Consider the following 65545-nt stretch of genomic DNA (forward strand, 5'->3'; position numbering starts at 1 on the left):
CCCCGGTTTCCTCCGCTCCCCCCTCCCCAATTTCCCCCCCCCACCCCGATCCGCAACGCTCCGGGACCCCCACCCAGCGGGGAGGGTCCCGGTGCCCCGACCCCCCCCGCCCCGCCCCGGTGCCCCCCGGTCCCGCCGGTACCGGGGGGGGGACACACGACTACATGTCCCGGCATGCCACACCCCGCCCCCCCGCGCGCTCATTGGCCAGCGGCGCTGTCAATCACAGGAGCGGGCGGGGCCCTGGCTGCACCCCCGTTGCCACGGCGCGGGGGGGGAGCAGAACCGGGACCCCCCGGGGGACACGCGGGAGAGGGGGCGAGACCGGGACCCCCCCCAGTTGTGCCATCGCGACCCGGGCACCGGGCACCCCGAGCCCCCCCGGGATCCCCGACCCCCCGGTGAAGCCCGGTGCCGATCGCTGCCCCGTGCCCCCCCCGCCGTGTGTCTCCCCCGGTGCCGGTGCCCCCCGGTGCCCCCCGCACTCACGCTCTCCCGTGAAGCACCGTGGCCATTCCCGCCCCCCCCGCGCCGCGCCCGGCGCCTCCTGCACCCACCGGGACCGGGGGGCGAGGGGGGGCGGCCCCATCCGGCCCCCCCCCGGAAACGGAGACCCGGGGCTGCGAACCCCCGACCAGCCCCGAGACCCCAGAGACCCCCCCGACCCCTATAGACCCCCCAGACCCCTATAGACCCCCCCGACCCCTATAGACCCCCCAGACCCCATAGTCCCCTCCAGACCCCCCAATCTCTATGGATGCCCCAAGACCCCCAGACCCCTATAGACCCCCCCCGGACCCCTATAGGCGCCCCAGACCCCAGAGACCCCCCCGGACCCCTATAGACCCCCCGGACCCCTATAGACCCCCCCGGACCCCTATAGACCCCCCAGACCCCAGAGACCCCCCCGGACCCCTATAGACCCCCCGGACCCCTATAGACCCCCCAGACCCCTATAGACCCCCCCGGACCCCTATAGGCGCCCCAGACCCACCCAAGACCCCCCGGACCCCTATAGACCCCCCCGGACCCCTATAGACCCCCCCGGACCCCTATAGACCCCCCACCCACGGGAGCAGTTGGGGAAACTGAGGCAAGGCGGGGGGTGGGGAGTCCGGGGGGGTCCATAGGGGTCTGGGGGGTCCATAGGGGCCGGGGGGGCGGGTCCGGCCCCTCCCGCGGCCGCGGCCCTTTAAGAGGCTCCGCGGTTGCCATGGCAACGGCCGCGGCTCCCGGCAACGGCGCGAGACGGGGGCGGGGCCACAGGGGCAAAAATCCGGGGGAATTCACCCCAAAACCAACCCCCGCAGGGGTTCCGCAGGGCCTGGCAGCAGCACCAAACTGGGGGCGGTCCGACCTTTATTGGGGGGGGGGGTCCCCATGATTGGGGGGCCCCTGTAATTTGGGGGCGGTCCCTCCAGTTGCGGGGGTCCCCAAGATTTAGGGGAGGCCCCTGTAACTTGGGGGGCCCCTGGAATTTGAGGGAGGGTCCTCTGATTTGGGGGGGTCTCTATATAGTTTTCGGGGGAGCCTCTATAACCTCGGGGGGGCTCCCCCCGGTTTTGGGGGTCTCTATAACCTCGGGGGGGCTCCCCCTGGTTTGGGGGTCTCTGTAACCTCGGGGGGCTCCCCCCGGTTTTGGGGGTCTCTGTAACCTCGGGGGGCTCCCCCGGGTTTTGGGGGTCTCTATAACCTCGGGGGGGCTCCCCCCGGTTTTGGGGTCTCTGTAACCTCGGGGGGGCTCCCCCCGGTTTTGGGGGTCTCTGTAACCTCGGGGGGGGCTCCCCCCGGTTTTGGGGGTCTCTATAACCTCGGGGGGGCTCCCCCCGGTTTTGGGGGGCCCAGTACCGCGCGTAGACGCCCTCGAGCAGGTCCCGGCAGCGGACGCGCCCCCCCAGGCGCGCGCAGGCCAGGAAGGTCCCGGCCATTTTCCCGGTGCAGCGAATACGTTTCCTCGGGGGGGGGGGTCAGGCGGTGCTGCAGCATCTGGGGGAGCAGCGCCCCCACCCGCCGGGACACCCCCTGCCCCCCGAAATCGAACGGCTGCCCCCCGAAAACGCCTCCCCCAGGATCAGCACGGCCTGGACGTGAGCGGCTTCCCAACGCCTGCGACGGGGGGGACCCCGAAAAGAGACCCCCCCCCTGAGCACCCCACACCCCAAAACCTCTCCCTGCACCCCAAAAACCTCCCCCAACCCCCCCCCGCACCCCAAACCCCCCGCATTCACCCCAAAACCTCCCCCTGCACCCCAAAAACCTCCCCCAACCCCCCCCGCACCCCAAACCCCCCGCATTCACCCCAAAAGCTCCCCCTGCACCCCAACCCCCCCACATTCACCCCAAAACCTCTCCCTGCACCCCAAAAACCTCCCCCAACCCCCCCGCACCCCAAACCCCCCGCATTCACCCCAAAACCTCCCCCTGCACCCCAAAAACCTCCCCCAACCCCCCGCACCCCAAACCCCCCGCATTCACCCCAAAAGCTCCCCTGCACCCCAAAAACCTCCCCCCAACCCCCCCGCACCCCAAACCCCCCGCATTCACCCCAAAAGCTCCCCCTGCACCCCAAAACCTCCCCCAACCCCACCCCCAGCACCCAAACCCCCCCACCTTCACCCCAAAAGCTCCCCCTGCACCCCAACCCCCCCACATTCACCCCAACCCCCCCAATCCACTCCAAAACCCGCCGTGTGCCCCCCAATCCCCTGCACCCCAAAACCTCCCAAATTCACCCTAAAACCCCCCAAATTCAGCCCATAACTCCCCAGACAAGCCCCCCCACATCCACCCCAAACCCCCCTGCACCCCCAAACCCCAAACCCCTCAAATTCACCCAAACCTTTGTCTCGAAGCCCGGTGAGGAACTTGAGGTCTCGGGATTTCTGCAGCACTTTGCTCCGGTCCCTGTCGGCCGCCGCGCGGATCACCTGAAGGTAACAATTAATGACCAATAATCATTAATAGTAATTAATGTATTACCCGAGTGGAGGGCTCCGCCGCGGCCGTACCTCAATGTAATGATCCGTAAACTCCTTATCGAACGAGCGACTCGCTCCAAAATCCAACAGTGTCACCTGCGGGGGGGACAGCAGCCCCCGGGGGTCAGAATTTGGGGTGCAGGGTTGGTTGTTGGGGAGGGGGGGTGGGTTTTGGGGTGCCCCCCCCCCCCCCCCCCCGCCCCGGGCGCTCACCCGGTGCCGCTCGGCGTCGTACAGAAAATTTGCCCAGTTTGGGTCCGTTTGCATGAAGCGAATTCGAAAAGTTCGCGCAGGCACAGGCGCAGGAGGTGGGCGCAGATCTGGGGGGGGGGGGGGGTAAGTGACAAAGCGGGGGACAAACTGCCCCCCCGCTCCCCCCGAGTTTGGGGTGCTTCACCTCGTCCCGCAGCTCCTGGGGGAGGTCCCGGCACTGGTCCAGGGGACCCCGCGCCCCAACTCCATGGCCAGGACGCGGGACGTCGTCAGCTCCTCAACCACCCCCGGCACCGCGAAAAACGGGTCGTCCCGCAGCAGTTCCCTAAAACGGGGGGGTCACGGGGGTCCCCGAACCCCCCCGCACCCCAAAAAACCCCCCGACCTACCCAAAATCCGGGTGCACTGGGCTTCCCGCTGGTAATCGCATTCCCACTGCAGCTCCCGCTGCAAAACCTCCAGTGATTTATAGGCAAAAAGACCTTGTGGAGGGGGCGAAAAAGAATTGAGGGGACCCCCCCAAGAGGATTTGGGGGTCCCCCTGTTTACCCTGGGGGGGCTTTGGGGGGTCAAACTCACCCCGGGGCAGCTTGACGCTCATTTTGAGGAGGGAAAGGAGATTTTCGATGTCACTGCGGATGCTCTGGGCGACCCCAGGGTACTGCAAAACGGGGGGGGGGTTGTAAATGGGGGTGTGGGGACCCCCCTCGCCCCCCAAACCCCCGCTTTTGGGGTTCACCTGGATCTTGAGGGCCACGCGAGTGCCGTCGCGCAGCGCCCCGAGGTGCACCTGCCCAATGGAGGCGGCGGCAAAGGGTTTTTCCTCAAAAAACGACATTTTCTCTCTCCAGGCGGGTCCCAGCTCCTCCTGCAGCACTTGCTGGGGGGATCGGGAAGGGGGGGTCAGTGGGGACCCCCAGGAAATGTGGGGGTGCCCCCCGAGCCCCCACAGCGGCTCACGCTGCTCTGCCAGCCCGGCATGAAGTCGGCGCTCTGCCGCACGCGCTCCAGGATCCGCTGCAGCTGCGGGTTCAGCAGGGGGGTGTCTGCGGGGGGGGCGAAAATTAGGGTGTCGGGACCACCCTGACCCCCACCCCGGCACCCCCAGATCCCACCCCAGAGCTCTGGGACCCCCCATGATGCCCCCGAATCCCACCCTGACCCACAGCCCAGGGCCCTCAAACCCCCGCCAGGCACTGGGTGCTCTTGGGGGGGCTGGGGGGTCCCGGGGGTGTCCCCGGTGTCCCCCCCACCTTGGATGCTGATCATCTGCCCCAGTTTCAGCGCCGCCCCCCGCACCCGGCACAGCGTGGCCACCAGCCGCTCCGCGTTGGCTTCCGACAGCAGGGGGGGGTCGTCTCCTGGGGGGGGGGCGCACATGTCAGGTGACCCCCCCGATCCAAAATAGGGTCTTCCCTCCCCCCCCCCCCCCCCCAAAATCCCGGACTTACCCCCCAGCTTGGCCCGCGCCACCTGTGCCAGCGTCCCCATGGCCAGGCCTGGGGGGGCAAACCAGACAGGACCCCCCAATGACACCCCCAAACTGAGCCCCACGGCCAGGCCTGGGGGGGCAAACCAGACAGGACCCCCCCAATGACACCCCCAAACTGAGCCCCACGGCCAGGCCTGGGGGGCAAACCAGACAGGACCCCCCCAATGACACCCCCAAACTGAGCCCCACGGCCAGGCCTGGGGGGCAAACCAGACAAGACCCCCCCAATGACACCCCCAAACTGAGCCCCACGGCCAGGCCTGGGGGGCAAACCAGACAGGACCCCCCCAATGACACCCCCAAACTGAGCCCCACGGCCAGGCCTGGGGGGGCAAACCAGACAGGACCCCCCCAATGACACCCCCGCACCCCTGGGAGACTCCAAAGCTCAACCTCCCCCCCCGGTTTGACACGTGTGTGTCCCCCCCAGGACTGACCCGGGGGGGGACACGGGGCCTCCTGCCCCCCCAGTGTCCCCCCCATATTGCCAAGGACACCCCCCGGGACACCCCGCTGGGTCCCCACGGCTCAACCTCCCACCCCCCCAGGGTTGACACTTGTGCCCCCCCCGCCCCAGGACGGACCGGGGGGGCCGGTCCCGGTGCCCCCGCGCCCGGTACCTCCGAAGCTGAGCAGCCGCCCCAGCCGGGACACGGGCACCGGCCGCTCCCGGGCCCTGTCGCTGAGCTGGGGGGGGATGCAGAGGTTGGGGGCTGCGGTAACGGGCTGGGGGGGGTCCCGGTGCCCCCCCCCGCACACACGCACCTTCTGCCGGGGGGGCTCCGGGCGGCCCCGCGCGTCCCGCGCCCGCTGGGCCTCCTCGGCCGTGAGGCCCCGCGGGGCCCCGGGGCGGAGCAGCCGCCGCAGGACCCCGGGGGGCGCCTTGGGGGGGGCGGCCATGGCGGGGGGGGGCACCGGGGTCAGAGCTCAGAGCCACGCGGGGCAGCCGGTGCGGGCCGCTCCCGCCACCCCGCCGCTTCCGGGGCTGTGGCTCCGCCCCCGGGGCCGCGGCTCCGCCCCCCAACGCCACCAGCCAATGGGAGAGGCGCAGCCGCGGAGACTCCACCCACGGAGCGGCGCATGCGCAGAAGCGATTCCCATGTCCCTAGTCCTGGGGATGCCCCCGGCCCCCCCAAACACCCCCATGACCCCCCAAACACCCCCTGACAGCCCCAAGCCCCCCACACCCCCAGGAGCCCCCCACCCTCCCTGAGAGGGGGGGACAGCCCCCGAACCCTCGCAATTTGCCCCCAAAACAGCCACAAGCAAATGGGGGGGGAACCACAATTTTATTGGGGAGGGTCCTGGGCGGGGGTCGCTCTTGGGGTGCAGCAGCATAATCCCCCCCCCCCCAAAACCGTCCGTTTCCTCCCAGGCCAGGGGGAACATGCAGCCCCCCAAACCCCCAATTTCTCCCCAAAACACCGCACCCGAACGGGAGTGCTGCCGGTTTTATTTGGGGGGGGTCCCGGGGGGGGGCTGTTCTCGGGGTGCAGCAGCACGAGCTCCCCAACCCGCCCCATTTTCCCTCCCAACTCCCCTCCTGGGGGGGACACACAAACCCCGCTTCCCCCCAAAACCCCCGAATTCCCCCCTAAAACCCCCCAATTTCTCCCAGAAACACCACACCCGAGCAGGAGTGCCACCGGTTTTATTCGGGGGGGGTCCCGGGGGGGCTGTCCTGGGGGTGCAGCAGCAGCGCGCGCCCCCCCAGCCCCTGCGCCAGCCCCCCCGCGGGCAGCACGTAGCGGTGGCCGTCGCGGGTGCGCCGGGGGCTGAGCTCGCTCAGCTGCGCGTTGCTGCCGTGCAGCCCCCCCAGCGCCCACAGCTGCACCCGGGGCTCTTCCCCTGCTGCGCCAGCACCAGCACCCGCTCCACGGCCCCCCCCGGGACCCCCCCACCGCAAACCCGACCCCCCCAAAACCAGCTCACCCCCCCCGGACGCCGGCGGGTGGAACAGGTGGGGATCTCGGGGTCCGGACGGTACGTGGGGCTGAGCGCCGCGGTGCGGACCCCCAGTAAAACACCTGGCGGGGGGGGAAATCACCCCCCAAAATTAGGGGGGGACCCCCAAAATTAGGAGAGCCCACCCCATAATTCTGACCCATCCCCCCAATATTATTTGAGCCCCTAAATGCCAGCCGAACAGGCTGGGGATCTCGGGGTCCAGACACCACGGGGTTCAGTGTTGTGGATCCAAAAAAACCACCTGGGGGGGAAGAAGCCACCCCCAAGTTTTAGAGGGGCCCCCAAAATAGTTTCTGACTCCCCGATATTATTTGACCCCCCCCCAAACGCCAGCAGCTGGAAAAAGTTGGAGATTTCAGGGTCTGGACAATATTTCAGGTTCAGTGCTGCGGATCCTGAATAAAACATCTGGGGGGGTAAAAAATCACCCCAAATTTTTTGGGGGCCCTCCCCGGGATAAATTCCCCCCGTTTTACCTGTCAGCACAGCCCAGTGCGCCTTGTGCCCGCGGCGCTGACACGGCTCGTGGTTGCTGTCCTCGTCGTAGCTGCCGCCACGTTAAGGGGGGAACACAGAAAATAGGGACCCCCCCAAAATAAACTTCCCCCCCCCCCCCCCGAAAAAAAAGATACGGCACAAGGAGGGGGAGCCCCGAGATGAGGTGCTGCAGGATGCGGGGGAGGTTGGGCCCCTCCAGCCCCCCGAGAGCAGCTCGGGGTGACACGGGAACACGTCCCGGGCCAGCGCTGCCATGTCGGCCGCTGCGGGGACAACGGGGGGACGTGGGACACCCCCCAAAAAAACTAGAACAGATCAAGGGGGGGGGGTGCGTGACCTCCCCTTACCGGAGAACATCTCGCCACGGTGGGTGAAGCCGCGTCCTGCGCCGCGCGGACCAGCTGTCCCCAGCTGGACGCCGTGGGTGGGGAACAGGAGGGACGCGGCCATGGAGAGTGCGACCAGACCACACCTGGGGGGCACAGGAATGGGGGGCCCGGCTTTGGGGGGACACACAGGGCTTGGGGGGGACACCGCATTGGGGGGGCAGGGTTTGAGGGGGCACAGGGTTTGGGGGGACACAGGGTTTGGGGGGGACACAGGGTTGGGGGGGGACATGGGTTGAGGACGATGACATATTGGGGGGACAAGTTTTGGGGGGGGACAGAGATTGGGGGGACATATGGGTTGGGGACACATTGGGGGGGACAGAGAGGTCTTGGGGGGACATTGTGGGGGAGACACAGATTGGGGGGAACACAGGCTGGGGGGAACTGGTTTTGGGGGAACACAGGGGGAACATGGGGGACGGAGGTTTTGGGGGGACACAAGGTTGGGGGTGCACGGGGGGGACGGAGGTTTTGGGGGGACACAAGGTTGGGGGTGCACGGGGGGGACGGAGGTTTTGGGGGGACACAAGGTTGGGGGTGCAGGGGGGACGGAGGTTTTGGGGGGACACAAGGTTGGGGGTGCAGGGGGGGACGGAGGTTTTGGGGGGACACAAGGTTGGGGGTGCACACCCCCCCCGCCGCCCCCCCGCTCACTGGGGTCCGTCCTGGATCAGCGGGGGCGCCGGGCGGTGGAACAGGAGCCACTTCAGGGGGGGCGTGAGGCTGGGGGGGCACGGGGGTGACTGGGGGGGCACGGGGGTGACTGGGGGGGCACGGGGACCCCCCAGGACCCCCAGGCCCGGGACCCCCTGCTTCACCCCCGTCCCGGTCCCGGCCGCCCCACCTGTCCCGCCGCCGCCGCAGCAGCTCCCGGACGCCGCCGTCCCCCCCCAGCGCCGCCCCCGCCCGTTCCAGCGCGTCCCGGAGGACCCGGCCCGGCGGCGGCGGCGGCGGAAGCGGCGGCGGCGGCGGGGGCGGCACGGCCGCCATGCCGGGGTCAAGGGGCACCCGCGGCGGAAGTCGAGACCCAGCGCTCTCTGCCGCTCCCGCCGCCGATTTCGGCTATCCCCGCGCTGATTGGTTGCTTGCCGGCACACTCTTCGCTTTGATTGGAGGAGGCGGCGGTAGGCGGGCGGGAGGGCGGTTGCTGCGCGGTGATTGGCTGGCTGGGGGTGTGCACGCGGCTGAGGCGGTGGCGGGAGGTGGGCGCGCGCGCTGGGCCCGGGGGGCTTTGTGGGGCCCGGGGGGGTCCCGGTGAGTCCGGGGGGGGGGTCCCGGGGGCTTTTTGGGGGTCCGGGGGCGTCCCGGGGGGGTCTGGGGAGTCCTGGGGGTCTTAGGGGCGGGAGGGGGTTCTGAGGGGGCCCAGGGAGTTCTGAGGATGGGTCCGGGGGGTCCTGGGGGGGTCTTAGGGGTTCGGGGGGCCCAGGGGGGGTCTGGGAAGGCCCGGGGGGATCTGGGGGGTTCCGAGGGGGAATTTGGGGAGTCTGGGGGCCCAGAAGGGTCTGGGGGGGGAATTGGGGGATCTTGGGGGTTGTTAGGGGGGTTCAGGGGGGCTGGGGGGGCTCTGGGACCCCTGTGCGGTGACCCCCCCTCTGTGTCCCCTTCCTCAGCGGGGGGGCCCAGGATGGCGGTTCCGGACGCGCGGCCCAACCACACGATCTACATCAACAACCTCAACGAGAAGATCAAAAAGGACGGTGGGTGGGGGGAAAACGGGGGCTTTGGGGGGAAATGTGGGGGATTTGGGGGAGGAATGGGGAGTTTTGAGGGGAATATGTGGAATTTTGGGGGGTGGATGTGGAGTTTTGAGGGGATATGTGTGATTTTTTGGGTGGGGACATGTAGGATTTGGGGGGAGAAATGTGGAAATTTGGGGGGGATAAGTTGGAATTTGATATATGAGGAATTTGGGGGGGATAATACGGAATTTTAGGGCCATGTGTGGGATTTTGGGGGATATATGTTCCATTTTGGGGCATATATGTTCCATTTTTGGGGGATATGTGTTCAATTTTGGGGGACATACGTGGAGTTTGGGGGGCCTGTGGAATTTTGGGGGAGATATGTGGGATTTTGGGGGGATATATGTTCAATTTCAGGGGACATACGTGGAGTTGGGGGGGGGCCTGTGGGATTTTGGGGGAGATATGTGGGATTTTGGGGGGGTATACGTCCAACTTCGGGGCAGGCGTGTGGGATTCGCGTGGGGATCAGCGGAGTTGTGGGCGGACAAGCGCGACTTGGTGCGGATGCTCCCGATTTTCAGCGCTGGGGTGTCTCCCCGCTCACCCCCCGCCTCGTTTCTCCCCCTCCCCAGAGTTAAAAAAGTCCCTTTACGCCATTTTCTCGCAATTCGGGCAAATCCTGGACATCCTGGTGTCGCGGAGCCTGCGCATGCGGGGCCAGGCGTTCGTCATCTTCAAGGAGCTGAGCAGCGCGACCAGCGCCCTGCGCTCCATGCAGGGCTTCCCCTTCTACGACAAGCCCATGGTGAGGAACCCCCCCACCCGGGGACCCAAACCCTGGATTTCTCACCCCAAAACTGCCCCCAGCGCATCCAGTACGCCAAGACGGACTCGGACATCATCGCCAAGATGAAGGGGACGTTCGTGGAGAGGGACAGGAAGAGGGAGAAGAAGAAACCGAAGGGGCAGGAGGCGGCGAAGAAGGGGAGCGGGGGGGCGGCCGCGGTGAGTTTGGGGAGAAAACGGGGGGTTTTGGGGCTGGGGGAGCCTGGGGGGTGATATGCGGGGGTTTGGGGGGGATGTGTGGGGGTTTGGGGGAGATACGGGGAGTTGTGGGGGGAGATACAGGCAGTTTGGGGGGAATAATGGGGGGTTTGGGGGGAAAATGGGGTTTTGGAGGAGGGATATGTGAGGTTTTGGGGGAGAGATACGGGGAGGCTTGGGGGGGGATATGTGGGATTTTGGCGGGAATATGGGGAGTTTTGAAAGGAAAATTGAGGGTTTGGGGGGAAATGGGGGTTTTGGGGGGATATGTGGAGATTTGGAGGGAAAATGTGGGATTTTTGGGGGGAGATACAGAGAGTTTTAGGGGGATTTGGGGGGAGGTATGGGGAGGTTTGGGAGGAATATCTGGGATTTTGGGGCGAGTATCTGGGATTTTGGGTGGAATATCTGTGATTTTGGGTGAATATCTGGGATTTTTGGTGAATATCTGGGATTTTGGTGTCCCAGGGCATGGCTGCCCTGCCCCAGGCGCCACGGCTGCTGCAGCACGTTGCGGGGCAGCCCCCGTACATGCCCCCGCCGGGGATGATGCCCCCCCCGGGGATGCCCCCCGGGATGCCCCCCCAGCAGGTGCTGCCGCCGGCGCAGACGGTGAGTGACCAAAAACCCCAAAAAACGGGGAAAATCGGGGGGAAGATCACAAATAGTCCTGGATTGAGCTTGCGGGGGGGGGGACGAGTTTTAGTGGGAATGGGGGGGTTGGGGAGGGCGGTGGGAGTGACCCCCCGTTTTGTGTGTGTCCCCAAATTAATTTAAAAAACCAAAATATTTGAGGCTAAAATTAAAAATATCCCAGTTTTGAGCTTGCAATGGGAGAGGTTTAGTGGGAATGGGGGCGTGAGGTGGGGAGGTTTGTGGGGGGGTATTTCAGGACTGACGCCCCCATTTTGCCCCCCCCCCCAGCTCTCAGAAAACCCCCCCAACCACATCCTGTTCCTGACCAACCTGCCCGAGGAGACCAACGAGCTGATGCTCTCGATGCTCTTCAACCAGTGAGTGTTTGTTGGGGGGTCCGGGGGGGGTTCAGGTATCCGGGGGGGCCCCTCTGACGTGCCCCCCCCGCGCAGGTTCCCGGGGTTCAAGGAGGTTCGGCTGGTGCCCGGACGCCACGACATTGCGTTCGTGGAGTTTGACAGCGAGGTGCAGGCGGGGGCGGCACGGGATGCGCTGCAGGGCTTCAAAATCACCCAGAGCAACGCCATGAAGATCTCCTTCGCCAAGAAGTGACCCCCCCCGGCCCCCCCCCGGGAAAAAAACCCAAATCGGGGTCATTCAGAGCCCCCACAACCCAAAAATCCGCCTTGTTTTGCCACTAGATGTGCCCCCAAAAGATCCTTGTTGCTGCCCTAAACCCCCCCCAACCCTAAAAATCCTCCTTGTTGACCCCCCCAAAAATTTATTGTTGACCCCCCAGGCCCCCCCGCCCCGGGAAAAAGCCCAAATTGGGGTCATTCAGGGCCAAACAACCCAAAAATCCACCTTGTTTTGCCACTAGATGCACCCCCAAAATATCCTTGTTGCTTCCCCAGACCCCCCCAACCCTAAAAATCCCCCTTTCTGCCCCCCCAAAAAAAATTCTCATTGCCCCCCAGAGGCCCCTCCCCTGCAAAAAAAAGTTGTGGGCCACCCAGAGCCCCCCCCAACCCCCAAAACATCCCTTTGTTTCCACCCCAGACCCCCCCCAAAATCAAAAATGCCCTCACTCCCGTCCAGGCCCCCCAAAAAACCCCTCCCAGGCCCTCCCCACCCCCAAAGTCACTGTCCCCCCCTCCCCAAGAAACCCCAACTGCAACCCCCTCCCCCAAGGTAAGTTTCCCCGGGGGGCCAACCCTTTCTCCCCCCCTTTTCCTGCCCCCCCCCCCCTTTTCCTGCCCCCCCCGCATTGTACCCAGGGTCTCTCTGCAGACATTGCACCTGGAGCCTCTTCCCCCCCCCAAAAAAATAAACATCCTGTGTCCCACTGATGGGGTGTTCAATGGAGCGGGGTGGGCACAAATTTGGGTAATTTTGAGGGTGGGGGTGCCCTTTGTGGGGTGGGAGGGTTTGGGAAGGGCTGGGTTTGGTGTCTGAGGGTTCGGGGGGGCCAACGAGGCGGCGGGGGGGGCGCTGCGCCCCTTGTCACCCCCGCCCTGTGTCCCCACGCCGAGCGGGGCCGCTGGCCCCTTAAGAGCGCAGCTGCGGCACGGGAAACCCCGCCCCGCTCTGTGACTGACGTCGCGCTCCGCCAATGGGCGAGCCGAGCGCAGCAAGGCGGCGGGGCCCAGCCGTGCGGCCCAATGGCGAGCCGCGGCGGGCCCCCCGAACCCGGCTCCACGAAACATCGTTTTGGGGCGGGGGGAGCGGGTGTTCCTGTGCCTCAATTTCGGCCCCCCCTCCTGCCCTCCCGCACCGCGATTGTGGCCCCCCCCACTAAACCCACATTTTTTCAGCCTCGGGTGGGTTTTTTCGGGCGGGTTGTAGTGTTTGCGGGAGGTTCCCTGTAGACCCTATAGGTGACACCCCCGGCAGCTATAGACCCCCTATAGCTGCCCCCCAAGCGGGGTCAAAAGGGGCGTGGCCGGGGGCGGAGCCTCGGCGGGCGGGAGCACAATAAGGGGAGGGGCTTTGTCAGGGGGCGGAGCCAGGGGTACAGTGAGAAGGGGCGTGGTCTGGGCAGGGGGTGTGGCCTTGGCGGGCGGGGCGGAGGGTGGGCGGGGCCTCGGCGGGCGGTGGCGGGAAGCGCCGCTGGGGACGTGGCGCCGCTGATTGGCTGCGGGGCAGCGGGTGGGCGGGGCCGCCCCCTCCCCACCCCCCCCCAGGGGGGACTCAGGCGTCCGGGTGACGTCATCGGCGCCTGGGGCGGGGGGCGGGGGGGCTGCGGCCCCGTTGGGGACATTTGTGTGTGTGTCACCCCGCCCCGAGGTGTCCCTGCGTCCCCCCAGTGTCCCCCTCGATGTCCCCCCAATGGTCTCCTGGCCCCGGTGTACCCCCCGGTGTACCCCCCGCTGTACCCCCCGCTGTACCCCCCGCTGTACCCCCCGCTGTACCCCCCAGCGCCCACGTGTCCCCCCCACTCTGTCCCAAGTTCAACCCCGGTGCCCTGTGCCCCCCGCAGTGTTCCACGTCCCCCCACACTGTCCCTGTGTCCCCCCCATTGCCCCCCACGTGGCTTGACCGTGACTTTGGGGCGGGGTCCCCCCATGTGCCCACCCCGGGGCGTGTCCCCTCAGTGTCCCCCCCCCCGCCCCGCTCGGTCGCACCCGGGACTCGAACCCGCGATGGGCCCCGCGCTGCTCTTGGCCGCCGCCGCCGCCGCGTCCCTGGCGCTGCCGGTGACCGTGGCCGTGACCCCGGGGGGGGGCCCGGGGGGGTCCCCGCGGCTCCGGCTCCGCTTCACCCCCCCCCGCTGCCGCTTCCGCTGCTCCGGGGGGGGGCGATGTCCCCAAGTGTGTCCCCGGGGAAATGTCACCGCCCTGGAGAGCGGCCCCGACCCCCCCGGGGACAGCGGCTTCAGGCTCGGTCAGTGCGAGGGGACCGGTAAATTGGGGGGGCGGTAAACTGGGGGGGGGGTCGGTAAATGGGGGTGTGATAAAGTGGGGGGGGCCGGTAAAGTGGGGGAGTTTCGATAAAGTGGGGGGGCGGTAAAAGGGGGGGCTTTAAAGTGGAGGAGAAGCTGGTAAGTTGGGGGCATGGTAAAATGGGGGGGTCTGGTAAACGGGGAGGTGGTAGAATGGGGGGGGGGCCCTAAAGTGGGGGAGGGGCTGGTAAAGGGGGGGGGGTCGATAAGGTGGGGGGTTCAGGGATGCCCTTCCCCCCCACCCCAAGGGTGCCCCGGGGTGAGGGTGGGGGTTGGGCTGCACCTGCTCTCCCTCCCCCCCCCAAATCCCCACGGGGGTCTTGGGGGGTCCCACAACCTCCCCCCGCCCCCGCTGCGCCCACCCATGGCGGGGTCGCAGGGTGAGGGGGCGACCCTAAAACACCCCCCTCCCCCCTTTCCCTGCTCGGGGGGGAGGGGGATGGGTGCTGGGGGGGGGAGGGGCCCCACCCACGCAGCACCATGAGCTCATCGGGCCCGGCTGGGGGAAAACGCCGGGAATTCGGCAAAATAAACAGTTGGGGCCCCAAGAAAAAATTGGGAGCTGGATGCCTGGGTCCTCTCCCGGATGCCTGGGTCCCTCCCCGCACTCCTGGGTCCCTCCCCGCACTCCTGGGTCCCTCCCCGCACTCCTGGGTCCCTCCCCGCACTCCTGGGTCCTCCCTGCACTCTCGGGTCCCTTTTCCTCAAATCGTTGCCTTCTGGATTTTGGGGACAACTCTCCCCCATTATCCCCCCAGCATCATCGCCCTGGCTGTTTTTATTATTTTTTGGGGGGTGTCCCCAATTTTGGGGTGTCCCCCCCCGTTTATTTTGCAGTTGTCTGCCCCCTGCTCTGCCAAAACGGCGGCGTCTGCGCCCACCCCAGCACCTGCCTGTGCCCCCCCCAGTTCACCGGCAAATTCTGTCACCTCCCCGCCAACCACACCCGGGGGAGGGGCCCCCAAAACCCGGGGGGTCCCCAACCCCCCCCCCAGGAACTCACCCAATCCATCTACACCCTCCCCTTGGCCAATCACCGCGAGGATGAGGATGGTGAGGACGCCCCCTCCCCCACCCTGGTGCTGGGGTTTTTTTTGGGGGGGGGGGTGGGTGCTGCAGCACCCACGGGACCCCCCACCCATGGACCCCCCCCCCCCCACGGGATCCCCCACCCATGGACCCCCCCCCCACCCACGGGACCCCCCACCCACGGACCCCCCACCCATGGACCCCCCCCCCACTCATGGACCCCCCCCCCCCACGGGACCCCCCACCCATGGACCCCCCCCCACCCACGGACCCCCCACCCATGGACTCCCCCCCACCCACGGACCCCCCCACTCACGGACCCCCCCCGGACCTCCCACCCATGGACTCCCCACCCACGGACCCCCCACCCACGGACCCCCCCCCCACTCAAGGACCCCCCACCCATGGACCCCCCACCCACGGACCCCCCACCCACGGACCCCCCCCCCACTCAAGGACCCCCCACCCATGGACCCCCCACCCATGGACTCCCCCCCACCCACGGACCCCCCCCCGGACCCCCCACCCATGGACTCCCCCCCACCCACGGACCCCCCACCCACGGACCCCCCCCGGACCCCCCAGGTGCCCAGTCCTTGGTGACCGTCCTCGTGCGCCACCCCCCGGCCGCCCCCGTCGCCATTCACGGCGTGGAGCGGGTGCGGGGGGGGGAGGGGCGGGGGGAGGGGCGCGGGGCGACCCCCCCTCCCCCACCCCACGGGCCCCCCCGCGTACTCGCGCTCAGCGGCGCCTCCCCCCGCGGGCCGGAAGAGGAAGATGAGGAGGGGTTCGGGTATTGCTTCCGGGTCGTGAGGGGGGGACAGGTGAGTGGGGAGGGGGCGGCGGGGGTGGGGGGACGTGGGTGCTGGGGGGGCCGGGAGGGGACGGGGGAGGGTGCGGGTCGGGGTGTCTGTGGGGGGGTCTGTGGGGGGTGTCTGTGGGGGGGTCTGTGGGTGTCTGTGGGGGGTGTCTGTGGGGGGGTCTGTGGGGGGGGTGTCTGTGGGGGGGGGTCTGTGGGGGGTGTCTGTGGGTGTCTGTGGGGGGGTGTCTGTGGGGGGGTCTGTGGGGGGGTGTCTGTGGGGGGGTGTCTGTGGGGGGGGGTCTGTGGGGGGGTCTGTGGGGGTGTCTGTGGGGGGGTCTGTGGGGGGGTCTGTGGGTGTCTGTGGGGGTGTCTGTGGGGGGTGTCTGTGGGGGGTGTCTGTGGGGGGGATGTCTGTGGGGGGGTGTCTGTGGGGGGGGGTCTGTGGGGGGGGTCTGTGGGTGTCTGGGGGGGTGTCTGTGGGGGGTGTCTGTGGGGGGGGTCTGTGGGTGTCTGGGGGGGTGTCTGTGGGGGGTGTCTGTGGGGGGTGTCTGTGGGGGGGATGTCTGTGGGGGGGTGTCTGTGGGGGGGGGTCTGTGGGGGGGGTCTGTGGGTGTCTGTGGGGGTGTCTGTGGGGGGGGGTGTCTATGGGGGGTGTCTATGGGGGTGTCTGTGGGTGTCTGTGGGGGTGTCTGTGGGGGGGTGTCTGTGGGGGTGCCTGTGGGGGGTGTCTGTGGGGGGGTCTGTGGGTGTCTGTGGGGGGGGGTGTCTGTGGGGGGTGTCTGTGGGTGTCTGTGGGGGGGGGTGTCTGTGGGGGGTGTCTGTGGGTGTCTGTGGGGGGGGGTGTCTGTGGGGGGTGTCTGGGGGTGTCTGGGGGGGTGTCTGTGGGTGTCTGGGGGCATCTATGGGGGTGTCTGTGGGTGTCTATGGGGGTGTCTGTGGGTGTCTGTGGGGGGGGTGTCTGGGGGGGGTGTCTGTGGGGGTGTCTGTGGGTGTCTATGGGGGTGTCTGTGGGGGGGTGTCTGGGGGGGGGTGTCTGTGGGTGTCTGTGGGTGTCTATGGGGGTGTCTGTGGGGGGGTGTCTGGGGGGGGGTGTCTATGGGGGTGTCTGTGGGTGTCTATGGGGGTGTCTATGGGGGTGTCTGTGGGTGTCTGGGGGGGTGTCTGTGGGGGGGTGTCTGTGGGTGTCTATGGGGGTGTCTGTGGGGGGGTGTCTGGGGGGGGGTGTCTGTGGGTGTCTGTGGGTGTCTATGGGGGTGTCTGTGGGGGGGTGTCTGGGGGGGGGTGTCTATGGGGGTGTCTGTGGGTGTCTATGGGGGTGTCTATGGGGGTGTCTGTGGGTGTCTGTGGGGGTGTCTATGGGGGGTGTCTGTGGGTGTCTATGGGGGTGTCTGTGGGGGCAGGGGGGCCGTGTCCCCCCGCCCCCGACCCGTCCCCCCCCAGTGCTCCGCCCCCCTCCCCGGACTCCGCCTGCGCCGAGTCTGCTGCCAGGGGGGGGGAGGGGCGGCCTGGGGGGTCAGCGAGTGTCAGCGCTGCCCTGGGGACAACGGGGACACCGGGGACAACGGTGAGGACAGGGGGACAGGGGGACACGGGGATGGGGGGACAATGGGGACAACGGTGAGGACACGGGGACATGGGGGGCATACTGGGGGGATGGGGGAACAACAGGGACACGGGGGGACATGGGGACATGGGGGGGACATGGGAACACGGGGGGACATGGGGACCCGGGGGACATGGGGACACGGGGGGGACATGGGGACACGGGGGACATGGGGGGACACGGGGACACGGGGGGGATGGGGACACGGGGGGGACATGGGGACACGGGGGACATGGGGGGACATGGGGACACGGGGGGACATGGGGACACGGGGGGGATGGGGACACGTGGGGGACATGGGGGGACATGGGGACACGGGGATGGGGGGGGGATACTGGGGGGATGGGGGAACAACAGGGACACGGGGGGGGACATGGGGACACGGGGGGACATGGGGGGACATGGGGACACGGGGGGGACATGGGGACACGGGGGACATGGGGACACGGGGGGGACATGGGGACCCGGGGGGGACACGGGGGGATGGGGACATGTGGGACACGGGGACGGGGGGGACACGGGATGAGGGGACATTGGGAGGATGGGGACACTGGGGGGGTTGGGGACACCAGGGGGGTCTCACGTGTGTCCCCCCCCAGCCGTGTCCCCCGGTGTCCCCCCGTGTCCCCCCGGATTCCAGCGGCTGAACGGGACGTGTCAGGGTGGGTGGGGCAGGGGCAGGGGGACGGAGGGCGGGGGGAGTTGGAATTTGGTTTTTTGGGGTTATTTTGGGGGGTTTTGGGTGTTGACCCCCCCAATTTGTTGTGTCCCCCCCAGATATCGCTGAGTGCCAGCAGGGGGTGCTGTACGGGGGCACATGGGGGGGTTTGGGGAGTTTGGTTTTATTTTTTGGTGGGGGGGTGGAGGGATTTGGTTTTTTGCGGGGGGGGATTTGGGTTTTTTGGGGGGGTTTTGGGGGTCCTGACCTCCCCAATTTGTTGTGTCCCCCCCCCGAGATATCGACGAGTGTCAGCGGGGGGCGCTTTGCCGCCGGGGTCTCTGCACCAACACCCGGGGGGGGTTCACGTGTCGCTGCCCCCCCGGGTTCCTGCTCGACTCGGCCCGGGCAGCCTGTATCTGTGAGTCAAACTGGGGGGACTGGGATCGACTGGGATCGACTGGGAGGAGATGGGATGGACCGGGATGGACCGGGATGGACCGGGATGTGGATTGGGGGGGACTGGGATCGACTGGGATCGACTGGGAGGAGATGGGATGGACCGGGATGGACCGGGATGGACCGAGATGTGGATTGGGGGGGACTGGGATTGACTGGGATCGACTGGGAGGAGATGGGATGGACCGGGATGGACCGGGATGTGGATTGGGGGGGACTGGGATTGACTGGGATCGACTGGGAGGAGATGGGATGGACCGGGATGGACCGGGATGTGGACTGGGGGGGACTGGGATTGACTGGGATCGACTGGGAGGAGATGGGATGGACCGGGATGGACCGGGATGGACTGGGATGTGGACTGGGGGGGACTGGGATTGACTGGGATCGACTGGGAGGAGATGGGATGGACCGGGATGGACCGGGATGTGGATTGGGGGGGACTGGGATTGACTGGGATCGACTGGGAGGAGATGGGATGGACCGGGATGGACCGGGATGGACCGGGATGTGGATTGGGGGGGACTGGGATCGACTGGGATCGACTGGGAGGAGATGGGATGGACCAGGATGGACCGGGATGGACCGGGATGTGGATTGGGGGGGACTGGGATCGACTGGGATCGACTGGGAGGAGATGGGATGGACCGGGATGGACCGGGATGTGGACTGGGGGGGACTGGGAGGGACTGGGGGGGACTGGGGGGGACCGGGAGGGACTGGGACAAACTGGGGGGGACCGGGAGGGACTGGGATGGGGCTCGGGGGGAACTGGGAGGGACGGGGGGTACTGGGACAAACTGGGAGGATATGGGACTGGGAGAGACTGGGGTTTACTGGGACGGACTGGGACGGACTGGGAGGCGCGGGGGCGGGGGAGGGGTGCTGACCCCGCCCCTCCCCCAGCCCAGCAGGTGCTGTCCGAGGCGCGGGGGCCGTGTTTCCGGGTGCTGGGGGAGGGGCGGCGCTGCGCCCTCCCCACGCTGCGCAACATCACGCGCCAGATCTGCTGCTGCAGCCGCGTGGGCAAAGCCTGGGGGGGGGACTGCGAGCGCTGCCCCCCCTTCGGCTCCGGTGGGGCCCGAACGCCTGGGTCCCCCCGAACTCCTGGGTCCCCCCAAACTCCTGGGTCCCTCCCCAAATTCCTGGGTCCCCCCTGAACTCCTGAGTCCCTTCCCACCCCTTTTGCTGCCCCATGGGGACTGTTGGGGGGGCCCGGATTTTTGGGATGCTGCCCCTCGATTTGACACCCCCTCTCCAACTTACCCCCTCCAGCTCCTCACCCAGACACTTCCCTGACCCCCCGGAATTCCTGGGTTCCTCCCAGACGCCGGGGTCCCCTCCCAACCCCTTTGCCACCCCATAGGGACTATCGGGTGGCCCCAAATCTTTGGGGTGCCCCCCACAATTAGCTACTTCGCCCCCCCAGCCGGGTTCCGTGAGATCTGCCCGGCCGGCCCCGGGTATCACTATTCGGCCTCCGACCTTCGCATCGACACCCGTTACCTGGGCCCCGACGTCACCGATGTCACCGGCGTCACCCGCGTCCCCTCGGGGCGTCCCCGCGACGTCACCCGTGAGCAGCCAAACCCCCTCCCCCCCGCACCCCAAATCAGCCTCGGTCACCCCAGGGTCACTGTCGCTCCCCCCGCAGCGCCGCCAAGGGGGGTCGCCCCCGTGTCCCCCCCCATCCCCACGAGGCCACCGCCGGTGCCGCCGGTGCCGCCGCCGCCCGAGGTCGTGGTGGTGCCGCGGGGGGGGCTGCGGCGCCCCTCCCCCACCCGGGCAGGTGAGTGGGGGGAGGGGCGGGCGTGTGGCTGCACACGCGCGTGCACGAGTGGGGCTGGTGGCTCGCGGTTGTTTCACGCGTGCACAAGCGGTTGCACGCGTGTGCGTTTGCACAGGTTTGCTCAGTTGCATGCAGCTGTTTCACACGTGCTCAAGCGGTTGTGTGTGCATACACGCGTGTGTTTGCGCGGTTGCGCAAGGTTGTTTCACGCGTGCACACACGGTTGCACGCACAGTTGCATGTATGTGTTGTTGCACATGTGCACAGTTTCATGCACGCGCAAGCAGTTGCGTGCACAATTGCACACACGCATTGTTGCACAACTGTGTTGCATATACGTGTGCGCACAGATGTGCACATTTGTACAGGGTTGTTTCACATGTGCATAAATGGTTGCATGCACAGTCGCATGTGTACGTGGTTGCACACACATGTGTTTGCACAGGGGTGCACGGTTGCACACGGTTGTTTCATGCGTGCACAAGTAGTTGCATGCATGCACACTTGCACATGTGTACACTGTTGCATGCACAGTTGCACGCGCGTGCACCGTTGCACATCCATTTACACATGTGCACCATTGCATGCATGTTTGCACATGGATGCAGCGTTGCACACACCGTTGTGCATACGTTTGCACACCTGCACGCTGTTGCACGTGTTCACCATCGCATGTGCATTTGCACACGTGTGCACCCTTGCACCCTGTTGCACGCTCACCCTTGCACATGTGCACAATCAGATGTGTTCCCCGTGTCACACGCACGTTCCCGTGTTGCACACGCGTTCCCGCGTCGCACACGCGTGTGCTCACCCTCAGTCCCCCAGCCCCCCCGCCCGGGTGCCGCCCCGGTGTCTGCGGCCCCGGACGCTGCGTCCCGCGGGGGGGGGACGGCGGCTACAGCTGTGTCTGTGACCCGGGGTACTGGCTGAGCACCCACGGCACCCACTGCACCGGTGAGGGGGGGCACCCGTGGGGGTTGGGGGGCTGTGGGGGTGCCCATTGCCCTGGTACATGGGGAGGCAGCCATGGGTGGGGGGGCCTGGGGGGGCGCCCATTGCACCGGTGGGTGGGGGGCACCATGGGTGGGGAGCACCCACTGCATGGGGGGGCTCCTATTGGGGCGGGGGGGGTTGGGCGGGGGGGGCATCCATTGGTGGGGGGGTGGTACCCATGGCGGGGCTTGGGGGATTTGGGGGGCACCCACTGCACCAGTGAGGTGGGGGGGACCATGGGGGGGACCCACTGTACTGGTCTGGGGGGCACCCGTGACTGGCGCTGAGGGAGCGGGGCACCCACTTGTTTTGGGGGGGGTGTCTCCCATGGGTGGGGGGGCACCCACTGTGGGAGGGGGGCCCCCCTGACCCCCTTGCCCCCCCCAGATGTGGACGAATGTGCCCAGAGTCCCCCCCCCTGCGCCCCCGGGCGCTGCCACAACCTGCCGGGGACCTTCCGCTGTCACTGTCCCCAGGGCTACGAACCCGGGGACGCCGGCACCCGCTGCCAAGGTCAGTGTCACCCCCCGTGTCACCCCATGTCACCTGTGACCCCCCCCGGTGTCCCCACGTCCCCAACCCCCCCCCAATGTCACCCCGGTGTCCCCCAGACGTGGACGAATGTGTCACCGGGTCCCCCTGTGGTCCCCACGGCCGCTGCGTCAACACCGAGGGCTCGTTCATCTGCCGCTGTCACCGCGGGTACCGGGCAGGGGACAGCGGGGGACCCTGCGAGGGTGAGGGACGGCGGGGGCATTGGGGACACTGGGGACTTTGGTGTCACCGCGCGATTGTCACCCCGACCCGGGCAGTTGACATCAGGGCTGACTTGGGGACGTTGTGGACATAGTTGTTGTCCCCACGCGGTTGCCACCACACGCCCCCATTCCCTGGGGTGACATCGCGACGTCCCCGTGTCCCCACAGATGTCAACGAGTGTCTGGAGGGCGAGTTCTGCTTCCCGCACGGCGAATGCGTCAACACGCCGGGATCCTACGGCTGCGTCTGCGCCCCGGGGTTCAGCAGCCCCGCCCCGGGGGGGGCCTGCGAGGGTGGGGCACGCCCGGACATGCCCCGCCCAGCCCCGCCCGACACAGCCCCGCCCCTCACAGCCCCGCCCGACACAGCCCCGCCCGACACAGCCCCGCCCTGCCCCGCCCCTCACAGCCCCACCCCTCACAGCCCCGCCCCGCCCCTCACAGCCCCGCCCCTCACAGCCCCGCCCCGCCCCTCACAGCCCCACCCCCCACAGCCCCGCCCCTCACAGCCCCGCCCCGCCCCTCACAGCCCCGCCCCTCACAGCCCCGCCCCTCACAGCCCCGCCCCTCACAGCCCCGCCCCTCACAGCCCCGCCCTCACAGCCCCGCCCAGCCCCGCCCCTCACAGCCCCGCCCCTCACAGCCCCGCCCTCACAGCCCCGCCCCTCACAGCCCCGCCCTCACAGCCCCGCCCCTCACAGCCCCGCCCCTCACAGCCCCGCCCCTCACAGCCCCGCCCTCACAGCCCCGCCCAGCCCCGCCCCTCACAGCCCCGCCCCTCACAGCCCCGCCCTCACAGCCCCGCCCCTCACAGCCCCGCCCCTCACAGCCCCGCCCTCACAGCCCCGCCCCTCACAGCCCCGCCCAGCCCCGCCCAGCCCCGCCCCTCACAGCCCCGCCCCTCACAGCCCCACCCCTCACAGCCCCGCCCTCACAGCCCCGCCCAGCCCCGCCCCTCACAGCCCCGCCCAGCCCCGCCCCTCACAGCCCCGCCCCTCACAGCCCCGCCCCTCACAGCCCCGCCCAGCCCCGCCCCTCACAGCCCCGCCCCTCACAGCCCCGCCCCTCACAGCCCCGCCCCTCACAGCCCCGCCCCTCACAGCCCCGCCCTGCCCCGCCCTGCCTGACACAGCCCCGCCCCTCACGGCCCCACCCAGCCCCGTCATGGCCCCATGTCCAGCCCAGTGCCTTGTCCCCACATCCCCATGTCCCCTTTTGTCCCCACATCCCCATCCATGTCCCCATCCCAGTCCCCACATCTCCCCATATGTCCCCCTGTCCCCACGTCCCCCCACGTGTCCCCGTATGCCCCAGACATCGACGAGTGCCAGCGCGGGGACGTCTGCGCCGGTGGCACCTGCGTCAACACCGACGGCTCCTTTGAGTGTCGCTGTCCCCCTGGGTTCCGCACCGATGTCACCCAGGCCCAGTGTCACGGTCAGGGCTGTCACCCGCCCTGGGGAGGGGACACGGGTGTCACCAAGGCCAGGGGTGACACCGGGGTGGTTTGTCCCCTCTCTGTCCCCGCAGATGTGGACGAGTGCCAGGAGTACGGTGACAGCCTGTGCGGTGACCAGCGCTGTGACAACGTCCCCGGCTCCTATCGCTGTGTCACCCGCTGTCAACCCGGCTACCGGGAGGGGGACAGCGGCGACTGTGTCGGTGAGGGACCTGGGGACATGGGGGTGTGGGGATGTGGGGACATGGGACATGGGGACACGGGGACTGTGGTGGGGATATGGGGACATGATGGCGACACGGGGACACGGGGCTGCCGCTGGCCCGTGTCCAGGTTGTCCCCAGTGTCCCCAAGCCGCCGTGTCCCCCTGTCCCCTCTCTGTCCCCACAGATGTGGACGAGTGCCACGAGTACGGTGACACCCTGTGTGGTGACCAGCGCTGTGACAACATCCCTGGCTCCTATCGCTGTGTCACCCGCTGTCAACCCGGCTACCGGGAGGGGGACAGCGGCGACTGCGTGGGTGAGGGACCTGGGGACATGGGGACACACGGGGACATGGGGACGCAGGGGGACAAGGCAGGGGACATGGGGACGTGGGAGGACACGGGGACATCAAGGACCTTGGGGACACCAAGGACTTTGTAATGGGGTGATAAGGGACCTTGGGGACATCCAGGGCCTTAGAGACACGGAGACCAGTGTCCCCCTGTCCCCCGTGTCCCCAGACGAGGACGAGTGCTCCAACGCCACGCTCTGCGGTCCCCACGCCACTTGTCACAACGTCCCCGGCTCCTTCCGCTGTCACTGTCACCCCGGGTACCAGCCCGGGCCCCAAGGCCAGCCCTGCCAAGGTATGGGGACGTGGGGACATGGGGACATCTGGGAATATGGGAGGACATAGGGGACACTTGTGGACATGGAGGAATGGGGGGAACACCTGGGGACATTGGGATACATGGGGACATGGGGGCATCTGGGGACACCTCGAGGGACGTGGGGGCGCCCAGGATCATGGTGGGGACATGGGGACACCTGGGGGGACATGGGGGGACTTCAGGACAGCTGGGGGTCCACGGGGACCCCTGGGGCCGCGGTGACCGATGTCCGATGTCCCCAGATGAGGACGAGTGTCTGTCCGTCCCGCCGCCCTGCGGCCCCGAGCGCTGCCAGAACCTGCCGGGCTCCTTCCGCTGCCTCTGCCGCGACGGCCGCCAGCGCTACGACCCGGACACGGCCCGCTGCGTCCCCCCCGTCCCCCCCGCGCCCCAAACCCCGCCCCGGGAGCCCCAACCGCCCCGCCGACAACCCCAAAATCCGCCCCCGGGACCCCAAAATCCGCCCCCCAGACCCCAGAGTCCACCCCTGGGACCCCAAAGTCCACCCCTGGGACCCCAGAGTCCACCCCTGGGACCCCAAAGTCCACCCGTGGGACCCCAAAGTCCACCCCTGGGACCCCAAAATCCACCCGTGGGACCCCAAAGTCCACCCCTGGGACCCCAAAGTCCACCCCTGGGACCCCAAAATCCACCCGTGGGACCCCAAAGTCCGGGACCAGCAGCGGGCGCGTGCTACGGCGCCTCCTGCCGGCTGCTGGCGGCCAACGTGACCCGCGCGCAGTGCTGCTGCACCCTGGGGGCGTCCTGGGGCCCCCGCTGCCCCCCCACGAACAACTGCCCCCCCCCGGGAACGGGTAAGAACCCCCCAAAAAATAACACCCCCCGAGTCCACCCCAGGACCCCCCCACTCAACCCCGGGACCTCCCCCAAAAAACACCCCCCCAAATCCCCCCTGGGACCCCCCCCCCCAATCTGGGACCCCCCTCCCTCAATCTGGGACCCCCTCCCAAAAACACCCCCCCAAATCCACCTTGGGACCCCCCCCCTCAATCTGAGACCCCCTCCCTCAATCTGGGACCCCCTCCCAAAAAACACCCCCCCAAATCCACCTTGGGACCCCCCCCCTCAATCTGGGACCCCCTCCCTCAATCTGGGACCCCCTCCCAAAAAACACCCCCCCAAATCCCCCCTGGGACCCCCCCCCTCAATCTGGGACCCCCCCCCCCCAATCTGGGACCCCCCCCCCTCAATCTGGGACCCCCTCCCAAAAAACACCCCCCCAAATCCACCTTGGGACCCCCCCCCTCAATCTGGGACCCCCTCCCTCAATCTGGGACCCCCTCCCAAAAAACACCCCCCCAAATCCCCCCTGGGACCCCCCCCCCCCAATCTGGGACCCCCTCCCAAAAAACACCCCCCCAAATCCCCCCTGGGACCCCCCCCCTCAATCTGGGATCCCCTCCCAAAAAACACCCCCCCAAATCCACCCTGGGCCCCCCCCCCCTCAATCTGGGACCCCCTCCCAAAAAACACCCCCCCAAATCCACCCTGGGACCCCCCCCCTCAATCTGGGACCCCCTCCCTCAATCTGGGACCCCCTCCCAAAAAACACCCCCCCAAATCCACCCTGGGACCCCCCCCCTCAATCTGGGACCCCCTCCCTCAATCTGGGACCCCCTCCCAAAAAACACCCCCCCAAATCCCTCCTGGGCCCCCCCCCCTTCAATCTGGGACCCCCTCCCAAAAAACACCCCCCCAAATCCACCTTGGGACCCCCCCCCTCAATCTGGGACCCCCTCCCAAAAAACACCCCCCCAAATCCACCCCCGCCCAGGACCCCCTCCCCCCTCGACCCCGGGACTCCCCCCGGTAGACCCCCCCCCACCAAATCCAACCCACCTGGGACCTCCCCCCAAAATCCCCCCCCCAGCCCAGATCCCCCCGGGACCCCCCTCGGCCCCAGGACACCCCCCGAAAAGAGCCCCCCCCAGATCTGCCCCCCCAGCCCCCCCAGTTTTGGGGGTGCGTTCCCGGGGGGGCAGGTCTGACCCCCCCGTGTCCCCCCCCCCAGGTGATCACGTGACCCTGTGTCCCCACGGCCCCGGGCGGGTCCCCCAGGGCCCCCGGGGGCCCCCCCAAGGTCAGCGACCCCCCCGGGTTAATTTGGGGGAATTCTGGATTTGGGGGGGGCTTTTTCTGGGATTTTTTTATTTTTTTGCTTGGGGGGATTTTTTTTAATTTTGGGAGGGGATTTTTTGGGGTATTTTGGGAGATTTTGGGGGGGATTTTCTTTGTATTTTGGGAGAATTTTTAGGGAGGTTTTTCTGTTTCTTTTTTGTTTTGGTGGGATTGGTGTTTTGTTTTGGGCGGGGGTCTGGGGAGGTTTTTTTTTTTGTATTTTGGGGGCGATTTCGGGGGGTTTTCAGGAGATTTCGGGGGGGTTTCATGGGAGTTTTCAGGGGATATTTGGGGGAATTTCGGGGGGGATTTCGGGGGATATTTGGGGGGATTTTGGGGGGGATTTTGGGGGGGTTTTCAGGGGATATTTGGGGGGATTTCGGGGGATTTTGGGGATTTCGGGGGATATTTGGGGGGATTTCAGGGGAGTTTTCTGGGGATTTTGGGGGGGATTTCGGGGGATTTTAGGGGGGATTTCGGGGGATATTTGGGGGGATTTTGGGGGGGATTTCGGGGGGATTTCAGGGATATTTGGGGGAATTTCGGGGGATATTTGGGGGGATTTTGGGGGATATTTGGGGGGATTTCGGGGGGCTTTTCAGGGGATATTTGGGGGAATTTTGGGGGGATTTCGGGGGGGTTTTCAGGGGATTGTGGGGGGGATTTCGGGGATCGGTGCCGGTTTGACTGCGGTTGCAGACGTGGACGAGTGCGCGCTGTTCTCGCCGCCCCTGTGCCGGGGGGGTCTGTGTCTCGACTCCTCCCCCGGGTTTCGCTGCTTCTGCCCCAACGGGTTTTACTACGAACCCGACGAGCTGGCGTGCGTGGGTGAGCGCGGCCCCCCGCCCCCCGCCCTCCGCGCCCCGCCCCCCGCCCCCCGCGCCCCGCCCCCCGCGCCCCGCCCCCCGCCCTCCCCGCCCCGCCCCCCGCGCCCCGCCCCCCGCCCCCCGCCCCCCGCGCCCCGCCCCCCGCGCCCCGCCCTCCGCGCCCCGCCCCCCGCGCCCCGCCCCCCGCCCCCCGCCCCCCGCCCCCCGCGCCCCGCCCTCCGCCCCCCGCCCCCCGCCCCCCGCGCCCCGCCCTCCGCCCCCCGCCCCCCGCGCCCCGCCCTCCGCCCCCCGCCCTCCGCGCCCCGCCCTCCGCCCCCCGCGCCCCGCCCCCCGCGCCCCGCCCCCCGCCCCCCGCCCCCCGCCCCCCGCGCCCCGCCCTCCGCCCCCCGCCCCCCGCGCCCCGCCCTCCGCCCCCCGCCCTCCGCGCCCCGCCCTCCGCCCCCCGCGCCCCGCGCCCCGCCCTCCGCGCCCCGCCCCCCGCCCCCCGCGCCCCGCGCCCCGCGCCCCGCCCCCCGCCCCCCGCGCCCCGCCCTCTGCGCCCCGCCCCCCGCCCCCCGCGCCCCGCCCCCCGCGCCCCGCCCCCCGCCCTCTGCGCCCCGCCCCCCGCCCCCCGCGCCCCGCGCCCCGCGCCCCGCCCCCCGCCCTCCGCGCCCCGCCCCCCGCCCCGCCCCACGCGCCCCGCCCCACGCGCCCCGCCCCCCGCCCCCCCCGCCCTTCGACCCGCTGACCGCCGCCCTTCGCCCCCAGACACCGACGAGTGCTCCGGGGAGGCCCCCCCGTGCCCGGGGGGGGGCGAATGCGTCAACACTTTGGGCTCGTTCCGCTGCGCCTGCGCCCCCCCGCTCGTGCTGGACCCCGCCCAGCGCCGCTGCGTCCCCAACGACACCCAGCTGGGTCAGGACCCCCCCAAGAAAACCAGGCCCCCCCCAAAAACCTGCACCCAAAACCGGGGGAAAGGGGGATTTCCCTCCCCACAGCGCCCCCTGCAGGGGACTCGCAGCCCCTTCCCCACGCTCAGGTGACCCCCCCAAATTCACTCCCCCCCCCCCAAAAAAAACCCAGGGACCCCCTGATCTCCCCAGGGACCCCCCGTCTTAGAGACCCCCCACGGGTGCCCCCCCATAACCCCCCACTCCCCCCAGGGATCCCCCCCAGGGTCGTCCCCCCCCCACGGGTGCCCCCCCAGGTGGCACGGGGGGTGTGGGAGGGGTCACCAGGGCCACCCTGTTTGACGTGGGGGTTGGGCGGGGGGGGGCGGGGGTGTCCGGGGGGGTCCTGACACTGTCCCCCCCCAGGTGACACCCGGGCCGTTTGCTGGGGGTGTCCGGGGGGGTCCTGACACTGTCCCCCCCCAGGTGACACCCGGGCCGTTTGCTGGGGGTGTCTGGGGGGGTCCTGACACTGTCCCCCCCCAGGTGACACCCGGGCCGTGTGCTGGCAGGAGGTGGGGGCCGACCTGGTGTGCGGGAGCCCCCGCCTGGCGGGGCCGGTGACGTACGGCGAGTGCTGCTGCCTGTTCGGCCAGGCCTGGGGGATGGAGTGTGCGCTCTGCCCCTCCCCCCACACAGGTGACCCCCCCCCCAACCCCAAAATCCCCCGACTCCCCCCAAACCCCCAAAATCCGCACCCAAAAAAGCCAGGGAATTGCTGCAGCGCCCCCTGCAGGGGAATTGGAAAATGCACCCCAAAAATGACCCCCCCGGACCCCAAATGTGACCCCCCCACCTCCAAACTGAACCCCCCCCCGCTGACCCGCTCTGCATCCAAAATCTGCCCCCCCAAATGTGACCCCCCCCCCACCCCCCAAATCTCATCCACCTACAGTGACCCCCCCACCCCCAAATGTGACCCCGCCCCCAAATGACCTCTCCCCATTTTTGGGGTGGGGGGGTCACCCCCAAAACCTCCTTTTTTTCTTCCCCCCCCCAGATGACTTCGAGCTTCTGTGCAACACTCTGCGCCCTCCCCACCCCCCCCGCATCCCCCCCCAGTTCCCTCCCCCCGACATTTATTTCGGGGGGGGCCAAGATTTTTTGGGGGGGGGTCACGATTTTTTGGGGGGGCCCCGGGATTTTTTAGGGGGAACCCGTGATTTTTTGGGGCCCCCCCCGCCCTTGGATTATGAGCCATATTTTTGGGGGGGGGCGGGTTACGCGCCTGCCCCTCCCCGCTATGAGGGGAGGTCAGATTTTGGAGACCCCCCCCTCGCCCATCGGCCACGGGGACCCCGGTTCGAGCCGCCCCCCCAGCACCAACCCCATGGCGGGGGCCCCGATGAGGACGAGGAGGATGAAGGTGAGTGTGTGTGTCCCCCCCAAAACATCCCCCCCCCATGGGACACACCCGCAGCACCCAAACCACGTGGGGTGCTCAGGGGGTGGGCTTGGGGTGCTGGGGGGGTGATGCAGTTTGAGGGGGTTTTGGGGGGTCCGTTGGAGTCGGGGGGGATCTGGGGGGTCCCAGGGTGTGCCCCCCCACCCTGACCCCCCTCCCCATGCTTTGCTGGGGGGTCAGAGCCCTGCGGGGTGCTCAGCGGGTGTCACCATGGCCGCTGCGTCCGCGTCCCCGACGGCTTCACCTGCGTCTGCGACCCGGGGTACAGGCTGGACCCCGCGGACCTGGAGTGTCGCGGTGAGACCCCCCCCCGGACACCCCCCACGCCCCCCCAGCACCCATCACCCCCCGTGCCACCCTGATCCCCCCAACGTCCCCCTGACCCCCCAGCACCCATAACCCCCCCTCATGTCTCCCTGGCCCCCACAATGACACCCACAACCCCCATTTCTCCCCCAGACGCTGACGAGTGCACCCACGTGCCCCCCCCGTGCCTGCCCGGCCGCTGCCTCAACACCCCCGGCTCCTTCCGCTGCCTCTGCCCCCCCGGACACGCCCCCCCCCCGCCCCCCGCCCCCCCCCGCTGCCTCCCCAGGGCCTGATGAACCCCCCCCCAAAACCTGGGGGAACCCCCCAAAAAATGGGGGGTGGCACCATATTTATTGTGTGTGTATATATATAAATATATAGGATTTGGGGGGGGGAGGGCACCCTGACCCCTCCCTTAACATGGGGGGGGCCCTGACCCTTCCTTCAACATGGGGGCGGCACCTATGGGTGTCCCTGCTGTGTTCCTCTGGGGAGTGGGGGGGCATTTTTGGGGACCCCCCCCCCATTTTTACAGAATAAAGGTTTTATAGAAAACGAGGGTGTCTGACGGGGGTGGTATTTGGGGAAGCCCGCCGGGATTGGGGACCCCCCATCGAATTGGGTCCCCCCAGGATTGGGACCCCCCCACACCCCTCACAACCCCGACAAATCCACTCCCCCCCAAAATAATGGGATCAACACAGTGAAGCCAATTGTCCCCCCCCTTTATTCTTTCCCCCATTTTATTGTCCCCCCCACGATGTCCCCCAGTGTCCCCCATTGCTGACCCCCTGTCCCCCCGAGCTGGTTTCTCCCCGTCCCTTGTCCCCTCCAACAAGCCGGCGCCTTCTTCAGCGTCACCGGCAGGTGACGAGGTGACACCGTGGAGCTCGACCAGGCGCTGGAAGGTCTGGGCCAAGAGCAGGACGCCCGTCAGGCCCAGGAGCAGGTAGGCTGGGGGGAGAGGATGGTGAGAGGTCAGCCCAACTCAACCCCACGCAACCCCACACGACCCAACTCAACCCAACTCAACCCAACTCAACCCCACTCAACCCCACTCAACCCCACTCAACCCCACTCAACCCCACGCAACCCAACTCAACCCAACTCAACCCAACTCAACCCAACTCAACCCAACTCAACCCCACTCAACCCCACACAACCCAACTCAACCCCACGCAACCCAACTCAACCCAACTCAACCCAACTCAACCCAACTCAACCCAACTCAATCCAACTCAACCCAGTTCAACCCAACTCAATGCAACTCAACTCGACCCATTAAACTCAGCTCAAAACCAATTTGGGGGGTTCCAACCCCCCCAAACCCCACTCACCAGCAACGCCCACTTGGTAGAGCTGCCGGAAGGGTTGTGCCGGTGTCTCGGCCGGCACGAGGTCCCCCAGGCCGATGGTGCAAAGGGAGATAACGCAGAAGTAAACGGCGTCCAAGTAGCTCCAGGTGCCTTCAAGAACGTGGAACACGGCGGCGGGGAGTAGCACCAGGACCCCCATGGTGACACCCACCAAGAGGACGAAGTGGGTGTGGGTGGCGCCGTGCCGGGTGAACCCCCAGCGGACCTGGAGGTACCGCCGGGGGCGGTCCACCAAGGGACCCATCAGGCGGCGGGCGGTGGCCGTCAAGGTCAACATGGTGACAGGGACGCCCACCACGACGTAGGCGGTGCAGAAGGCTCTGCCGGCAGCTGAGAGGGGCGTCACTGAGCCATAGCCTGGGTTTTGGGGAGGGGAGGGGTTAGTGAGGTGACCCCCACCCCAGGTGTCCTGGATCTCAAGAGGGTCTCAGATCTGAGATGGGTCCTGGGGGTCCTGGTGCTTATGGGGCTCCCAGGGGTCCCCGATCTTATGGGGATCCCTGATCTCCTGGGTGTCCCACGGGTCCCCGATCTTCTGGGGGTCCCAAGGAGTCCCAGTGCTCATGGGGGTCCCTGATCTCCCAGGAGTCCCCGATCTCTCGGGAGTCCCCGTGTCCATCCTTACCCACAGTGGTGAGGAGGGTGGTGACGAAGAGGAGAGCGCTGGCTGGGTCCCAGTGGGTGCCATTGGGGGCTCGGGGGGTCCCCTCCAGCGCCCACAGCCCCAGCGCCCCCAGGACCAGCAGCCCCGCGTAGGCCACAGCCACCAGCACGGCGCCGCGGAGCATCTCCAGCGCTGTCACCGTCACCTGGGGTCCCTTGTCCCGCTCCCGGTCCTTCCCCGCAGCTCCTGGTCCCCAGCCCGACCCCTCGCCGGTCCCGGTCCCGGTGTCTGTCCCGGTCCCCTGTCCCGGTCCCTGCCCCTCACCGCAGCCTCTGGGCTCGGTCCCTGTTCCTGTCCCTGTCCCGATCCCTGTCCCGGTCCCGGTCCCAATCCCGGCCTCGGTCCAGGTCCCGATCCCCGTCCCCGATCGATCCCGGTCCCGCACCCATCCCGCAGCGCCCGGTCGCGCCGGGACCCGCCCTGGGAGGCGGCACCGGGGGGACAGGGCGGGAACTGGGGGGCCGGTAACGGGAGAGGCCAGTGATGGGGGGACCAGCAACAGGAGGGGGGACCAGTGATGGGGGAACGGGGGGACCAGTACTGGGGTCCAACTGGGGTGACTGCAACGGGGGTGTCACTGGGGTTCCCAGGTGACGGCAAGTGGGGTGACTGGTGGGAGGGCCCAGGCGGGGGACAGGAGCCCGCCCAGGGCGCCCCCCCCGTGACAGACGGATGGACGGATGGTTGGGGGGTGTGTGACCCCCCCGGTCACGGGGCCGTCATGTGCCGCCACGCGCCCCGTGGTTTCCTCCCGGTGACGTCAGGGGACGGGGCGGGGGGTGACACCCGTGGGGATGGGACACCCGGGGGGACGGGGATGGGGGGACATGGAGGGGGGGCATGGAGGGGGTCAATGGGGCTGTTTTGGGATGAAACACCCCAGAAGAGGCCAAACCCTCTGCAGGTGAGTGACCCACACACTGACCCACACACCGAGCCACAGCGCCCACAGTGCCCCACAGCACCAATACTGCCTCAGAGCCCTCCAAATGCTGCCCCATAGCCACCACAAACTGCCCCGTAGGCCTCGCAGTACTGCCCCACAGCAGCCCATGGGTCCTGCACTCTGCCCCATAGATCCACGGCACTGCCCCACAGCACCCCATGGGCCCTGCACTCTGCCCCACAGATCCACGGCACTGCCCCACAGCACCCCATGGGCCCTGCACTCTGCCCCACAGATCCACGGCACTGCCCCACAGCACCCCATGGGCCCTGCACTCTGCCCCACAGATCCACGGCACTGCCCCACAGCACCCCATGGGCCCTGCACTCTGCCCCACAGATCCAGGGCACTGCCCCACAGCACCCCATGGGCCCTGCACTCTGCCCCATAGATCCACGGCACTGCCCCACAGCAGCCCATGGGCCCTGCACTCTGCCCCACAGATCCACGGCACTGCCCCACAGCAGCCCATGGGCCCTGCACTCTGCCCCATAGATCCACGGCACTGCCCCACAGCACCCCATGAGTCCTGCACTCTGCCCCATAGATCCACGGCACTGCCCCACAGCACCCCATGTGTCCTGCACTCTGCCCCATAGATCCACGGCACTGCCCCACAGCAGCCCATGGGCCCTGCACTCTGCCCCACAGATCCACGGCACTGCCCCACAGCACCCCATGGGCCCTGCACTCTGCCCCATAGATCCACGGCACTGCCCCACAGCACCCCATGTGTCCTGCACTCTGCCCCACAGATCCACGGCACTGCCCCACAGCACCCCATGGGCCCTGCACTCTGCCCCATAGATCCACGGCACTGCCCCACAGCAGCCCATGGGCCCTGCACTCTGCCCCACAGATCCACGGCACTGCCCCACAGCAGCCCATGGGCCCTGCACTCTGCCCCATAGATCCACGGCACTGCCCCACAGCACCCCATGGGCCCTGCACTCTGCCCCACAGATCCCGCGCGCTGCTGCGGAGCACCCCGCACCTCTTTCCAGCTGACCATGCCCCTGTGGCCCTGGACGCGCCCCCCCCCCGACCACGGCCCCTTCGGCCCCGATCGCGCCCCCCACCTGCATCAATTGTAACTCGTTTCATCCATTATTTCTCAGTAGAGATGTATTGATTGTATGTTAAACATTTCCAAAAACTGCAACGAACGTGTAACGAGGGTGACCAGTGCGGACGGGTCCGCTCCCTGCGTGTCAATAAAGGGCCACTCACAGCCACGGATCCACTCTGGTCCCTTTGGGGTGATTTCGGTGTCTCTTGGGGCAATTAGGATTTTGGAGTTGGTTTGGGGGGACTCTTTCAGGGACTTTAGTGGCTGCGCAGATGGGGGAGACCTGGGGAGGAATGGGGAGAAATGGGGAGGAATGGGGATGCTCTAGGAAAACTAAGTTGAAATCTGTACTCAGTCCCATCGCAGATGCAACAGAGAGAGAAAAGTGCAGCTGCTGTCATTGCCAGAGAGGGGCCAGGTGGGTCGGGCTGGTGGGCGGGGCCTGGGCGATTGACCCCGCCCCTTCCCCAGGGGATTGGTCAGGGTGGTGGGCGGGGCCTGGGCGATTGACCCCGCCCCTTCCCCAGGTGGATTGGTCGGGGTGGTGGGCGGGGCCTGGGCGATTGACCCCGCCCCTTCCCCAGGGGATTAGTCAGGGTGGTGGGCGGGGCCTGGGGTGGTTGACCCCGCCCCCTTCCCCAGGGGATTAGTCAGGGTGGTGGGCGGGGTCCAGGATGATTGACCCCTCCCCTTCCCCAGGGGATTGGTCAGGGTGGTGGGCGGGGCCTGAGGCGATTGACCCCGCCCCTTCCCCAGGGGATTGTGGGAGGGGGTGGGCGGGGCCCGGGGTATTTGAGCCCCAGCCCCTGGGCAGGAGCTCATTCTGCTCCAGGGCTGCTTTGGTGCTGGTTCTCTGCTGCTCCTTCAGCAGTGGGCAGCTTTTGAGCTGTTTAGTCAGCATGGACAGACCTGTTTGGAGAAGTGGAGGTGTCTGCTGGAGGTAAGAGCTCCAGGAGCAGCGAGGGTTCAACAGCAGCTGTACTAGAAAGTATGTTTGTAACTACGCTTAATTTATTGATTCAATTCTAGGTGCTTTGCATTTCCCTGGAGCTCCTGACTGCAATGAAAATGGAGCGTTGTGTTTTGGTTTGTACAACTGTATACCAAGCTGCTGGTGTAATCTCTTCTCCTAGGACTGACGCTCAGGTGATCTAGCAGGGGTCAGAGTGAGCGTCTTGTATCTGTAGATGGAGTTCTAGCACTCCTGCAGGAAGCAGCGGGGCCATCAGGCAGAGTGTCTTTCTGGCTCTGGGGTGGCTCATCGCCTCCCTGATCACCCACAGAACACGGGGTTGTCCCCAGAACCCTTGCAGTGGGCGGTGGCCCCTGGTGGATGGATGATTCAAATGTCCTTCCCAGAGCTCAGCCAAGGTGCGCAGTGGCTATTAGACTAGTACTGGTAAATATTACCCTGGTGCTCAATAGTGTGTGTCTGTTTTCTTTTCTTATTGCAGGGGATGAAGGGGAAACTGGCAACTGCAGGAAGATCCCCGTGAGCCCATGTGGTGTTTTCCTCCCCGGATGGATTCAGTCCCTTGGCCCTCTGAAAGCTAAGTGGAGGCACGGGGGCTGGGGAGGGGCTGGGAACTGCAGGGGCGGGGGGCTAAAGGTCTCAGAGGGGAAAGGGCCGTCCAGGACCAGTTCCCTTTGGGTGGGTAAAGGGCGCAGGGAACCTTACAGTGCGATGCCAGCTTGGGCAGGGCAGCTCCAGCCTGTGTCTGCGTTGTTGTGCACTTCGGGAAGCCTGCCTTGCGCCGTTCAGACGATCCTGGGGTCTCGTCGTGCCCGAGGGGCACGACCGGCATCTCAGGTGCCATCCCGGGGTCTGGAATGCCGGTGCCAATTGGCCTATCACCAATTGGGTGCCAGTTTTCTTGTATCAGCAGCTGAAAGCGTGGATGGTTCTTGCGCCTTGGACATTTCTGGTCAGTTGTTTTATGGTGGTGTTCAGGGCTGCGTGGGCAGCTCTCCTCTCTACCCATCCAGTCTAAGGGACTGGCACTTCAGGATGCTGGGAAGAAGTTCTTAGGTCTTGCGGGAGCGTTTTGCCAGTGCCGCCGTCTCGGTCGGTTGGTTGGTTTGTGCCAGTGCCGCCGTCTCGGTCGGTTGGTTGGTTTGTGCCAGTGCCACCGTCTCGGTCGGTTGGTTGGTTTGTGCCAGTGCCGCCGTCTCGGTCGGTTGGTTGGTTTGTGCCAGTGCCGCCGTCTCGTAAGGGGCCGTGACGTTCGGCTCCTTTTTGTTTTGGGGTTGCAGTAGAGGCTTCTCGCCTCTCTTCTGCCTCCCCACAGGTTCTTTTGATTGATGCAGTCTCTGGTCTTGGAGTCATTCTCATTGTCGAGCGTTTTTGGTGCTGTTGCAGTCGTGCTGTTTGTAGCGTTCTGTGGAGCGTCAGTCTTCGCATGTGCGCGTTTGGCTCGGAGCTGCTCTGCCTGGAGACGTAGAGTCATGGGTGGGTGGACTGAGCCCTAGGAGTCCATGGTTAATCTCTTGATATATGTAATAGTGTGGGCAAAGGTTGTTCAGTCATCTAGGACGGAGCAGCTGTGGGCAGGGGCAGTGGGCAGTCCCTTCACCAGTAATTTAGGGGCTCGATTAGAGCTTCTGGTGTTATTTGTGAATAGAAAGCAGACCTGTGGAATGGTCAAGCTGTTGATCAGCATCTGGGTGACCTGTTGAATACCTTGATTTCAGATGCAGAGGGAAAACTTGGCCCAAAAGAGCGACGGAAGAGGCAAGCCGAGCGCCATAAGCAGGTGGGCCGGTGCGAGGTCTCAGAGGGAAGGTGTGCCATGTGCCTCTATGTAAGTTTGGTTGTTTCTCTATTTTATAGGTGCGAAGCGAGGAGGAAAGCCGGGTATTGGCACCGCAGCTCCTCGGTCGAGGTGAGCAAGGAGCGCTGGGCCGAAGCAGCGTCTCATTTCAGGTGTTGTGTTTCTGGTGCAGGTCTCAGCATCCTTTGCTTGTGTTTTACAGGTGGCAGCTGGGCCTCAACGCGGTCAACAGCGTGGCAGGTGAAGGTGACGGAGGCCGGGTGGGTGAGCAGCCAAGGTAAAGGGGCGGGACATGGGACCGTCTGTGGGCAGGCTGTGCTTCTGGGCAGTATCTGAGCATGCGCCTTTGTTTTAGCAGGCGCTACAGGCAAGCTCGGAGGGGCGAAGCCGCATGCCGACCAGCAGCCAAGAAGGTGAGGAGGTGGCTGGTGTTCAGGAGCACAGCATTGCCTGGTGACTCGGTTCAGCGTTTCCTTCTTGTTTTGCAGGGGCTTTGTGGACCCCTTTGGACTCAGAGGACCGTTTGCAGTGAGCAGGGGTAGGGGTGAGGAGGAGTGTGGGGCTGGGGACTTGTCCCAAGCACTAGAGCTCTTTTTCTGCTGTCTTAGGTGCCACGAGTGGTGAGGGTTTCTGCCTGCGCCCATGGCACGAGAGGCTGAATGGAACGCCTGGGAACTTCGGGGGAGGTGGGTGCTGTGGATGTCGTCGGTGTTGATGCACATGATATTTAGTGCTGGCACTGCTTAGTGAGTGTGTGTTAACTTGTGTTGTTGCAGATGTTGATGAGGAACCCGGCAATGCAGGAAGATCCCCGTGAGCCCATGTGGTGTTTTCCTCCGTGGATGGATTTGGTCCCTTGGCCCTCTGAAAGCTAAGTGGAGGCACGGGGGCTGGGGAGGGGCTGGGAACTGCAGGGGCGGGGGGCTAAAGGTCTCAGAGGGGAAAGGGCCGTCCAGGACCAGTTCCCTTTGGGTGGGTAAAGGGCGCAGGGAACCTTACAGTGCGATGCCAGCTTGGGCAGGGCAGCTCCAGCCTGTGTCTGCGTTGTTGTGCACTTCGGGAAGCCTGCCTTGCGCCGTTCAGACGATCCTGGGGTCTCGTCGTGCCCGAGGGGCACGACCGGCATCTCAGGCGCCATCCCGGGGTCTGGAATGCTGGTGCCAATTGGCCTGTTGCCAGTTGGGTGCCGGTTTTCTTGTATCAGCAGCTGAAAGCGTGGATGGTTCCTGCATCTCGGACATTTCTGGTCAGTCGTGTTTTATAGTGTAGTTCTGGGCTGCGTGGGCAGCTCTGCTCCCTACCCATCCAGTCTAAGGGACTGGCACTTCTTCCCAGCATCCTGAAGTCTTTAGGTTTTGCAGGAGTTACTTGCACTTGCGCCGTCTCTGTTTGTTGTGCCAGTGGCGCCGTCTCCGTTTGTTTGTTGTGCCAGTGGCGCCGTCTCGTAAGGAGCCGTGATGTTCGGCTCCTTTTTGTTTTGGGGTAGCAGTAGAGGCTCCTCGCCTCACCACTGCCTCCCTGTAGTTTGTTTTGGTGCCGTCTCTGCTGTTCTCATGGTTGAATGACTTTGGTCCTGTTGGAGTGGTGGTGTTTGTAGCGTTCTGTGCAGCATCAGTCTGCACATGTGCGTGTTTGTCTTGGAGCTGCTCTGCCCGGAGGCATGGAGTCAGGTGTGGGTGGACCGAGCCCCAGGCGTCCATGGTTAATCTATTGACACATTCAAGTCTGTAGGCAAAATTTGTACCATCATCCAGGCTAGAGTATCCATGGGCAGGGGGAGTGGACAGTCCCTTCACTTGTGTTTTACAGTTGATACCAAAGATCATTGTTGACTAGCGTGCTGTTATTTCACAGACAGTGTCTTAACTAATTTTTTTTCTTTGTAGGTGACCGCGTTGTCAATATGAGTCTTTTTAGCTAAAGAAAAATGCCTCTTAAGAGTATATCACTTGTCATTATGACCTTTGCTTCATGGCAACAAAAGCAGCTACAGACTACGATCGCCACCTGTGAGATCAGGCCTGCATTGCACTTCTTTGAACAAATAGGATTCATTCACAGAAAACACTACATTCAAGGCTGGCATGAAGTGCCTATGGACCGTAAACCGTATCTAGAGCTGCACAAAGCAAAGGCCTGTCTGAGGTCAGTGCAAAGGATCCACTAAGAAGCAAGAAGACTCCAGACACAACTGTTGCTATTGTTGCTATCATGGTGTGAGGGGTGGGTAAATAGTGTGTAAGGGTATAAATACCCAGGAATTTCTACACTCGGGTGGGACCTCAGCAAAGGCAGCAGTTGGAGTCAGCCCTCCCGCCGTACCACTCTGTTCGGTTACTTGTTTTCATGGACTTTGCCTGAGAGTTTGCCTCCAGGGACCAAGGATCCGGACCGCAATCCACCAGACCCCAGGCCCCTGGAGGGGAGGTAAGGACGTCGAGGTGCAGAATGATGAAACTCTGAAATCCCAGCTAAGTGATATAAGGGGTTGAGTGAGCACATGCAATCCTTTGGCCATATATAAATGTAATCCCTTAGGTGTTTCCCCTACGCTCTGTGTATTGTAGACATGAGCTGTAGATCCATCTGGGGCTAAGTTTGGATCCAGCCGCACCTAGACTCTTCTCCGAGGAAGAGTTTAGAAAGCAAGGGGGTCCATTCCGAACCTCACAACAGACACAAAGCGTAGATCCAGCCTGGGGCTAAGTTTGGACCCTGCTGCACTTAGACTCCTCTCTGAGCAGGAGTTTAGTAAGCAAGGGGGTCCCATCTGAACTTCGACTCAACAGAAGCGCCCCCCTTTAGCTTTCGGCATTTCCCGTCCAGGTACAGATCACTCTGAAACGAGTCTCACCTGAATATGCCCGGCATATTTTGTCAAAGCAGTAATAGTCCCCCTTGCCATCACTCTAACGTCGCACGGTAAGCGATCTAAAACCGCTCTCGGCCAGCAGCGCCCCGAGTCACTCACCCGACACCAACCGATGGCGGCAGGATGGCAGGCGCCGTCCCCGATTACTGATGGAGGCACAGGGCGAGTTAGAGGTCCAGATTCTCGGAGGAATGAGCCCGTGGTAATAGTCACGATTGGAAAGCTGTGGAAGAAAAGCTCACTATGCTCAAGAGCCATAGGAATGATGGAAAGGGAATTAATAGCAAAGTGTACCTTAAGGAACCAAGACACGTTTTGCAGAGCGCTGGGGAGGAATGGGGAGCCCTGAGAAACCAAGACATGTTTTGGTGAGCCCTGGGGAGTAATGGGGATCCCCGAGGAAGCAAGACACGTTTTGGGGAGACTTGAGGAAGCAAGACATGTTTTGGGGAGCCCTGAGGAACCAAGAAACGTTTTGGGGAGCCCTGAGGAGGAAGGGGGAGCTCTGAGGATCCAAGACACGTGTTGGGGTGCCCTGCGGAGCAATGGGCAATGAGCTCTGTGGGGGCCCTGTCGGGCCCTGTTGGGCTCTACTGGGCCCTGTCGGGCCCTGTTGGGCCCTGTCGGGCCCTGTCGGGCTCTACTGGGCCCTGTCGGGCTCTACTGGGCCCTGTCGGGCTCTACTGGGCTAAACTGGGCCCTGTCGGGCCCTGTCGGGCTCTGTCGGGCTCTACTGGGCTCTACTGTTCCCTGTCAGGCCCTGTCGGGCTCTGTCGGGCTCTACTGGGCTCTACTGTTCCCTGTCGGGCTCTACTGTTCCCTGTCGGGCTCTACTGTTCCCTGTCGGGCTCTACTGTTCCCTGTCGGGCTCTACTGTTCCCTGTCGGGCTCTACTGTTCCCTGTCGGGCTCTACTGTTCCCTGTCGGGCTCTACTGTTCCCTGTCGGGCTCTACTGTTCCCTGTCGGGCTCTACTGTTCCCTGTCGGGCTCTACTGTTCCCTGTCGGGCTCTACTGTTCCCTGTCGGGCTCTACTGTTCCCTGTCGGGCTCTACTGTTCCCTGTCGGGCTCTACTGTTCCCTGTCGGGCTCTACTGTTCCCTGTCGGGCTCTACTGTTCCCTGTCGGGCTCTACTGTTCCCTGTCGGGCTCTACTGGGCCCTGTCGGGCTCTACTGTTCCCTGTCGGGCTCTACTGTTCCCTGTCGGGCTCTACTGGGCCCTGTCGGGCCCTGTCGGGCTCTACTGGGCTAAACTGGGCTCTGTCGGGCTCTGTCGGGCTCTGTCGGGCTCTGTCGGGCCCTGTCGGGCCCTGTCGGGCCCTGTCGGGCCCTGTCGGGCCCTGTCGGGCCCTGTCGGGCCCTGTCGGGCTCTACTGGGCTAAACTGGGCCCTGTCGGGCTCTGTCGGGCTCTGTCGGGCTCTACTGGGCTCTACTGTTCCCTGTCGGGCCCTGTCGGGCCCTGTCGGGCTCTACTGTTCCCTGTCGGGCCCTGTCGGGCTCTGTCGGGCCCTACTGGGCGCTACTTGGCCCTGTCGGGCTCTGTCGGGCTCTGTCGGGCTCTGTCGGGCTCTGTCGGGCTCTGTCGGGCTCTGTCGGGCTCTGTCGGGCTCTGTCGGGCTCTGTCGGGCTCTGTCGGGCTCTGTCGGGCTCTGTCGGGCTCTGTCGGGCTCTGTCGGGCTCTGTCGGGCTCTGTCGGGCTCTGTCGGGCTCTGTCGGGCTCTGTCGGGCTCTGTCGGGCTCTGTCGGGCTCTGTCGGGCTCTGTCGGGCTCTGTCGGGCTCTGTCGGGCTCTGTCGGGCTCTGTCGGGCTCTGTCGGGCTCTGTCGGGCTCTGTCGGGCTCTGTCGGGCTCTGTCGGGCTCTGTCGGGCTCTGTCGGGCTCTGTCGGGCTCTGTCGGGCTCTGTCGGGCTCTGTCGGGCTCTGTCGGGCTCTGTCGGGCTCTGTCGGGCTCTGTCGGGCTCTACTGGGCTCTGTCGGGCTCTGTCGGGCCCTGTCGGGCTCTGCTGGGCTAAACTGGGCCCTGTCGGGCTCTTTCGGGCTCTACTGGGCTAAACTGGGCCCTGTCGGGCTCTGTCGGGCTCTACTGGGCTCTACTGTTCCCTGTCGGGCCCTGACGGGCTCTGTCGGGCTCTGTCGGGCTCTACTGGGACCTGTCGGGCTCTGTCGGGCTCTACTGGGCTCTACTGTTCCCTGTCGGGCCCTGTCGGGCTCTACTGGGCCCTGTCGGGCTCTGTCGGGCCCTGTCGGGCTCTACTGTTCCCTGTCGGGCCCTGTCGGGCCCTGTCGGGCTCTGTCGGGCTCTACTGGGCTCTACTGTTCCCTTTCGGGCTCTGTCGGGCTCTACTGGGCCCTGTCGGGCTCTACTGGGCCCTGTCGGGCTCTACTGGGCCCTGTCGGGCTCTGTCGGGCCCTGTCGGGCCCTGTTGGGCTCTATCGGGCCCTGTCGGGCCCTGTCGGGCTCTACTGGGCTAAACTGGGCCCTGTCGGGCTCTACTGGGCTAAACTGGGCCCTGTCGGGCTCTACTGGGCTAAACTGGGCCCTGTCGGGCTCTGTCGGGCCCTGTCGGGCCCTGTCGGGCTCTGTCGGGCTCTGTCGGGCTCTGTCGGGCTCTGTCGGGCCCTGTCGGGCCCTGTCGGGCCCTGTCTTGCCCTGTCGGGCTCTGTCGGGCTCTACTGGCCTCTACTGGGCTATGTCGGGCCCTGTCGGGCTCTACTGGGCCCTGTCGGGCCCTGTCGGGCCCTGTCGGGCCCTGTCGGGCTCTACTGGTCCCTGTCGGGCCCTGTCGGGCCCTGTCGGGCTCTGTCGGGCTCTACTGGGCTCTACTGGGCCCTGTCGGGCCCTGTCGGGCTCTGTCGGGCTCTACTGGGCCCTGTCGGGCCCTGTCGGGCTCTACTGGGCGCTACTGGGCCCTGTCGGGCCCTGTCGGGCTCTGTCGGGCTCTACTGGTCCCTGTTGGGCTCTGTCGGGCTCTACTGGGCCCTGTCGGGCCCTGTCGGGCCCTGTCGGGCTCTGTCGGGCTCTACTGGGCTCTACTGTTCCCTGTCGGGCTCTGTCGGGCTCTGTCGGGCTCTGTCGGGCTCTGTCGGGCTCTGTCGGGCTCTACTGGGCCCTGTCGGGCTCTACTGGGCCCTGTCGGGCTCTACTGGGCCCTGTCGGGCTCTACTGGGCCCTGTCGGGCTCTACTGGGCCCTGTCGGGCTCTACTGGGCTTTGTCGGGCCCTGTCGGGCTCTACTGGGCCCTGTCGGGCCCTGTCGGGCCCTGTCGGGCTCTGTCGGGCTCTGTCGGGCTCTACTGGGCCCTGTCGGGCCCTGTCGGGCCCTGTCGGGCCCTGTCGGGCCCTGTCGGGCCCTGTCGGGCTCTGTCGGGCTCCACTAGGCTCTGTCGGGCTCTGTCGGGCTCTGTCGGGCTCTGTCGGGCTCTGTCGGGCTCTGTCGGGCTCTGTCGGGCTCTGTCGGGCTCTGTCGGGCTCTGTCGGGCTCTGTCGGGCTCTGTCGGGCTCTGTCGGGCTCTGTCGGGCTCTGTCGGGCTCTGTCGGGCTCTGTCGGGCTCTGTCGGGCTCTGTCGGGCTCTGTCGGGCTCTGTCGGGCTCTGTCGGGCTCTGTCGGGCTCTGTCGGGCTCTGTCGGGCTCTACTGGGCGCTACTGGGCCCTGTCGGGCCCTGTCGGGCTCTACTGGTCCCTGTCGAGCCCTGTCGGGCCCTTTCGGGCCCTACTGGGCTAAACTGGGCCCTGTCGGGCTCTACTGGGCTAAACTGGGCCCTGTCGGGCCCTGTCGGGCTCTACTGGGCTCTACTGTTCCCTGTCGGGCCCAGTCGGGCCCAGTCGGGCCCAGTCGGGCCCTGTCGGGCCCTGTCGGGCCCTGTCGGGCCCTGTCGGGCTCTGTCGGGCTCTGTCGGGCTCTGTCGGGCTCTGTCGGGCTCTGTCGGGCTCTGTCGGGCTCTACTGTTCCCTGTCGGGCTCTGTCGGGCTCTGTCGGGCTCTGTCGGGCTCTGTCGGGCTCTACTGTTCCCTGTCGGTCCCTGTCGGTCCCTGTCGGTCCCTGTCGGTCCCTGTCGGTCCCTGTCGGTCCCTGTCGGTCCCTGTCGGTCCCTGTCGGTCCCTGTCGGTCCCTGTCGGTCCCTGTCGGTCCCTGTCGGTCCCTGTCGGGCTCTGTCGGGCTCTACTGGGCTCTACTCTGCCCTGTCGGGCCCTGTCGGGCCCTGTCGGGCTCTGTCGGGCTCTGTCGGGCGCTACTGGGCGCTACTGGGCCCTGTCGGGCCCTGTCGGGCCCTGTCGGGCTCTGTCGGGCTCTGTCGGGCTCTACTGGTCCCTGTCGGGCCCTGTCGGGCCCTGTCGGGCCCTGTCGGGCTCTGTCGGGCTCTGTCGGGCTCTGTCGGGCTCTGTCGGGCTCTGTCGGGCTCTGTCGGGCTCTGTCGGGCTCTGTCGGGCTCTGTCGGGCCCTGTCGGGCCCTGTCGGGCCCTGTCGGGCCCTGTCGGGCTCTGTCGGGCTCTGTCGGGCTCTGTCGGGCTCTGTCGGGCTCTACTGGGCCCTGTCGGGCCCTGTCGGGCCCTACTGGGCCCTGTCGGGCCCTGTCGGGCCCTGTCGGGCTCTGTCGGGCTCTACTGGGCTCTACTGTTCCCTGTCGGGCCCTGTCGGGCTCTACTGGGCCCTGTCGGGCTCTACTGTTCCCTGTCGGGCCCTGTCGGGCCCTGTCGGGCCCTGTCCGGCCCTGTCGGACTCTGTCGGACTCTGTCGGGCTCTGTCGGGCTCTACTGGGCTCTACTGTTCCCTGTCGGGCTCTGTCGGGCTCTGTCGGGCTCTGTCGGGCTCTGTCGGGCTCTGTCGGGCTCTGTCGGGCTCTGTCGGGCTCTGTCGGGCTCTGTCGGGCTCTGTCGGGCTCTGTCGGGCTCTGTCGGGCTCTACTGGGCTCTACTGGGCCCTGTCGGGCCCTGTCGGGCTCTGTCGGGCTCTGTCGGGCTCTGTCGGGCTCTGTCGGGCTCTGTCGGGCTCTGTCGGGCTCTGTCGGGCTCTGTCGGGCTCTGTCGGGCTCTGTCGGGCCCTGTCGGGCCCTGTCGGGCCCTGTCGGGCCCTGTCGGGCCCTGTCGGGCTCTACTGTTCCCTGTCGGGCCCTGTCGGGCTCTGTCGGGCCCTACTGGGCGCTACTTGGCCCTGTCGGGCTCTGTCGGGCTCTGTCGGGCTCTACTGGGCTCTGTCGGGCTCTGTCGGGCCCTGTCGGGCTCTGCTGGGCTAAACTGGGCCCTGTCGGGCTCTGCTGGGCTAAACTGGGCCCTGTCGGGCCCTTTCGGGCTCTACTGGGCTAAACTGGGCCCTGTCGGGCTCTGTCGGGCTCTACTGGGCTCTACTGTTCCCTGTCGGGCCCTGACGGGCTCTGTCGGGCTCTGTCGGGCTCTACTGGGACCTGTCGGGCTCTGTCGGGCTCTACTGGGCTCTACTGTTCCCTGTCGGGCCCTGTCGGGCTCTACTGGGCCCTGTCGGGCTCTGTCGGGCCCTGTCGGGCTCTACTGTTCCCTGTCGGGCCCTGTCGGGCCCTGTCGGGCTCTGTCGGGCTCTACTGGGCTCTACTGTTCCCTTTCGGGCCCTGTCGGGCTCTACTGGGCCCTGTCGGGCTCTACTGGGCCCTGTCGGGCTCTGTCGGGCCCTGTCGGGCCCTGTCGGGCTCTATCGGGCCCTGTCGGGCCCTGTCGGGCTCTACTGGGCTAAACTGGGCCCTGTCGGGCTCTACTGGGCTAAACTGGGCCCTGTCGGGCTCTGTCGGGCTCTGTCGGGCTCTGTCGGGCTCTGTCGGGCCCTGTCGGGCCCTGTCGGGCCCTGTCGGGCTCTGTCGGGCTCTACTGGCCTCTACTGGGCTATGTCGGGCCCTGTCGGGCTCTACTGGGCCCTGTCGGGCCCTGTCGGGCCCTGTCGGGCCCTGTCGGGCTCTGTCGGGCCCTGTCGGGCTCTACTGGTCCCTGTCGGGCCCTGTCGGGCCCTGTCGGGCTCTGTCGGGCTCTACTGGGCTCTACTGGGCCCTGTCGGGCCCTGTCGGGCTCTGTCGGGCTCTACTGGGCCCTGTCGGGCCCTGTCGGGCTCTACTGGGCGCTACTGGGCCCTGTCGGGCCCTGTCGGGCCCTGTCGGGCTCTGTCGGGCTCTACTGGTCCCTGTTGGGCTCTGTCGGGCTCTACTGGGCCCTGTCGGGCCCTGTCGGGCCCTGTCGGGCCCTGTCGGGCCCTGTCGGGCTCTGTCGGGCTCTACTGGGCTCTACTGTTCCCTGTCGGGCTCTGTCGGGCTCTGTCGGGCTCTGTCGGGCTCTGTCGGGCTCTGTCGGGCTCTGTCGGGCTCTGTCGGGCCCTGTCGGGCCCTGTCGGGCCCTGTCGGGCTCTACTGGGCTCTGTCGGGCTCTACTGGGCCCTGTCGGGCTCTACTGGGCTTTGTCGGGCCCTGTCGGGCTCTACTGGGCCCTGTCGGGCTCTGTCGGGCTCTGTCGGGCTCTGTCGGGCTCTGTCGGGCTCTGTCGGGCTCTACTGGGCCCTGTCGGGCCCTGTCGGGCCCTGTCGGGCTCTGTCGGGCTCTGTCGGGCTCCACTAGGCTCTGTCGGGCTCTGTCGGGCTCTGTCGGGCTCTGTCGGGCTCTGTCGGGCTCTGTCGGGCTCTGTCGGGCTCTGTCGGGCTCTGTCGGGCTCTGTCGGGCTCTGTCGGGCTCTGTCGGGCTCTGTCGGGCTCTGTCGGGCTCTGTCGGGCTCTGTCGGGCTCTGTCGGGCTCTGTCGGGCTCTACTGGGCGCTACTGGGCCCTGTCGGGCCCTGTCGGGCTCTACTGGTCCCTGTCGAGCCCTGTCGGGCCCTTTCGGGCCCTACTGGGCTAAACTGGGCCCTGTCGGGCTCTACTGGGCTAAACTGGGCCCTGTCGGGCCCTGTCGGGCTCTACTGGGCTCTACTGTTCCCTGTCGGGCCCAGTCGGGCCCAGTCGGGCCCAGTCGGGCCCAGTCGGGCCCTGTCGGGCCCTGTCGGGCCCTGTCGGGCCCTGTCGGGCCCTGTCGGGCTCTGTCGGGCTCTGTCGGGCTCTACTGTTCCCTGTCGGGCCCTGTCGGGCTCTGTCGGGCTCTGTCGGGCTCTACTGTTCCCTGTCGGTCCCTGTCGGTCCCTGTCGGTCCCTGTCGGTCCCTGTCGGTCCCTGTCGGGCTCTGTCGGGCTCTACTGGGCTCTACTCTGCCCTGTCGGGCCCTGTCGGGCCCTGTCGGGCCCTGTCGGGCTCTGTCGGGCTCTGTCGGGCGCTACTGGGCGCTACTGGGCCCTGTCGGGCCCTGTCGGGCCCTGTCGGGCTCTGTCGGGCTCTACTGGTCCCTGTCGGGCCCTGTCGGGCCCTGTCGGGCCCTGTCGGGCCCTGTCGGGCTCTGTCGGGCTCTGTCGGGCCCTGTCGGGCCCTGTCGGGCCCTGTCGGGCCCTGTCGGGCCCTGTCGGGCTCTGTCGGGCTCTGTCGGGCTCTGTCGGGCTCTGTCGGGCTCTGTCGGGCTCTACTGGGCCCTGTCGGGCCCTGTCGGGCTCTGTCGGGTTCTGTCGGGCTCTACTGGGACCTGTCGGGCCCTGTCGGGCTCTGTCGGGCTCTGTCGGGCTCTACTGGGCTCTACTGTTCCCTGTCGGGCCCTGTCGGGCTCTACTGGGCCCTGTCGGGCTCTACTGTTCCCTGTCGGGCCCTGTCGGGCCCTGTCGGGCCCTGTCCGGCCCTGTCGGACTCTGTCGGACTCTGTCGGGCTCTGTCGGGCTCTACTGGGCTCTACTGTTCCCTGTCGGGCTCTGTCGGGCTCTGTCGGGCTCTGTCGGGCTCTGTCGGGCTCTGTCGGGCTCTGTCGGGCTCTGTCGGGCTCTGTCGGGCTCTGTCGGGCTCTGTCGGGCTCTGTCGGGCTCTGTCGGGCTCTGTCGGGCTCTACTGGGCCCTGTCGGGCCCTGTCGGGCTCTGTCGGGCTCTGTCGGGCTCTGTCGGGCTCTGTCGGGCTCTGTCGGGCTCTGTCGGGCTCTGTCGGGCTCTGTCGGGCCCTGTCGGGCCCTGTCGGGCTCTGTCGGGCTCTACTGGGCCCTGTCGGGCCCTGTCGGGCTCTACTGGGCTCTACTGCGCCCTGTCGGGCTCTGTCGGGCTCTACTGGGCGCTACTGGGCCCTGTCGGGCCCTGTCGGGCTCTGTCGGGCTCTACTGGTTCCTGTCGGGCCCTGTCGGGCCCTGTCGGGCCCTGTCGGGCCCTGTCGGGCTCTGTCGGGCTCTACTGGGCTCTACTGTTCCCTGTCGGGCCCTGTCGGGCCCTGTCGGGCCCTGTCGGGCCCTGTCGGGCTCTGTCGGGCCCTGTCGGGCCCTGTCGGGCTCTGTCGGGCCCTGTCGGGCTCTACTGGGCTCTGTCGGGCTCTACTGGGCCCTGTCGGGCCCTGTCGGGCTCTACTGGGCTTTGTCGGGCCCTGTCGGGCTCTACTGGGCCCTGTCGGGCCCTGTCGGGCTCTGTCGGGCTCTACTGGGCCCTGTCGGGCTCTGTCGGGCTCTGTCGGGCTCTGTCGGGCCCTGTCGGGCTCTGTCGGGCTCTGTCGGGCCCTGTCGGGCCCTGTCGGGCCCTGTCGGGCCCTGTCGGGCCCTGTCGGGCTCTGTCGGGCCCTGTCGGGCCCTGTTGGGCCCTGTCGGGCCCTGTCGGGCTCTGTCGGGCTCTGTCGGGCTCTGTCGGGCTCCACTAGGCTCTGTCGGCCTCTGTCGGCCTCTGTCGGGCTCTGTCGGGCTCTACTGGGCTCTACTGGGCCCTGTCGGGCTCTACTGGGCGCTACTGGGCTCTGTCGGGCTCTGTCGGGCTCTGTCGGGCTCTGTCGGGCCCTGTCGGGCCCTGTCGGGCTCTACTGGGCCCTGTCGGGCCCTGTCGGGCCCTGTCGGGCCCTGTCAGGCTCTGTCGGGCTCTGTCGGGCCATGTCGGGCTCTGTCGGGCTCTGTCGGGCTCTACTGGTCCCTGTCGGGCTCTGTCGGGCTCTGTCGGGCTCTACTGGTCCCTGTCGAGCCCTGTCGGGCCCTGTCGGGCCCTTTCGGGCCCTACTGTGCTAAACTGGGCCCTGTCGGGCCCTGTCGGGCTCTGTCGGGCTCTACTGGGCGCTACTGGGCCCTGTTGGGCTCTGTCGGGCTCTGTCGGGCTCTACTGGGCCCTGTCGGGCTCTGTCGGGCTCTGTCGGGCTCTGTCGGGCTCTGTCGGGCTCTGTCGGGCTCTGTCGGGCTCTGTCGGGCTCTGTCGGGCTCTGTCGGGCTCTGTCGGGCTCTGTCGGGCTCTGTCGGGCTCTACTGGGCCCTGTCGGGTTCTGTCGGGCCCTGTCGGGCCCTGTCGGGCCCTGTCGGGCCCTGTCGGGCCCTGTCGGGCTCTACTGGGCTCTACTGGGCCCTGTCGGGCTCTGTCGGGCTCTGTCGGGCTCTGTCGGGCTCTGTCGGGCTCTGTCGGGCTCTGTCGGGCTCTGTCGGGCTCTGTCGGGCTCTGTCGGGCTCTGTCGGGCTCTGTCGGGCTCTGTCGGGCTCTGTCGGGCTCTACTGGGCCCTGTCGGGCCCTGTCGGGCTCTGTCGGGTTCTGTCGGGCTCTACTGGGACCTGTCGGGCCCTGTAGGGCTCTGTAGGGCTCTGTCGGGCTCTGTCGGGCTCTACTGGGCTCTACTGTTACCTGTCGGGCCCTGTCGGGCTCTACTGGGCCCTGTCGGGCTCTACTGTTCCCTGTCGGGCCCTGTCGGGCCCTGTCGGGCCCTGTCGGGCCCTGTCGGGCCCTGTCGGACTCTGTCGGGCTCTGTCGGGCTCTACTGGGCTCTACTGTTCCCTGTCGGGCTCTGTCGGGCTCTGTCGGGCTCTGTCGGGCTCTGTCGGGCTCTGTCGGGCTCTGTCGGGCTCTACTGGGCTCTACTGGGCCCTGTCGGGCCCTGTCGGGCTCTGTCGGGCTCTCCTGGGCGCTACTGGGCCCTGTCGGGCCCTGTCGGGCCCTGTCGGGCTCTGTCGGGCCCTGTCGGGCTCTGTCGGGCCCTGTCGGGCTCTACTGGGCTAAACTGGGCCCTGTCGGGCCCTGTCGGGCTCTACTGGGCTAAACTGGGCCCTGTCGGGCCCTGTCGGGCTCTGTCGGGCTTTGTCGGGCTCTACTGGGCTCTACTGTTCCCTGTCGGGCTCTGTCGGGCTCTGTCGGGCTCTGTCGGGCTCTGTCGGGCTCTGTCGGGCTCTGTCGGGCTCTGTCGGGCTCTGTCGGGCTCTACTGGGCCCTGTCGGGCTCTGTCGGGCCCTGTCGGGCTCTACTGTTCCCTGTCGGGCCCTGTCGGGCTCTGTCGGGCTCTGTCGGTCTCTACTGGGCTCTACTGTTCCCTGTCGGGCTCTGTCGGGCTCTGTCGGGCTCTAATGGGCTCTGTCGGGCTCTACTGGGCTCCGTCGGGCTCTGTCGGGCTCTACTGGGCTCTACTGGGCCCTGTCGGGCTCTGTCGGGTCTGTCGGGTTCTGTCGGGCTCTACTGGGCTCTTCTGGGCCCTGTCGGGCCCTGTCGGGCTCTACTGGGCCCTGTCGGGCCCTGTCGGGCTCTACTGGGCGCTACTGGGCCCTGTCGGGCTCTGTCGGGCTCTGTCGGGCTCTGTCGGGCTCTGTCGGGCTCTGTCGGGCTCTGTCGGGCTCTGTCGGGCTCTGTCGGGCTCTGTCGGGCTCTGTCGGGCTCTGTCGGGCTCTACTGGTCCCTGTCGGGCTGTACTGGGCCCTGTCGGGCCCTGTCGGGCTCTACTGGGCTAAACTGGGCCGTGTCGGGCCCTGTCGGGCTCTACTGGGCTAAACTGGGCCCTGTCGGGCCCTGTCGGGCCCTGTCGGGCTCTGTCGGGCTCTGTCGGGCTCTACTGGGCTCTACTGTTCCCTGTTAGGCCCTGTCGGGCCCTGTCGGGCCCTGTCGGGCTCTGTCGGGCTTTGTCGGGCTCTGTCGGGCTCTGTCGGGCTCTACTGGGCCCTGTCGGGCTCTGTCGGGCCCTGTCGGGCTCTGTCGGGCTCTACTGGGCTCTACTGTTCCCTGTCGGGCTCTGTCGGGCTCTGTCGGGCTCTGTCGGGCTCTGTCGGGCTCTGTCGGGCTCTGTCGGGCTCTGTCGGGCTCTACTGGGCTCTACTGGGCCCTGTCGGGCTCTGTCGGGCTCTGTCGGGTTCTGTCGGGCTCTACTGGGCTCTTCTGGGCCCTGTCGGGCTCTGTCGGGCTCTACTGGGCCCTGTCGGGCCCTGTCGGGCCCTGTCGGGCTCTACTGGGCGCTACTGGGCTCTGTCGGGCTCTGTCGGGCTCTGTCGGGCTCTGTCGGGCTCTGTCGGGCCCTGTCGGGCCCTGTCAGGCTCTACTGTTCCCTGTCGGGCCCTGTCGGGCTCTGTCGGGCTCTGTCGGGCTCTGTCGGGCTCTGTCGGGCTCTGTCGGGCTCTGTCGGGCTCTGTCGGGCTCTGTCGGGCTCTGTCGGGCTCTGTCGGGCTCTGTCGGGCTCTGTCGGGCTCTGTCGGGCTCTGTCGGGCTCTGTCGGGCTCTACTGTTCCCTGTCGGGCTCTGTCGGGCTCTGTCGGGCTCTGTCGGGCTCTGTCGGGCTCTGTCGGGCTCTGTCGGGCTCTACTTGGCTCTACTGGGCCCTGTCGGGCTCTGTCGGGCTCTACTGGGCTCTTCTGGGCCCTGTCGGGCTCTGTCGGGCTCTACTGGGCCCTGTCGGGCCCTGTCGGGCCCTGTCGGGCTCTACTGGGCGCTACTGGGCCCTGTCGGGCTCTGTCGGGCTCTGTCGGGCTCTGTCGGGCTCTGTCGGGCTCTGTCGGGCTCTGTCGGGCTCTACTGGTCCCTGTCGGGCTCTACTGGTCCCTGTCGGGCTCTACTGGGCCCTGTCGGGCCCTGTCGGGCTCTACTGGGCTAAACTGGGCCCTGTCGGGCCCTGTCGGGCCCTGTCGGGCCCTGTCGGGCTCTACTGGGCTCTACTGTTCCCTGTCGGGCCCTGTCGGGCCCTGTCGGGCCCTGTCGGGCCCTGTCGGGCTCTGTCGGGCTCTGTCGGGCCCTGTCGGGCTCTACTGGGCTCTGTCGGGCCCTGTCGGGCCCTTTCGGGCTCTGTCAGGTTCTGTCGGGCTCTACTGGGACCTGTCGGGCCCTGTCGGGCTCTGTCGGGCTCTACTGGGCTCTACTGGGCCCTGTCGGGCCCTGTCGGGCTCTGTCGGGCTCTACTGGGCTCTACTGGGCCCTGTCGGGCCCTGTCGGGCTCTGTCTTGCTCTGTCGGGCTCTGTCGGGCTCTACTGGGCTCTACTGCGCCCTGTCGGGCTCTGTCGGGCTCTGTCGGGCTCTACTGGGCGCTACTGGGCCCTGTCGGGCTCTGTCGGGCTCTGTCGGGCTCTGTCGGGCTCTGTCGGGCTCTGTCGGGCTCTGTCGGGCTCTGTCGGGCTCTGTCGGGCTCTGTCGGGCTCTGTCGGGCTCTACTGGGCCCTGTCGGGCTCTATCGGGCTCTGTCGGGCTCTACTGGTCCCTGTCGGGCTCTGTCGGGCCCTGTCGGGCTCTATTGGTCCCTGTCGGGCCCTGTCGGGCCCTGTCGGGCCCTGTCGGGCTCTGTCGGGCCCTGTCGGGCTCTACTGGGCTCTACTGTTCCCTGTCGGGCTCTGTCGGGCTCTGTCGGGCTCTGTCGGCTCTGTCGGGCTCTGTCGGGCTCTGTCGGGCTCTGTCGGGCTCTGTCGGGCTCTGTCGGGCTCTGTCGGGCTCTACTGGGCTCTACTGTTCCCTGTCGGGCCCTGTCGGGCCCTGTCGGGCCCTGTCGGGCCCTATCGGGCTCTGTCGGGCTCTGTCGGGCTCTACTGGGCCCTGTCGGGCCCTGTCGGGCCCTGTCGGGCTCTGTCGGGCTCTGTCGGGCTCTACTGGGCTCTACTGTTCCCTGTCGGGCCCTTTCGGGCCCTTTCGGGCTCTGTCGGGCTCTGTCGGGCTCTACTGGGCTCTACTGTTCCCTGTCGGGCTCTACTGGGCCCTGTCGGGCTCTACTGGGCCCTGTCGGGCTCTGTCGGGCTCTGTCGGGCTCTGTCGGGCTCTGTCGGGCTCTGTCGGGCTCTGTCGGGCTCTGTCGGGCTCTGTCGGGCTCTGTCGGGCTCTGTCGGGCTCTGTCGGGCTCTGTCGGGCTCTGTCGGGCTCTGTCGGGCTCTGTCGGGCTCTGTCGGGCTCTACTGGCCTCTACTGGGCTTTGTCGGGCCCTGTCGGGCCCTGTCGGGCGCTGTCGGGCCCTGTCGGGCGCTGTCGGGCTCTGTCGGGCTCTACTGGGCCCTGTCGGGCCCTGTCGGGCCCTGTCGGGCCCTGTCGGGCCCTGTCGGGCCCTGTCGGGCTCTATTGGGCTCTGTCGGGCTCTGTCGGGCTCTACTGGGCCCTGTCGGGCTCTGTCGGGCTCTGTCGGGCCCTGTCGGGCCCTGTCGGGCTCTGTCGGGCCCTGTCGGGCTCTGTCGGGCTCTGTCGGGCTCTGTCGGGCTCTGTCGGGCTCTGTCGGGCTCTACTGGTCCCTGTCGGGCTCTACTGGTCCCTGTCGGGCTCTGTCGGGCCCTGTCGGGCTCTACTGGGCTAAACTGGGCCCTGTCGGGCCCTGTCGGGCTCTACTGGGCTAAACTGGGCCCTGTCGGGCCCTGTCGGGCTCTGTTGGGCTCTACTGCGCTCTACTGGTCCCTGTCGGGCTCTGTCGAGCTCTGTCGGGCTCTGTCGGGCTCTGTCGGGCTCTACTGGGCTCTACTGTTCCCTGTCGGGCTCTGTCGGGCTCTGTCGGGCTCTACTGGGCTCTACTGTTCCCTGTCGGGCTCTGTCGGGCTCTACTGGGCCCTGTCGGGCCCTGTCGGGCTCTGTCGGGCTCTGTCGGGCTCTACTGGGCCCTGTCGGGCCCTGTCGGGCCCTGTCGGGCTCTACTGGGCCCTGTCGGGCTCTACTGGGCCCTGTCGGGCCCTGTCGGGCCCTGTCGGGCCCTGTCGGGCTCTGTCGGGCTCTGTCGGGCCCTGTCGGGCCCTGTCGGGCCCTGACGGGCCCTGTCGGGCTCTGTCGGGCTCTGTCGGGCTCTACTGGCCTCTACTGGGCTATGTCGGGCCCTGTCGGGCTCTACTGGGCCCTGTCGGGCTCTACTGGGCCCTGTCGGGCCCTGTCGGGCCCTGTCGGGCCCTGTCGGGCCCTGTCGGGCTCTGTCGGGCTCTGTCGGGCTCTACTGGTCCCTGTCGGGCCCTGTCGGGCCCTGTCGGGCCCTGTCGGGCTCTACTGGGCCCTGTCGGGCCCTGTCGGCTCTACTGGGCGCTACTGGGCCCTGTCGGGCCCTGTCGGGCCCTGTCGGGCTCTGTCGGGCTCTACTGGTCCCTGTCGGGCTCTGTCGGGCTCTGTCGGGCTTCTACTGTCCCTGTCGGTCCCTGTCGGGCCCTGTCGGGCTCTGTCGGGCTCTTCGGGCTCTAACTGTTCCCTGCCTGGGCCCTGACGGGCCCTGACGGGCCCTGACGGGCCCTGTCGGGCTCTGTCGGGCTCTGTCGGGCTCTGTCGGGCTCTGTCGGGCTCTGTCGGGCTCTGTCGGGCTCTGTCGGGCTCTGTCGGGCCCTGTCGGGCTCTGTCGGGCCCTGTCGGGCTCTACTGGGCCCTGTCGGGCTCTGTCGGGCCCTGTCGGGCTCTACTGGGCTTTGTCGGGCCCTGTCGGGCTCTGTCGGGCTCTGTCGGGCTCTGTCGGGCTCTGTCGGGCTCTGTCGGGCTCTGTCGGGCTCTGTCGGGCTCTGTCGGGCTCTACTGGGCCCTGTCGGGCCCTGTCGGGCTCTGTCGGGCTCCACTAGGCTCTGTCGGCCTCTGTCGGGCTCTGTCGGGTTCTACTGGGCTCTACTGGGCTCTGTCGGGCTCTGTCGGGCTCTGTCGGGCTCTGTCGGGCTCTGTCGGGCTCTGTCGGGCTCTACTGGGCGCTACTGGGCCCTGTCGGGCCCTGTCGGGCCCTGTCGGGCTCTGTCGGGCTCTACTGGTCCCTGTCGGGCTCTGTCGGGCTCTGTCGGGCTCTACTGGTCCCTGTCGGGCCCTGTCGGGCCCTGTCGGGCTCTGTCGGGCTCTACTGGGCTCTACTGTTCCCTGTCGGGCCCTGACGGGCCCTGACGGGCCCTGACGGGCCCTGTCGGGCTCTGTCGGGCTCTGTCGGGCCCTGTCGGGCTCTGTCGGGCCCTGTCGGGCTCTGTCGGGCCCTGTCGGGCTCTACTGGGCTCTGTCGGGCTCTACTGGGCCCTGTCGGGCTCTGTCGGGCCCTGTCGGGCTCTACTGGGCTTTGTCGGGCCCTGTCGGGCTCTACTGGGCTCTGTCGGGCTCTGTCGGGCTCTGTCGGGCTCTGTCGGGCTCTGTCGGGCTCTGTCGGGCTCTACTGGGCCCTCTCGGGCCCTGTCGGGCTCTGTCGGGCTCCACTAGGCTCTGTCGGCCTCTGTCGGGCTCTGTCGGGTTCTACTGGGCTCTACTGGGCTCTGTCGGGCTCTGTCGGGCTCTGTCGGGCTCTGTCGGGCTCTACTGGGCGCTACTGGGCCCTGTCGGGCCCTGTCGGGCCCTGTCGGGCTCTGTCGGGCTCTACTGGTCCCTGTCGGGCTCTGTCGGGCTCTGTCGTGCTCTACTGGTCCCTGTCGAGCCCTGTCGGGCCCTGTCGGGCCCTTTCGGGCCCTACTGGGCTAAACTGGGCCCTGTCGGGGTCTACTGGGCTAAACTGGGCCCTGTCGGGCCCTGTCGGGCTCTACTGGGCTCTACTGTTCCCTGTCGGGCTCTGTCGGTCCCTGTCGGGCTCTGTCGGGCTCTGTCGGTCCCTGTCGGTCCCTGTCGGTCCCTGTCGGTCCCTGTCGGTCCCTGTCGGTCCCTGTCGGGCTCTGTCGGGCTCTGTCGGGCTCTACTGGGCTCTACTCTGCCCTGTCGGGCCCTGTCGGGCCCTGTCGGGCCCTGTCGGGCTCTGTCGGGCTCTACTGGGCCCTGTTGGGCCCTGTTGGGCCCTGTCGGGCTCTGTCGCGCTCTGTCGCGCTCTGTCGGGCTCTGTCGCGCTCTGTCGGGCTCTGTCGGGCTCTACTGGGCGCTACTGGGCCCTGTCGGGCCCTGTCGGGCCCTGTCGGGCCCTATCGGGCTCTGTCGGGCTCTGTCGGGCTCTACTGGTCCCTGTCGGGCTCTGTCGGGCCCTGTCGGGCTCTACTGGGCCCTGTCGGGCCCTGTCGGGCCCTGTCGGGCTCTGTCAGGCTCTGTCGGGCTCTGTCGGGCTCTGTCGGGCTCTACTGGGCCCTGTCGGGCCCTGTCGGGCCCTGTCGGGCTCTGTCGGGTTCTGTCGGGCTCTACTGGGACCTGTCGGGCCCTGTCGGGCTCTGTAGGGCTCTGTCGGGCTCTGTCGGGCTCTACTGGGCTCTACTGTTCCCTGTCGGGCCCTGTCGGGCCCTGTCGGGCTCTACTGGGCCCTGTCGGGCTCTACTGTTCCCTGTCGGGCCCTGTCGGGCCCTGTCGGGCCCTGTCGGGCCCTGTCGGGCTCTGTCGGGCTCTGTCGGGCTCTACTGGGCTCTACTGTTCCCTGTCGGGCCCTGTCGGGCCCTGTCGGGCTCTGTCGGGCTCTGTCGGGCTCTGTCGGGCTCTGTCGGGCTCTGTCGGGCTCTGTCGGGCTCTGTCGGGCTCTGTCGGGCTCTGTCGGGCTCTGTCGGGCTCTGTCGGGCTCTACTGGGCTCTACTGGGCTCTACTGGGCCCTGTCGGGCTCTGTCGGGCTCTACTGGGCCCTGTCGGGCCCTGTCGGGCTCTGTCGGGCTCTACTGGGCTCTACTGTTCCCTGTCGGGCCCTGACGGGCCCTGACGGGCCCTGACGGGCCCTGTCGGGCTCTGTCGGGCTCTGTCGGGCCCTGTCGGGCTCTGTCGGGCCCTGTCGGGCTCTGTCGGGCCCTGTCGGGCTCTACTGGGCTCTGTCGGGCTCTACTGGGCCCTGTCGGGCTCTGTCGGGCCCTGTCGGGCTCTACTGGGCTTTGTCGGGCCCTGTCGGGCTCTACTGGGCTCTGTCGGGCTCTGTCGGGCTCTGTCGGGCTCTGTCGGGCTCTGTCGGGCTCTGTCGGGCTCTGTCGGGCTCTGTCGGGCTCTGTCGGGCTCTACTGGGCCCTCTCGGGCCCTGTCGGGCTCTGTCGGGCTCCACTAGGCTCTGTCGGCCTCTGTCGGGCTCTGTCGGGTTCTACTGGGCTCTACTGGGCTCTGTCGGGCTCTGTCGGGCTCTGTCGGGCTCTGTCGGGCTCTACTGGGCGCTACTGGGCCCTGTCGGGCCCTGTCGGGCCCTGTCGGGCTCTGTCGGGCTCTACTGGTCCCTGTCGGGCTCTGTCGGGCTCTGTCGTGCTCTACTGGTCCCTGTCGAGCCCTGTCGGGCCCTGTCGGGCCCTTTCGGGCCCTACTGGGCTAAACTGGGCCCTGTCGGGGTCTACTGGGCTAAACTGGGCCCTGTCGGGCCCTGTCGGGCTCTACTGGGCTCTACTGTTCCCTGTCGGGCTCTGTCGGTCCCTGTCGGGCTCTGTCGGTCCCTGTCGGTCCCTGTCGGTCCCTGTCGGTCCCTGTCGGTCCCTGTCGGTCCCTGTCGGGCTCTACTGGGCTCTACTCTGCCCTGTCGGGCCCTGTCGGGCCCTGTCGGGCCCTGTCGGGCTCTGTCGGGCTCTACTGGGCCCTGTTGGGCCCTGTTGGGCCCTGTCGGGCTCTGTCGCGCTCTGTCGCGCTCTGTCGGGCTCTGTCGCGCTCTGTCGGGCTCTGTCGGGCTCTACTGGGCGCTACTGGGCCCTGTCGGGCCCTGTCGGGCCCTGTCGGGCCCTATCGGGCTCTGTCGGGCTCTGTCGGGCTCTACTGGTCCCTGTCGGGCTCTGTCGGGCCCTGTCGGGCTCTACTGGGCCCTGTCGGGCCCTGTCGGGCCCTGTCGGGCTCTGTCAGGCTCTGTCGGGCTCTGTCGGGCTCTGTCGGGCTCTACTGGGCCCTGTCGGGCCCTGTCGGGCCCTGTCGGGCTCTGTCGGGTTCTGTCGGGCTCTACTGGGACCTGTCGGGCCCTGTCGGGCTCTGTAGGGCTCTGTCGGGCTCTGTCGGGCTCTACTGGGCTCTACTGTTCCCTGTCGGGCCCTGTCGGGCCCTGTCGGGCTCTACTGGGCCCTGTCGGGCTCTACTGTTCCCTGTCGGGCCCTGTCGGGCCCTGTCGGGCCCTGTCGGGCCCTGTCGGGCTCTGTCGGGCTCTGTCGGGCTCTACTGGGCTCTACTGTTCCCTGTCGGGCCCTGTCGGGCTCTGTCGGGCTCTGTCGGGCTCTGTCGGGCTCTGTCGGGCTCTGTCGGGCTCTGTCGGGCTCTGTCGGGCTCTGTCGGGCTCTGTCGGGCTCTACTGGGCTCTACTGGGCTCTACTGGGCCCTGTCGGGCTCTGTCGGGCTCTACTGGGCCCTGTCGGGCCCTGTCGGGCTCTGTCGGGCTCTACTGGGCGCTACTGGGCCCTGTCGGGCCCTGTCGGGCCCTGTCGGGCCCTGCCGGGCCCTGTCGGGCCCTGTCGGGCTCTGTCGGGCTCTACTGGGCCCTGTCGGGCCCTTTCGGGCTCTGTCGGGTTCTGTCGGGCTCTACTGGGCCCTGTCGGGCCCTGTCGGGCCCTGTCGGGCTCTGTCGGGCTCTACTGGGCTCTACTGGGCCCTGTCGGGCCCTGTCGGGCCCTGTCGGGCCCTGTCGGGCTCTGTCGGGCTCTACTGGGCTCTACTGCGCCCTGTCGGGCTCTGTCGGGCTCTACTGGGCGCTACTGGGCCCTGTTGGGCCCTGTCGGGCTCTGTCGGGCTCTACTGGTTCCTGTCGGGCCCTGTCGGGCCCTGTCGGGCCCTGTCGGGCTCTGTCGGGCTCTGTCGGGCTCTACTGGGCTCTACTGTTCCCTGTCGGGCTCTGTCGGGCTCTGTCGGGCTCTGTCGGGCTCTGTCGGGCTCTGTCGGGCTGTGTCGGGCTCTACTGGGCTCTACTGTTCCCTGTCGGGCTCTGTCGGGCTCTGTCGGGCTCTGTCGGGCTCTGTCGGGCCCTGTCGGGCTCTACTGGGCTCTGTCGGGCTCTACTGGGCCCTGTCGGGCCCTGTCGGGCCCTGTCGGGCTCTACTGGGCTTTGTCGGGCCCTGTCGGGCTCTACTGGGCCCTGTCGGGCCCTGTCGGGCTCTGTCGGGCTCTACTGGGCCCTGTCGGGCCCTGTCGGGCCCTGTCGGGCCCTGTCGGGCTCTGTCGGGCTCTGTCGGGCTCTGTCGGGCTCTGTCGGGCTCTGTCGGGCTCTGTCGGGCTCTACTGCGCCCTGTCGGGCCCTGTCGGGCCCTGTCGGGCCCTGTCGGGCCCTGTCGGGCCCTGTCGGGCTCTGTCGGGCTCTGTCGGGCCCTGTCGGGCTCTACTGGGCTCTGTCGGGCTCTGTCGGGCTCTGTCGGGCTCTGTCGGGCTCTGTCGGGCTCTGTCGGGCTCTGTCGGGCTCTGTCGGGCTCTGTCGGGCTCTACTGGGCTCTACTGGGCTCTGTCGGGCTCTGTCGGGCTCTACTGGGCGCTACTGGGCTCTGTCGGGCTCTGTCGGGCTCTGTCGGGCTCTGTCGGGCCCTGTCGGGCCCTGTCGGGCTCTACTGGGCCCTGTCGGGCCCTGTCGAGCTCTGTCGGGCCATGTCGGGCTCTGTCGGGCTCTGTTGGGCTCTACTGGTCCCTGTCGGGCTCTGTCGGGCTCTACTGGGCGCTACTGGGCTCTGTCGGGCTCTGTCGGGCTCTGTCGGGCTCTGTCGGGCTCTGTCGGGCCCTGTCGGGCCCTGTCGGGCCCTGTCGGGCCCTGTCGGGCCCTGTCGGGCTCTGTCGGGCTCTGTCGGGCTCTGTCGGGCTCTGTCGGGCTCTGTCGGGCTCTACTGGGCCCTGTCGGGCCCTGTCGGGTTCTGTCTGGCCCTGTCGGGCCCTGTCGGGCTCTACTGGGCTCTACTGGGCTCTGTCGGGCTCTGTCGGGCTCTGTCGGGCTCTGTCGGGCTCTGTCGGGCTCTGTCGGGCTCTGTCGGGCTCTACTGGGCCCTGTCGGGCCCTGTCGGGCCCTGTCGGGCTCTGTCGGGTTCTGTCGGGCTCTACTGGGACCTGTCGGGCCCTGTTGGGCTCTGTAGGGCTCTGTCGGGCTCTGTCGGGCTCTACTGGGCTCTACTGTTCCCTGTCGGGCCCTGTCGGGCTCTACTGTTCCCTGTCGGGCCCTGTCGGGCTCTACTGTTCCCTGTCGGGCCCTGTCGGGCCCTGTCGGGCTCTGTCGGGCTCTACTGGGCTCTACTGTTCCCTGTCGGGCTCTGTCGGGCTCTGTCGGGCTCTGTCGGGCTCTACTGGGCTCTACTGGGCCCTGTCGGGCTCTGTCGGGCTCTACTAGGCCCTGTCGGGCCCTGTCGGGCTCTGTCGGGCTCTCCTGGGCGCTACTGGGCCCTGTCGGGCCCTGTCGGGCTCTGTCGGGCCCTGTCGGGCTCTGTCGGGCCCTGTCGGGCTCTACTGGGCCCTGTCGGGCTCTACTGGGCTAAACTGGGCCCTGTCGGGCCCTGTCGGGCTCTACTGGGCTAAACTGGGCCCTGTCGGGCTCTGTCGGGCTTTGTCGGGCTCTACTGGGCTCTACTGTTCCCTGTCGGGCTCTGTCGGGCTCTGTCGGGCTCTGTCGGGCTCTTTCGGGCTCTGTCGGGCTCTACTGGGCCCTGTCGGGCTCTGTCGGGCCCTGTCGGGCTCTACTGTTCCCTGTCGGGCCCTGTCGGGCTCTGTCGGGCTCTGTCGGTCTCTACTGGGCTCTACTGGGCTCTGTCGGGCTCTACTGGGCTCTGTCGGGCTCTACTGGGCTCTGTCGGGCTCTGTCGGGCTCTGTCGGGCTCTACTGGGCTCTACTGGGCCCTGTCGGGCTCTGTCGGGTTCTGTCGGGCTCTACTGGGCTCTTCTGGGCCCTGTCGGGCTCTGTCGGGCTCTACTGGGCCCTGTCGGGCCCTGTCGGGCTCTACTGGGCGCTACTGGGCCCTGTCGGGCTCTGTCGGGCTCTGTCGGGCTCTGTCGGGCTCTGTCGGGCTCTGTCGGGCTCTGTCGGGCTCTGTCGGGCTCTACTGGTCCCTGTCGGGCTCTACTGGGCCCTGTCGGGCCCTGTCGGGCTCTACTGGGCTAAACTGGGCCCTGTCGGGCTCTACTGGGCTAAACTGGGCCCTGTCGGGCTCTGTCGGGCTCTGTCGGGCTCTGTCGGGCTCTGTCGGGCTCTACTGGGCTCTACTGTTCCCTGTCGGGCCCTGTCGGGCCCTGTCGGGCCCTGTCGGGCCCTGTCGGGCTCTGTCGGGCCCTGTCGGGCCCTGTCGGGCCCTGTCGGGCCCTGTCGGGCCCTGTCGGGCTCTGTCGGGCTCTGTCGGGCCCTGTCGGGCTCTACTGGGCCCTGTCGGGCTCTGTCGGGCCCTGTCGGGCTCTACTGTTCCCTGTCGGGCCCTGTCGGGCCCTGTCGGGCCCTGTCGGGCTCTGTCGGGCTCTACTGGGCTCTACTGTTCCCTGTCGGGCTCTGTCGGGCTCTACTGGGCTCTGTCGGGCTCTACTGGGCTCTGTCGGGCTCTGTCGGGCTCTACTGGGCTCTACTGGGCCCTGTCGGGCTCTGTCGGGCTCTGTCGGGTTCTGTCGGGCTCTACTGGGCTCTTCTGGGCCCTGTCGGGCTCTGTCGGGCTCTACTGGGCCCTGTCGGGCCCTGTCGGGCCCTGTCGGGCTCTACTGGGCGCTACTGGGCCCTGTCGGGCTCTGTCGGGCTCTGTCGGGCTCTGTCGGGCTCTGTCGGGCTCTACTGGGCCCTGTCGGGCTCTGTCGGGCCCTGTCGGGCTCTACTGTTCCCTGTCGGGCCCTGTCGGGCCCTGTCGGGCTCTGTCGGGCTCTGTCGGGCTCTACTGGGCTCTACTGTTCCCTGTCGGGCTCTGTCGGGCTCTGTCGGGCTCTACTGGGCTCTACTGGGCCCTGTCGGGCTCTGTCGGGTTCTGTCGGGCTCTACTGGGATCTTCTGGGCCCTGTCGGGCTCTGTCGGGCTCTACTGGGCCCTGTCGGGCCCTGTCGGGCCCTGTCGGGCTCTACTGGGCGCTACTGGGCCCTGTCGGGCTCTGTCGGGCTCTGTCGGGCTCTGTCGGGCTCTGTCGGGCTCTACTGGGCCCTGTCGGGCCCTGTCGGGCTCTACTGGGCTAAACTGGGCCCTGTCGGGCCCTGTCGGGCTCTACTGGGCTAAACTGGGCCCTGTCGGGCCCTGTCGGGCTCTACTGGGCTAAACTGGGCCCTGTCGGGCTCTGTCGGGCTCTGTCGGGCTCTGTCGGGCTCTGTCGGGCTCTACTGGGCTCTACTGTTCCCTGTCGGGCCCTGTCGGGCCCTGTCGGGCTCTGTCGGGCCCTGTCGGGCCCTGTCGGGCCCTGTCGGGCTCTGTCGGGCTCTGTCGGGCTCTGTTGGGCTCTGTCGGTCTCTGTCGGGCCCTGTCGGGCTCTACTGGGCTCTGTCGGGCCCTGTCGCGCCCTGTCGGGCCCTTTCGGGCTCTGTCAGGTTCTGTCGGGCTCTACTGGGACCTGTTGGGCCCTGTCGGGCTCTGTCGGGCTCTACTGGGCTCTACTGGGCCCTGTCGGGCCCTGTCTTGCTCTGTCTTGCTCTGTCGGGCTCTGTCGGGCTCTACTGGGCTCTACTGCACCCTGTCGGGCTCTGTCGGGCTCTGTCGGGCTCTGTCGGGCTCTGTCGGGCTCTGTCGGGCTCTGTCGGGCTCTGTCGGGCTCTGTCGGGCTCTGTCGGGCTCTACTGGGCCCTGTCGGGCTCTATCGGGCTCTGTCGGGCTCTACTGGTCCCTGTCGGGCTCTGTCGGGCTCTATTGGTCCCTGTCGGGCCCTGTCGGGCCCTGTCGGGCCCTGTCGGGCCCTGTCGGGCTCTGTCGGGCTCTGTCGGGCTCTACTGGGCTCTACTGTTCCCTGTCGGGCTCTGTCGGGCTCTGTCGGGCTCTGTCGGGCTCTGTCGGGCTCTGTCGGGCTCTGTCGGGCTCTGTCGGGCTCTGTCGGGCTCTACTGGGCTCTACTGTTCCCTGTCGGGCCCTGTCGGGCCCTGTCGGGCCCTGTCGGGCCCTGTCGGGCTCTGTCGGGCTCTGTCGGGCTCTACTGGGCCCTGTCGGGCCCTGTCGGGCCCTGTCGGGCTCTGTCGGGCTCTGTGGGGCTCTACTGGGCTCTACTGTTCCCTGTAGGGCCCTTTCGGGCCCTTTCGGGCTCTGTCGGGCTCTGTCGGGCTCTACTGGGCTCTACTGTTCCCTGTCGGGCTCTGTCGGGCTCTGTCGGGCTCTGTCGGGCTCTGTCGGGCTCTGTCGGGCTCTACTGGGCCCTGTCGGGCTCTGTCGGGCTCTGTCGGGCTCTGTCGGGCTCTGTCGGGCTCTGTCGGGCTCTGTCGGGCTCTGTCGGGCTCTGTCGGGCTCTGTCGGGCTCTACTGGCCTCTACTGGGCTTTGTCGGGCCCTGTCGGGTTCTACTGGGCCCTGTCGGGCCCTGTCGGGCCCTGTCGGGCCCTGTCGGGCTCTACTGGGCCCTGTCGGGCCCTGTCGGGCTCTGTCGGGCCCTGTCGGGCCCTGTCGGGCCCTGTCGGGCTCTGTCGGGCTCTACTGGGCTCTGTCGTGCTCTGTCGGGCTCTACTGGGCCCTGTCGGGCTCTGTCGGGCTCTACTGGGCGCTACTGGGCCTTGTCGGGCTCTGTCGGGCTCTGTCGGGCTCTGTCGGGCTCTGTCGGGCTCTGTCGGGCTCTGTCGGGCTCTGTCGGGCTCTGTCGGGCTCTACTGGTCCCTGTCGGGCTCTACTGGTCCCTGTCGGGCCCTGTCGGGCCCTGTCGGGCTCTACTGGGCTCTACTGTTCCCTGTCGGGCTCTGTCGGGCTCTGTCGGGCTCTGTCGGGCTCTGTCGGGCTCTGTCGGGCTCTGTCGGGCTCTACTGGGCTCTACTGTTCCCTGTCGGGCCCTGTCGGGCCCTGTCGGGCCCTGTCGGGCTCTACTGGGCCCTGTCGGGCTCTACTGGGCCCTGTCGGGCCCTGTCGGGCCCTGTCGGGCCCTGTCGGGCTCTGTCGGGCTCTACTGGGCTCTACTGTTCCCTGTAGGGCCCTTTCGGGCCCTTTCGGGCCCTTTCGGGCTCTGTCGGGCTCTGTCGGGCTCTACTGGGCTCTACTGTTCCCTGTCGGGCTCTGTCGGGCTCTGTCGGGCTCTGTCGGGCTCTGTCGGGCTCTGTCGGGCTCTGTCGGGCTCTGTCGGGCTCTACTGGGCCCTGTCGGGCCCTGTCGGGCCCTGTCGGGCCCTGTCGGGCCCTGTCGGGCTCTGTCGGGCTCTGTCGGGCTCTGTCGGGCTCTGTCGGGCTCTGTCGGGCTCTGTCGGGCTCTACTGGCCTCTACTGGGCTTTGTCGGGCCCTGTCGGGCTCTACTGGGCCCTGTCGGGCCCTGTCGGGCCCTGTCGGGCTCTGTCGGGCTCTACTGGGCTCTGTCGGGCTCTGTCGGGCTCTGTTGGGCCCTGTCGGGCCCTGTCGGGCTCTGTCGGGCTCTACTGGGCTCTGTCGGGCTCTACTGGGCCCTGTCGGGCCCTGTCGGGCTCTGTCGGGCTCTACTGGGCGCTACTGGGCCTTGTCGGGCTCTGTCGGGCTCTGTCGGGCTCTGTCGGGCTCTGTCGGGCTCTGTCGGGCTCTGTCGGGCTCTACTGGTCCCTGTCGGGCTCTACTGGTCCCTGTCGGGCTCTGTCGGGCCCTGTCGGGCTCTACTGGGCTAAACTGGGCCCTGTCGGGCCCTGTCGGGCTCTACTGGGCTAAACTGGGCCCTGTCGGGCTCTGTCGGGCTCTACTGCGCTCTACTGGTCCCTGTCGGGCTCTGTCGGGCTCTGTCGGGCTCTGTCGGGCTCTGTCGGGCTCTACTGGGCTCTACTGTTCCCTGTCGGGCTCTGTCGGGCTCTGTCGGGCTCTGTCGGGCTCTACTGGGCCCTGTCGGGCCCTGTCGGGCCCTGTCGGGTTCTGTCGGGCTCTACTGGGACCTGTCGGGCCCTGTCGGGCTCTGTAGGGCTCTGTCGGGCTCTACTGGGCTCTACTGTTCCCTGTCGGGCCCTGTCGGGTTCTGTCGGGCTCTACTGGGACCTGTCGGGCCCTGTCGGGCTCTGTAGGGCTCTGTCGGGCTCTACTGGGCTCTACTGTTCCCTGTCGGGCCCTGTCGGGCCCTGTCGGGCTCTGTCGGGCCCTGTCGGGCTCTACTGTTCCCTGTCGGGCCCTGTCGGGCCCTGTCGGGCCCTGTCGGGCTCTGTCGGGGTCTGTCGGGCTCTGTCGGGCTCTACTGGGCTCTGTCGGGCTCTACTGGGCTCTGTCGGGCTCTGTCGGGCTCTGTCGGGCTCTGTCGGGCTCTACTGGGCTCTACTGGGCCCTGTCGGGCTCTGTCGGGCTCTGTCGGGCTCTACTGGGCTCTACTGGGCCCTGTCGGGCTCTGTCGGGCTCTACTGGGCCCTGTCGGGCCCTGTCGGGCTCTGTCGGGCTCTACTGGGCGCTACTGGGCCCTGTCGGGCTCTGTCGGGCTCTACTGGGCTCTGTCGGGCTCTACTGGGCTCTGTCGGGCTCTGTCGGGCTCTGTCGGGCTCTGTCGGGCTCTGTCGGGCTCTACTGGGCTTTGTCGGGCCCTGTCGGGCTCTGTCGGGCTCTGTCGGGCTCTGTCGGGCTCTGTCGGGCTCTGTCGGGCTCTACTGGGCTCTACTGCGCTCTGTCGGGCTCTGTCGGGCTCTGTCGGGCTCTGTCGGGCTCTGTCGGGCTCTGTCGGGCTCTGTCGGGCTCTGTCGGGCTCTACTGGGCCCTGTCGGGCCCTGTCGGGCTCTGTCGGGCTCTGTCGGGCTCTGTCGGGCTCTGTCGGGCTCTGTCGGGCTCTACTGGGCTCTACTGCGCCCTGTCGGGCTCTACTGGGCGCTACTGGGCCCTGTCGGGCTCTGTCGGGCTCTGTCGGGCTCTGTCGGGCTCTGTCGGGCCCTGTCGGGCTCTACTGGGCCCTTTCGGGCTCTGTCGGGCTCTGTCGGGCTCTGTCG

The 65545-nt window shown here is 67.5% G+C and overlaps 5 protein-coding genes across 6 annotated transcripts; 2 read left to right on the plus strand and 3 right to left on the minus strand.

Annotated features, from left to right (window-relative positions):
* Positions 1–1286: 1286 nt before the first annotated feature.
* On the minus strand, positions 1287–5669 carry LOC136002830 (atypical kinase COQ8B, mitochondrial-like). The gene is given in 16 exon segments (XM_065658070.1): positions 1287–1931; positions 1933–2048; positions 2051–2095; positions 2840–2927; positions 3009–3074; positions 3192–3250; positions 3253–3298; positions 3376–3422; positions 3425–3673; positions 3771–3852; positions 3931–4071; positions 4152–4237; positions 4445–4552; positions 4643–4753; positions 5304–5370; positions 5449–5669. Coding segments are annotated over 16 exon segments (2091 nt in total). The 5' UTR covers positions 5584–5669.
* A 665-nt stretch (positions 5670–6334) lies between these two features.
* Positions 6335–8576, minus strand: LOC136002831 (actin maturation protease-like). The gene is given in 8 exon segments (XM_065658071.1): positions 6335–6645; positions 6648–6710; positions 7128–7198; positions 7284–7356; positions 7359–7412; positions 7497–7621; positions 8193–8261; positions 8383–8576. Coding segments are annotated over 8 exon segments (912 nt in total). The 5' UTR covers positions 8529–8576.
* A 126-nt stretch (positions 8577–8702) lies between these two features.
* Positions 8703–12243, plus strand: LOC136002834 (U1 small nuclear ribonucleoprotein A). 2 transcript variants are annotated; one of them, XM_065658075.1, is made up of 7 exons: positions 8703–8740; positions 9149–9235; positions 9856–10028; positions 10091–10228; positions 10736–10879; positions 11192–11280; positions 11356–12243. In XM_065658075.1, exons 2-7 carry the CDS (start codon positions 9163–9165, stop codon positions 11513–11515), a joined length of 777 nt encoding a protein of 258 aa, XP_065514147.1. In that variant the 5' UTR covers positions 8703–8740; positions 9149–9162; the 3' UTR covers positions 11516–12243. The 2 variants fall into 2 exon arrangements, with proteins under 2 accessions (XP_065514147.1, XP_065514148.1); XM_065658076.1 differs by lacking the exon at positions 8703–8740 and adding an exon at positions 8770–8792.
* Positions 12244–12564: 321 nt separating this feature from the next.
* On the plus strand, positions 12565–30419 carry LOC136002832 (latent-transforming growth factor beta-binding protein 4-like). The gene is given in 29 exon segments (XM_065658072.1): positions 12565–12723; positions 13210–13362; positions 13498–13786; positions 14682–14897; positions 15459–15697; positions 17116–17239; positions 17878–17940; positions 18235–18357; positions 19302–19469; positions 19825–19971; positions 20050–20184; positions 21013–21141; positions 21568–21693; positions 21792–21917; positions 22107–22232; positions 23253–23375; positions 23469–23600; positions 23788–23919; positions 24125–24250; positions 24517–24644; positions 24646–25033; positions 25036–25089; positions 26307–26375; positions 27113–27241; positions 27988–28134; positions 28656–28808; positions 29170–29535; positions 29755–29871; positions 30034–30419. Coding segments are annotated over 29 exon segments (4530 nt in total). The 3' UTR covers positions 30177–30419.
* On the minus strand, positions 30299–32066 carry LOC136002833 (potassium channel subfamily K member 6-like). Its single transcript, XM_065658074.1, has 4 exons — positions 31885–32066; positions 31221–31616; positions 30542–30837; positions 30299–30370 (listed from the first exon to the last, which is right to left on the minus strand). The coding sequence occupies exons 1-4, from the start codon at positions 32045–32047 to the stop codon at positions 30299–30301; spliced, it is 927 nt and encodes a 308-aa protein (XP_065514146.1). The 5' UTR covers positions 32048–32066.
* Positions 32067–65545: the final 33479 nt, after the last annotated feature.

Source organism: Caloenas nicobarica, unplaced genomic scaffold, assembly GCF_036013445.1.
Source record: "Caloenas nicobarica isolate bCalNic1 unplaced genomic scaffold, bCalNic1.hap1 Scaffold_494, whole genome shotgun sequence".
Classification (NCBI taxonomy): Eukaryota; Metazoa; Chordata; class Aves; order Columbiformes; family Columbidae; genus Caloenas; species Caloenas nicobarica.

What these genes read in the sequence shown, in the direction of transcription:
- LOC136002834 (XM_065658075.1), top strand. Translation starts at nt 9,163, where the DNA reads ATGGCGGTTCCGGACGCGCGGCCCAACCACACGATCTACATCAACAAC. An exon ending in CGAGAAGATCAAAAAGGACG is followed by an intron (nt 9,236 to 9,855) that starts GTGGGTGGGGGG and finishes CCCCCTCCCCAG; the next exon opens with AGTTAAAAAAGTCCCTTTAC. An exon ending in CCTTCTACGACAAGCCCATG is followed by an intron (nt 10,029 to 10,090) that starts GTGAGGAACCCC and finishes AACTGCCCCCAG; the next exon opens with CGCATCCAGTACGCCAAGAC.
- LOC136002833 (XM_065658074.1), bottom strand. Translation starts at nt 32,047, where the DNA reads ATGCTCCGCGGCGCCGTGCTGGTGGCTGTGGCCTACGCGGGGCTGCTG. An exon ending in CACCCTCCTCACCACTGTGG is followed by an intron (nt 31,617 to 31,884) that starts GTAAGGATGGAC and finishes CCCAAAACCCAG; the next exon opens with GCTATGGCTCAGTGACGCCC. An exon ending in CTACCAAGTGGGCGTTGCTG is followed by an intron (nt 30,838 to 31,220) that starts GTGAGTGGGGTT and finishes CTCTCCCCCCAG; the next exon opens with CCTACCTGCTCCTGGGCCTG.